At 39.8% G+C, this 72,089-nt stretch overlaps 2 protein-coding genes across 3 annotated transcripts in view; one reads left to right on the forward strand and one right to left on the reverse strand.

Annotated features, from left to right (window-relative positions):
* The first annotated feature begins 46,756 nt into the window (after window positions 1–46,756).
* On the forward strand, window positions 46,757–54,663 carry LOC134162676 (sulfotransferase 6B1-like). The gene is made up of 6 exons (XM_062616858.1): window positions 46,757–46,975; window positions 47,733–47,917; window positions 48,706–48,832; window positions 51,116–51,210; window positions 52,259–52,445; window positions 54,527–54,663. Exons 1-6 carry the CDS (start codon window positions 46,831–46,833, stop codon window positions 54,643–54,645), a joined length of 858 nt encoding a protein of 285 aa, XP_062472842.1. The 5' UTR covers window positions 46,757–46,830; the 3' UTR covers window positions 54,646–54,663.
* Window positions 54,664–62,714: 8,051 nt separating this feature from the next.
* CMAS (cytidine monophosphate N-acetylneuraminic acid synthetase) overlaps window positions 62,715–72,089 on the reverse strand; it is a 12,454-nt gene continuing 3,079 nt past the window's right edge. Inside the window, exons 2-8 of one of the 2 annotated variants that reach the window (XM_062616856.1) lie at window positions 72,010–72,089; window positions 71,637–71,792; window positions 69,593–69,726; window positions 68,230–68,324; window positions 67,279–67,450; window positions 65,310–65,460; window positions 62,715–63,994 (exon numbers count right to left, since the gene is read on the reverse strand). The exon at window positions 72,010–72,089 is cut by the window's right edge and continues 63 nt beyond it. In XM_062616856.1, coding sequence (XP_062472840.1) covers window positions 63,765–63,994; window positions 65,310–65,460; window positions 67,279–67,450; window positions 68,230–68,324; window positions 69,593–69,726; window positions 71,637–71,792; window positions 72,010–72,089 — 1,018 coding nt within the window. In that variant the 3' untranslated portion in view covers window positions 62,715–63,764. The remainder of the gene's footprint in view (window positions 63,995–65,309; window positions 65,461–67,278; window positions 67,451–68,229; window positions 68,325–69,592; window positions 69,727–71,636; window positions 71,793–72,009) is intronic. The other variant, XM_062616857.1, reaches the window with a different exon arrangement.

Genomic DNA, 72,089 nt, shown 5'->3' on the forward strand with positions numbered 1-72,089 from the left:
TTCATAACAGCTGAATATCTGGTCTGCAGCCTCCTGGGATTTCTGCAACTGCTTTATCTTCATAGCAGGGCTGCAAATTAATTTTTTCTCAGTCAATTTGAAATTCAGTAGTAAATTCATATTGGTTATAAGCCCTCTTTGGATGTTAAGGGGTCTGTACATTTTTTAGGAGCTATTTGATCTGTATTTGAGATCCAATATTAAAGTAATGGTGGCTCTAAATCTTTAGATGTGAAGTATTCTGTCTTATAATTTGGGATTCCTCACTGATGCATGAAACAAAAATGTCTCAGAGACATTCAGGGCACTGTTCAAGCAGGTAACATGTAAACTAAGGATGCACTTTCATAAATTTAAACATTGAAAACTATAACCTCACACCAATCCGTTTCTAGATTTTGTTTTGAATTGTGTCATCTATAGTTTGAGTATTCTTTGTTGTACAGTTATTGTATGTTTTATTTGTGTAGCTTACAAAAGCATTAACCATTTATAGAGCACCATAAATTTGCCATTACAGAAAAAAAGCATATTCACTGTACAGATGTTTGTAATGTAGAGTTCTGGGACATTTGGATAACTCTGTATATGTCAACATCTAAATATACAGTCATAAAGGATTGTACATTCTTACTGCTGAGATGCTGCAGTCTCCTCTATGTGATCGGGTATTAAAATTTACCTCTGAATTCAGTGTAATAAGAACTTTGGCATTCTTAATGTGCTCATTCTTAAGCAGATGCACAGGAAGCACAGATTTGTCACTGCAATGGTTTTAGATGAGGTTGTATTTATCAGCTTTACAAATTATTATTTTTATTTTGGTAAGAACTGGCATTAACGTAAACACACAACAAATAAATAGAGTTCAGGGTCTCTCAGCCACCCATGTTTTGTCAGTGTGAGGCTGTTCTACCTGCATTACTGAGTAAGGTGAATGCTGAGCTAAGGCAGTCTCTCTGAAAGGGGGCATGGATGCTAGAAATACTATATGCATTACAGGAAAATTATTTTTAGTATGTTTAAGAATTATGGCAAATGGGCTTGAAATTAGTATTTTCTTACCTGAATGCTCCAGTAATTTGAAAGTATATCTGCTGAAGGTCCTGCAGTGGCCAAATTGTTATATAATTTCCTTACATAAAATTGTCACACATTTAAAGTCAGTTGTAGCAGGGATGTCCTAGGATCAGATTAAAGCGCTTAAATGCCTCACACAGATATTGTACTACTTGCTACAATGTCAAGTTGATAAAAATCAGTAATTAGAGTTTTGTGGACAGTAATTCTTCGCTCCAAAAGCACTGGAAATCTTCCACTTTAATTTTGCTACCTTGAAATCACAGTATCGCAAAATTGAGTTTGCTTGTCCTGAAAATGTCTTTCTCTGTCTTTTGTTCTTTCTCTCTACCTCTCTGTCTGTTTTCTGTTTCTTTTTCAGCAGCATGGCTGAGTAATTTCAAAGTGCAAGACCTATTTTGGGGATCTGAGAGGCTGATTTTTCAAATCCTAGTTGTTAGCAAGCTTGACAGGCTCAAACATATCCTGGCAAAGGACAAATGGCTAGAATTCAGGGTGGGGAGACAGGACCAGTCCTGTGCTATATGGCAACATAGCATTTCTGTTGTTAGCGTTATCAACACGCATCCTTCAACTTAATTCACTCTGCTTTTAAATAATTGTGGTGGTTTTGCTTAATATATTTTTTTCCTATTCGACAGTCCTTTGCAAAATCACCAGTGTCTTCATGGGCTTCTATTAGGCACGCAGCTTCTGCAGCTTTCCAGTGGGAACAGCACTTTATAATTTATGGATGTGATTTCTGAAATAATTACTCAAAATTACATTCTGTTTCATTTAATCTTTTTTTAATTGGCATCTCAGAGGCTTTGCAGGAGCCTGGCTGCAGATTTTCCACTTGCTATTGGATTATACTTCTTTTTTTTACTATTAACTACAGCATGCCGAGAAAAGCACATTCTTTGACAACAGTCCCTGCATGAAGGTTCTTAATTAAATTGTACTCTGCATGGTGTAAAAATTGCAAGGTTTTGGAGACATGAGGTGTATGGATAATGTGGCATTTTACATGACAGCTTCGCATTTCAGCAGGATTCCACAGCACTTTCTTTGCCTCCAACATTAAATATTGCTAAAGAAAATGATCTGAAAATGGCATACAGTTTGTCTTCTGCTAGGTTTTAATTGCTTATCTTTCTTAAAGGTTGTTAAATAGGCCTCTTACCACTGATGTTAGGGTATATACAACATTTAGTCATGCACACAAATTAGATTTAGGATATAGACAAATTCCAAGCTCATACATACAAATATCCATTGATGCACGACTCCAGCTGCTTAATTAAAGTAGCAAAAGACCCCTAACTTTTCAAATGGAAAACGAAAGAAAAAAAAATCAAAATAAGTCCCTTATCAGACACACTTTGTGTGAAAATACTGAATCCCCACAACACAACTAGCACCTTTTCCTCTTAACTCCTTCCTGTCCTCATTGGGTTTATGGCAGATACACCAGCTGATGGTGAGAGCCTGAGCATTTGCAGAGCTGCCGAGGGCCTGCTGATGCTGAACACTTGGAGGAGGCTTGGTACAGGCAGATACAGATGTGTATGCTCTAATTTTGTGATCTGTCTGCTGAGGAGCTGCAGTAATTTGGTCAGTCATCATTTGGATAATGCCATTTTCTCCGTTAATCAAGAGCTCACAGCTTCCTTCCTGCGGGGTGTTCCCTTATACTGGACCACTCTGGATGCAGAGCATGGGGAGAAACAAGGTTCCCTTTTTCCAGTAAAGCTCAGTTTGTGTTACTATGAGGCTTTTGCAACACTTTTTTCTCCTTTGGCCAAGCCTACTTGTTCTCCTAGTCAGAAGACTCCACTTACATATGAGTGCCTTTTTACCAGACCATCTTGAAGCAAAAGAGAAATCATAGCTTGCTAAGTGCAGTACAGCTTGCTTTAAGGACCACTATTAAGAATAAATAAATAAATAAGGAAATAATGGAAAATTGAGAGTAATGGAAATAATCTGTGAGAGAAGACAATACTCTGATTAATGCTCATGGTTTTGAAACCCATTTACTTAGCTTTATTTGAATGATTTGCAGTGTTACCTGGATAAAAGTGTAGGCTTTCATCCATGCCTGCATGCCCTTTGGTGTTTATTACTAATATTGATCCTTTTTTCACTGAAGCTGCAGGTCACAAACTCACTTGGATGCCTCCTGGTGGTGTGCCCCACAAGCCACACTGCAGGGGAAGCATCTGCATAAGGGATGCTACATATACAGTTAAATGTGCTAGGGATAAGCAGAGCACCCATAAGCATCCGTACCCTGCATGCCAGCAGGGTATCTCCTCTTCTGCCCCCTTCTGTGAAGAAATGCCTCTATTTTAATGCATCAAGAGCAGCTCTTTAAAACATGCAGCAATGGAATAGGCCACTCATACCAAGATGACTGGTTTCCTTCCTGGCCAGAAGTACATACCTGCCTGCTGGAATGATTGCCTGGACATGAAATTCACATGAGTGTGAAAGAGCTTCCCAAAATAGATGCTCCTCGTTTCTTTCTCCATCAGGAAGGCTGTGTTCTGAAAAGCTACACACTTTTTTCTTATAGAGATCAGTTAGCAGGAGAGAAAATTAACAGTGACTTCTGTAGACGTTTCTACGGTATGCTGTGCTGGCATAGGGAAGCATTAGCTGTCTATTCCCTTTCTCCCATACAAGTGATGCTGCTGTAAGCCTTGCAGGCAGGCACGTGAGAATGGTACCTCCTTCGGGAGCTTTGGTGGATGGGAAATTATCCCTGCTAAGACACGGCAGACCTGTAGCCATGTACTCAAGTGAGCCTTCCCACTAGTTCTGCACTGAGAGGAAGCTTGACTCCTAGGCTTGCATGGGCTGCAAAGAGAGTATCAACATGACTCAATGTCACAATATGCAATTCTCAGCAGAGCACAGTCAACAACCAGGTCTTGCTTCTCAGGAAGTGCCTGTGAATTCAGCCCTGGCAAGGAACCCCTGACTGCGATCCTTGCAAAGGAAGGGCTCTGCTTATCCCTAGCACAGTTACTGTATGTGTAGCATCCATTATACAGATGGTTCCCCTGCATTGTGACTTATGGGGCACTCTGCAGGAGGTGTCCGAGTGAGTTTGTGATCTGCAGCTGCAGTGAAAAAAGAGATCTATATTAGTAACTAACACCAAAGTAAGTAATATTCATAGTCAGGCCATGGTGCCTTACTAGGTGTTGTAACATGTACAGCCTGGGTGGATTTCCTAAACAGAATTGGAAAGCAGGGCATAAGATGCTTACCCTAGCTTTGAGTTTGCCCATGTCCGTCCGGCTAATCCATCTATCCCTGCACTTCTTGCGGTCACTCTATAGGAGTTAAATCAGACAGTGACAGGTGTATGCTTTTACAGATATGAGCCATTATGATATGACATTATGATAGGACTAAACAAATGTTATATGAAGATGAAAATCACTAAGGAATACAGATATCTGTAAACTGGAAAAATCTCTTACTTTTTGTTGCCTACTCCAGTGATTGACAGGCATTCATGTCTCTGTCTGTCCTGCATACTAGGCATAACAAAAATACCCACTCTTTATCTCCATGGAGAAGATTTCATGCCAGTATAGCACATCTGGGTGCAACTTGAAATGCTCACATAGCCTCAAGGGAACCTGAAACAAACCTCAGACAGCTACTATTTGCAATAGGCTCTGTATAAACCAGAAACAAATTATCTCTGTTTTATTTTCCCCTGAGGTGGATATGTCCCCCAGCCTTCAATATTCAGGTCTCTAATCAATCACTAAAACAGTCTGGCATGGATATTCCATAGAGAAAAATAAATCTGCAACACTTACAGACGAGTTCTTTAGGCTGCATTTCTGTCTCCAGTTTGTCTATTGAGAAAGCCTTATCCCTACATGTGAAACCCCCCCCGACACACACCTTGTAATTGCTTACTTTTGAATGAAAGCTCTCCATTAACAAACACAGAAATCCAGATATGGCCTGTTACTGCTTCCCTGTGGTAAACTCTTCAAAAAAGGCTATTAAGGCCTTTATAAATTCAAGTAATCTGTAAGAACAGCTCTCATTATTTCTGCAACAAAGTTTTCTCTGCAATGTATAAGGGTTGTGTGGGAGGCAGCTCCTGCAGGGAGGTAAAGAAAACCCCTGTAATCTCAGGAACTTGCTGGAAAAATCCAGTCAATGCTTTCAGCACAAGATTTAATTGGTAATTTTCAATTATTGCAAAGATTAAGACAGAAATACAACCTTTGTAATCAAAAAGAGGAAATAGCAGATATTCTAACTCCCAAGCCTCTTGATATGCATATCTTGCTCCTTAAACTCTGTCTTCATTTGCAGTAGCTATGTATTGTTATAACTTTGTTCTTCTTGGACAGTTTCGAAGCACAGCTCTTCCCAAAACCCAAGGAACTGGCCTGGATCCTTTACTTGCATAAATCTGTGTTATTCCCTATAACTGTTACTATGGCAAAGACTGGATCTGGTCCTGATCCAACTGGGTTTTGATTGGTTTGGTTTTGTTATTTTTGTCTAAGGCAATCAGTATGTCAGACAAGTATGGGAGTGCTTCAGTTTTCAAGCTAACATTACACTTGATAAAGTGGGTATCCATACCCACAGTGCAGATTTGGTCCTGTCTTGGATATGGGAATAGACTGCCTTCTTACTTACTGTTTTCCTTGAGTATTAACAAGTTAATTCTGCTGATTTGCGTGGATCTGGATGCTGTGCACAGAAAGGCTGATTCACCTCACGTAAAGACCTGACCAAGTGAACTAGGTTTGTGCAAAAGGAAGGAGACTTATCTTCCCATCAGGCAAAGAAAGGGAAGTTTCCACTGATCCAAGAACATTAAAGAACCACCGGTCTTACTTGAGACTTAACCTGCCAATTGATGCCATTCAAGCACCCATCCACATACACTTCAGTTTAGATTTCAGATTAATTTTAGAGCCACTTGTTCATTAATACACTAGTTAATTAATTTTGCTGTTAGCTATTTTCATTTCTCAGCAGAATAATCATATATCTCTTCCCTACTAAATCAAACCTGCCTACAGTATATCAGAATGAATAAGACCATCTATTTAATTTCCCAGGCATTAAATAATTAAAGCTTCCTTGAAGGGGAGAACAGTGTGTTACTGCCACTGGTGAACAGATATGACAGAGATGTGCTTTCTTTAGGGAAATTACAGAGGATGAAATATCTCTTACCCATGTATGCCATGTTTTATCTCTATGCTTTGCATTTATTACTAATGAACACTACCAATTAACTGTGCTAAAATACCTCTCAGGGGGGTGCTACATTCTGAAGTGTGATACTGTCAAGTGGATAGTTTCAGGGTACTTGGATCTGCTGTCTTTCAGTACCCGGCAGAAAGCCCATGGGAAAGCACTGTGCTGGAAAGGAGTGTGAAGGGCACTGTGGGAAGATCCTCCAGCCAGAGACTGTGTTGGAGCAACATTACTGTTCTGATATGCTGACACAGAGCAAGCCACCCCTAGAATTATAGCCATGTCTGCTAGCCTTGCCATGAGGAGTGAAGGACCTCAGGTCCCCTTTTACTAGGACCAACTTCTCTATTCACATGTTTAAACCCTGTTTATCAGGTGAGGATTGTAGGGACCTGAAGTTCAGTTAAACTGTGGGGGAAAAAAATAGAAAATTCTACAAAATATAGCAAATAATGTTAGAGCTCTGTTGTGCTGTGCAGTGATCTTTGTGTAGCTACCTGGAATAAAGTCAAGTGTCCTGATGTTTGCCCTCAGGATGCATGAGAGATACAGTGAGATTTGTCAGGAAAGAGAAGTTACCTATGGGAAGTTGATACACCATCCTTTGAGATGGAGATAGAAGGCTGAAGCCAAGACATATTTTGATAACTAAAGTCACCATGATGAAGGGCATGTGAAGCTGATCTGAAGGCTTTTCCCTGATGAAGCTGGTTTTCTTTCTTGGAGAGTGGTCGTCAAGCTCTCCTCCAGTAGCTTTTAACTTCCAACTGTCAGGCCTTGGGGTAAAGAAAGGGTCTTCCCTAAGGTCAGTTACAGAAAATACTCTATCTACTCACCTTGGTGTCAGGTTTTGCCGGGTAGAGGGAGGACACCTGACAAAGGATCTTGTCCTGCTGGAACCATAAGAAGCTGCTGGGCAGAGCCAGGGATGGGAACGTGCCCCTGCACCCATCGTTGGGTGACCATCACCTTAGCAGTGCTCCTCCCAGGCAGGTAAGTGAAGCCTATGTATTATCAGGTAGAAAAAGAGAAAAATGCCTCTGCTTCTTTTACTCAGTGCTGTGATGGCTCCCTAGGACCTGCATGGCCTCCCTTCCTGTGGAAAAGAGCTGAGCACTGCACTATAGACCTCACAAATTTAATATACTTCCGATCACAATGCTTTTTTAGGATGGAGGGTTAAGATTTTCCCTCAGTAAACAGACTGTTCTTTGATGTTAAGGTAACAAAAGGTGGGAAAGGGAGCTGATTAGGTGCTGGGTTAACCAGGCAAGTGGCTACACACACAGACTCGCTCTATAAATAAGCCAGACATGTAGCCCAAAATAATTAAGGAAGTCCCTTGCAAACAGAGATTAATACTGAAACCACATATCCAACCAGATTATGTGGCTAAACCTCAAACAGACCAGAGAGCTTTCCTCCTTTGTGCAACAGGAGCAAGTTTACCAGGGGGTCAAGGGTATATTAGTGAAGCACTTACGGCACTTCTGGCCTTCTGGAGGTCTCAAAACTTGGCAAAGGTGCAGGGGAACATCAACTCCATGTACCCACAGCACGCATGGAGTTATCCAGTGGTGCTGGCACTGCAGTGGGACAGGGACAACCTTGACCCCATCCTTGTGTAAGAGGGAAGGCTGGGCGTCTGCCACCATCTCCCTAAGCAGCCTCAGAGCTGGTCCCTGGCTGTGGATACAGCTGCTTGGGTCAGCCCTAGTTTAGCACTCCCACTTCATCATATTTTTCAGATCTCAAGACAAAAACAGGCCCTTGTTTTATGCATACTAAGGCTTTGACTTGCTTTCCCTTTCTCCACTGTTTTAGCTTGAGCTTTCTGATAATGTTGCCCCTAGTCAACCTTTCAGACAAATGACACATGAAATTCTAGTGAGACCAAAAAGGCTTTGGCAAGCCCTGTTTTTAAATGTTCCTTTTAAAAGCTGCAGAGAACATGGTCTGTTGAAAAAACTAAGTGTTTCTCTGCGGCGTTTGATACTGAGGTAATGCCACATGTTATGCTAATTCCTTTGATTCAGTCACATAACGCAAATGAAAGCAAGTACTATAGTTGCCTGGCAGAGTGCCAGAAAAGCAAGACAGCAGCTAGTGCAAGCTAATGAAAAGAAGTGCAGCTTTATATGGTCTAGTGACTAATGAGCTGAATTTTTACCACACTAGCCAAATTGAAATGATTGCATATGCAGGTGTCCAGCAAACTTGAAAAGTCAGAGCACAGGCTCCTATATGTTCACTGCTAGCTCACTTGCAAGGGTAGAATTCCATGTAATGCATGGGCGTGTGCATCTATACATTTGTGACAGGGGTTTTATATTAAAAAAAAATGTATTTAAGTTTCTGCAAATTTCTTTTTAAATTTTTTTTCTTAAATTTCTGTATTTAAGAGAATGCTTCACGAAGACAATATGGATCACTCTCATATCTGAAGCTTATTCCCACTTGTCTTTACCTTCAAGACAACCGACTTGGCCATTAAAATGAGCTAAATTCACAGCTGATTTCTTAATATCTAAGAATATTGGATAATCTGCAGTGAAACTGAGTATAAATTCCAAATTGTAACAGCCAGGATTATATATGAAAATTCAGTGTAAAGGCTCATTTTTCCTAGTTCTTATTTTCTGGTTTTAGATGTTTCAGCCAGTCAGGAAAGCGAAAAAGCACCAAATGAGAAGAGGCAATTTGCCACCCAAATAATGATCAATGAGTAACTGAATAAAAGTTTTCTCCTTGTTAAAAATAATGTTGATTAGCTGGCATAGAATTGTATGTAATGGATGCTTTTCCAAACATCAAGTTGGCTACTGAAAATATTCAACCATTAAAATTAAGACAGCCTGATAATGAGGAAGTATGAAAATCTCAGTGATGCTGCCCCTTGTTTTTCCTGACCATGACCTCACTTTCTTTAGTCATTTTGAACATTTGCCTCTTTGTTCAGTATAGCACATAAAGTGCTGCTATGAATATTTAGACTGATAACATGTGTCTGAAACAGAAAAGTCAGAAAATGGAAGGTCCAATGATTTACTGGTGATGAGAAGCTGGATACTTGGGGTGTTTTCTCTCCACATCTGTCAAAATTGTTCTGCCCAGTCATAATCAGATCTTACTTCTGCTTCCTTTCCTCTCCCCACATATTCAAAGTGAGGATGCTGCTGCGTACAGGGTAGCTAGGCAAAGACTATGAGCCTGCCCAAGGAAGCCAGCAAGGTGTCTCCCCTGATCAGTGGTTGGAAGCAGGAGACATTTCTTACACAGGAAAAGGCACAAAACATCTTCTTTTTGGGGGCTACCTGTTTTTGGAAGCATTTAAATCAATTGGTGCCACCTTTTGTTCCCTGGTTATCTAAATGCCAGCGCTCTGGGCCAGCCACCGGTGGTGGCTGTCTGTGTGCAGGAGGGACTGCTGTGTTCAGAGGGAGACCTGTAGCTCAAGGAACAGGAGATACTGGTGAAAAATACCCAAGGACGTAAAATTTGATTACAAACAAGAAGGTAATAGGTATCACTGTGCTAATGTCAAGTGCCTGTTCTTCATGCTGCTATGCTTCTGCTCTGCATCTGGCCTTTAAGCCCAATTAACGTCTTTTTTTTTTTCTTTGAAGAAAATTACTTTCAGAAACATTCAGCATCAGCACAATTGCGATTCAGGATGTAAGGAGTGGTAGACATAGTCTGTTTGTGTGTATGTGTGTACATTTCTGTCAGATTAAGTAACAAGTGTAGAGATAAAAAACCTGTTTCGCCATATGAAAGCTTGTGAACAAACCATCCTATCTCCTGTTACAGCTGTACCTGCAGTTGTACAGCTCCTAGGAATCCTCTTTATTAAGAATTTGTAGTAGCCTATGGATTGCATGGCAGGTATGCTTTCCACTGAAACTGAGTAGTGTACTTGCAATTTATAAAAAAAGTAATAAATGATAGCGCTGCTTGTTAAAAATACCAAACAGAAAGGACAATATGGTTCTGATGGTACCAGCAAGCCTAGCACACCAAGGGATAGATAGGAGATGTTCTTAGAATTTGTTATATAGAATTATGTTCCAGAAAAGATAAAAGGCTGGGGAAAATTGGCTTTCTAGCTGTGATGATGTTCAGTAAATTTATTTGTCCTTTTTGTTATAAAAAGAGAGATCTAGATACAGGAGTATTACAAAGATACATTAAAGTTTTTCCACTTGAATTGCTGCAGCTTCAGGAATTCCCTAGTTTGGTAGCTCACCTCTGATTAATTGGGTTCTAAATCTCTTTCATCAATACTTAGAGAATTTGGCCAGCACAGCCAACAGGCTTTTATTCTTGTTAGATGCAAGAAACAGATACTGTTCCCAAAACTTATACACCCACACGTGCAACGCCTGTGCAGTGAGTGCCAGTCCCAGTATATCACTGGGGATCTCAGTCTCCACCAACTTGAAAGGGCAGCCTCCAGAAGTGCCTCTTGGGCTCCACACACGAGGTGACATGTTTTACTACGTACAGTGGCAAGGCTGGGCATGGAGGGTCTTTAGTGCTCAGAAGGGCACCTTCCAGCAGTGCCCTGTGCCTGTACACTACAGCTTGCTGTCTGAGAACTCAAATGTGGTTTTAAAGGTAGTTTTGGAGCACACCTCTATATAAAATTTGGGTATAACTATTACAAGTTCAGGCTGCCATGCTATTATAGCCTTGGTCATGCATGAGTGAAGGCTGATCTCTGTATTTGTATTAATAAATTATCCTCCTTGTCATCACAGTTATTAATCTTCTCTGTAATTCCTTGATAACCTTACAGACATTTTGTTTTAATCTAAGAGAACAGTCTATAATATCACCATTTTAATCTGCTGCATATATTTTAATCCATTAGCTGATGCCTGATAACAGAGCAGAAGAAAAAAAGGATTGGATCATCACAATTAGTGGGGAAAATGTCTCAGTGACATTCATATGAATTATTCAGTTTACTTCATAATCCACAAAGTTACAATCCTTTTATTATATGACAAAGCCAATGCATTAGAGACCATAAAAAGTATGAGTTATGTCTGAAATGTGAAGCTTTATGATTATCATTGCTTTCCATCAACATTTTTTTAAACCCATCCTGACTTTTTAAGATATAATAGTATTTAATCTTTCCCCATCTTTCCCTCAGGAGAGTTACTTAAGTAGTAAGTCTTTCTACACTATAAAACAAATTTGCCAAAAGCAGGGCAAGCATTGGCTTTCCAGGTCAAACTTCAGCCTTCCTTGCATATATATTTTTCATTCTTATCTGAGGATAGACAGGCTTATGTATCATTGCATAGCAGGGGAAGGGTTATTTATTCAATTGTTTGTAGGTTTGCCAGTATCAGAATGACCCAATACTGCATTTACATTGTTATCATGGTGATAACACTATGTAATATAGTGGATGTGGAATACAATTTGACAGTGTTTTTATGTGCTTATGTGGCACACTAATGGCAAAATCTGTTGCTAAGGGATTTTGTTTTGATATATAAAAGATTAATTTGGGGAGACTTGTATGTATAAGCACTAGACTAAACTATATCACTGTTGTATTCAATCCTCAACAGCAGGATCTGCATAAGGCTTTTATTCATTACATTTCTTACTGGCAGGAAAATAAAATTTGATACATAGTTAACATTTATTTTTAGTCATGTCGCTTAGCAGGTCTTCATCAACCATCTGAGCTCCCATAACTAGCGATGCATGCACTTTCAGTCTAATTAAAAAATTAAACGTGTTTGTTCAAGCTGTGTCTTCATTCTTGTGTCCATATAAATGTCTGTGATTAACCATTTTGTTATTCTGTTTTTAATGAAGGAATATTTGTTTCACTGCCCACGATACCTTAAGCATGCTGCTTCTGTTTTCAGGTTAAAAGACTCAGTTTCATTTTCTAAAATATCGCGTGTCTTTATTTACTCCATTTGAAAAGGAGGAAAACAAAAAACTTCATCCTCTATCAATGTGGGAGAAACTCTGTTGTTGGTAGAGGTTTGTTATGGCCCTCCACTGTCAGAAGACATTTAGACACTGTGCATTTGTCATTGTAACCATCCCACAGGAGCAGATTGCCAGACTACATTGTTCTCACACTGAAACATGCAATAAAAAAGGTATATACTGAAGTATATACTCAGATGCTTATAGATGTATATATCTAAGCACTAAAAGCATCATCATACTCCTAATTTACTTTTTAGCTTAATATATGTAAAAAAGGTCTTTCTTGGTTAAGGATTTCATATCACCTTTATTTTTTTTTTTGTTGCTATCTTCTAAATTTTTCTCTCTTGTGCTTTTCTCTGTTTTTACCATTCCTCCTCTGCACTGTCCACACCACTTGCAAAGAAAGAGACTGCGCAAAGCCCAGGCTGAGGTGACAGTAGTTGATAACAGCACGACTCCTTCAAAAGCTAAAGTACCCTATCTGTGCCCTTCCATTCACAACCTTAAATCCAGTCACTTCTGAAAATAAACAAGTCAGCCCTCTTGTAAATATATATAACTAAAACCAGTCATCAGGGTGAGGAAGTGAATACCAGGCAAGCAGCTATGGTGGCAGACAGATTTCAGGTGGCAGAAGTCAAATATTCGAGGAAATTGCTCTTATAATTAAAAACTATTAAGAAATAACTGCTCACTGACTCACAGTTCCTAGACCCCCTCAGGCACACCTGTAAAAGGATTCCCTGTGCAACGAATCCTGTCCAGTAGAGATGCTGTGGTACATTTTCACTTATAGTGGTTCAACACTTTTTCCTAGAGCTCTGTACCCTGTGGTTTCCTCACAGAAAATTACTCTTTCTGCAGTCCCTCAAGCAGCTAAAATGGTTCATAACAGCCCACATCAATGGCAGCTATTAAGACATTACTCATTTCTTTTCCCCTTCAATACTTCATACAGTAAATGGCATAGCTATTGACTTCATGCAGGTAGCAGTTTTAGGGAAATGGAGATGCTTCAAGATGTTCCCTTTGTGGTGGATTTTTCCTGACCACAGGAGGTTAGTCACAGATTGCTGAAGTACAGTACTCTGATATAAAAGCTACAAACTTCAGATGACAAAATAGGCACCCTCACTGCAAGTAAATGACTGGATGACATACCACAAGTATATTTCACAGTGAGTTTCAGTTTCAATTTGGGTAAATCTTTGACTTCTGAATTTCAAATATATCCCTGCAGCTACACTCCCTGTTAAGGGTTTTGTCTGAGCTGGCCAGAAACTGAAAAAACCTGCCAAAAAGCAGGTGATAGGAAGACTGAGGCACTTGGCAGCTTATGTGGATAGAAGAAAAAGAGAGGCTCAGGGGATGTTGGGAATATCCTTACATTTACAGGAGGTAAAGGAGATCAAAGAGAACAGTCAGGCAAAGGTTCAGGTTCTCCATGGCCTCTTTCAATTTTATGGCCAAAACTGTCCACATCCAATATGCAGTCTTGAAGAAAGCAAGGAAATATCTGTCTTGAGGCTTTTGCAATGCAAGCATGCCCATGTTTTCTCAGCAACAGGCTCTTGGTTTATCCAGTTTATTTCCAGTTTTCACAGTGCTTGCAGCTGCTAAGGATTATTGCAGATGCTGTAACAAATTGATAAACATTGTGGATGAAGCCCCCCAGTGGGAACATTCAGGTTCCTTGTCTTATTTATAGAAGATATATCTGTTGCCTATAGCAGCTGCATCCTTACACACTAATTAGATTCAGATTTTAATTGTACTGAGTCTCCTTAATTGTTAGTCAGATGGGGTAATCATAAATGCAAAAATATGGACGATCATATGAATATGCAGAATGTGTTTACACTTTCTTAAAATCATGGACCTTATGCAGAAAAAAATAGGGCACTGTGATTTAAAGGCCATTTCAACACATGAGACCTTTCCTTCTGAACACTCACTGGCTGAAGCAATAAAAAGCTAAAGCTATGCCAGATTTTGATAATTCAGTAGGCATTGTTTTTGAATAAGAAGTCCTCTTGTTTGGATTTTGGCTGCTTGAGCAAGGGTAGCCATGCACAGAAACCCAGTTTTGAACCTGGAGATGGTGCAATGTTCTTTTCTTGACATTTCTCCCTTGCAGAAAATTGTAGCTTTCAAGCACTTAGGTCAAGCTGCATTACAGAATATAAACAGGTCTTTATCTCAAAACAAGTCAGTCACCCTCCTGCCAGCTTCCTAATTTCCTGTGGTAGCAAATGCCTGCCTATACAGGGTTCTTCCTGGCTGGTTTTCAATTAGTCTTCTCCAGATACCCAACTGTTTGTGCAATGAAGAGAAAGAGTCCTTCAGTCATTACAGAGGAAAGCCACCCCATAAATAGAACAGCCAAGGTTTAGTCTGCTGAAAAAAAAAAAAAAAAAGGAGAAGGCAGCCTTTAACCACAGTCAGACATGGAAAGTACTTTGTTTGTTGGAAAAAGTCAAAGCACTGTAATCTTCTCACCCACCAAGAGGACAGAGCAAAATAGCTGATTAACAGTGAACTGCAGTGTTGCAGGAAAATTTACTGCAGGAAGGCAAGAAGAAGAAGTGGAATGGACTGAACTGAAACCACAGGGGAAAATGGACTGAAATGAAACCACAAGGGAATGCTGATTTCCTGTGTGTTATTAGCAAAGAGGGAAGTAAAGCCTCCCTTGTAACCTTAAATCTTGGGTTGTGGTGGGTTGGTTTTTTTCCTGAAGAAAATGTGATGATTTTAGAATTCTAATGTGTATTTGTTGTTTGGGTTTGAGTTTCTATACTATTCTGAAACATGAAATTTATTCACAAGGGTAACTTTCTGTTCTTCAGAAAGAAAAAAAAAAGCAATTATTTAATTTCTTTTAATCTACCATGCTACAGCTATTTCTTGTCGTCCTTCCAGTTACCTCATATTCACCTCCTTTTTCTGCAAAACAAAGGGGAAAACATAGCCATGGCTTGGCCTTCACAGGGGGAAAAATACACTATACATGCCCAAGCTCACATAACAGGCTTCAATGGTGTCTTTCATGTTTTCTATTGCAATTCATAATTCTTCCTACCTGAAGCAGGGCCACACATTTAGTGAAATTAAGACACAAACATACACAGAAACCACTATGGGAGTCCCACAGGGATGTCTTAGATTAACTTTTAGCTTGTTCTGTCCCTCATTCAACTAGATGCTTCTGCAGTCTACCCTTATGTAGGACTGTCTTTTGCATTTGCTCTATTTATACATCATGTACAACACAAAAAGTAAAGGGCCTTCTGAACAGGAGGGATTGATCAGAAATGTGTTGTCTTTCTTATCTGAGTTGTGATGTGGCTGATTCCTGCAGAATGATCAAGGTCCCACTTGCTGATAGCAGTAAGCTGACCTTGCTTCTTCAGGGAAACTGCTTACATAGATTTCTAAACAGAGAGGATAATTAGCAACTTTCTAGTCTAACCTTGTCTGGAACTGCTGCAGCATCTAAAACCAGACACTAGTGTTTCCCATAATTTCAGGTTGATGTAGATTCCTCTTTTGTTCCTTTCTCAAAGCTCTGGGAACCTACCTCTCCAACTAATGCAGCAGAGCAGAAGGCAGAGGTCTGGCATCTTACCTGGGGACATACAGTCGGGCACATGCTTCTCACATCATGTGACCTGATACAGGGAATGTTTAAGGTTTTTTAACCCCTAAACTAGCTGTCCCTCTTGCATGGCATAAGCTGCAGACTTTCCCTCTGTATTTCTACCTACAGATGGAAACATCTCCTAGGCAAAAGAACCTTGTTGTGTTTCAGCAAATTTCAGTTAAATTAAAATGTATCTTTCAGAAAGCTGTCACATCATGATTTAAGGGTTGAGTGAGGATGAATATTTTTCTTTCAGTTGGTGTCTGTTCTATAGAGTTGCTACTTCTCATTTTTATTGTAGCTTTTAGCTACTGGATCTTTCTACAACTTGTGCTCCTCTAAGGACCTTTTAAAATTAGCTGTTCCCTGTACATGTTCACACAGATGTTGATTGAGGACACTTGTTCTGACAGACTAGACCATCCCTATGTATTAGCTGGTGAGACCGTTGGTGAGTGTATAGGACAGAGAGACGGAGCTAGAAACTGGATGGTACTAGCACGCTTGAAGGCGCCACAGTCCTCCAGCCAGGCTTGACTGCCTCCTACTGGCTGCCCTCAGGGAGCCAAGTCATGGACACACATTTCCAGAGGTCAGAAGTAATGTGCATGCCTGTGGATTTCCAATACACTTTGTAGCATTCGGTGGAAGATACCCTTGCATTAACAAAGAACAAGCTGTCACAGTCTATTTAAGTTTTGTGAATTTAAAGCAAGAGAAATGGAAAAAAAAAAAGAGGTCAGAAACACCATGTGCTTCAGACTTGAGCCTGTGGCTTTGTTCAGGTAAACTTCCACAGATGTAGTATTGAAGATAGGCCTGAGCCTTAGAAAACTTAGATCCAGAAGTAAAGTACAATGTTCATTAAAATCAGCTTTGATTTGACTCGGGCTTCTCTGTTTTAATGCTGATCCATCTTACCTGTCTTCAGAATGTAATAAATTGCAGCAAGATTTCCTTGCCACCAGCTTTGAACCTAATAGTTAAGATTGGATGAACCGCTGAATAATTTACTTGATGAATTTCATGCTGGTTTCGAAAGACTTATCTTTGAAAGCTGTTTTTCACTTCCATATAGCTCTGCTAGATAAGTGCTAGAGGAGTTCCTGACAAATTTCTTGTAAGTAAAAGCAATTACTGTTAGCAAACAGCCTTCAAAGAAACATATGTTTATCCATTTTAGTCCTGCCTGTGTTGTATACCTAAAATTGCAATGTATTTTCACTGGAGAAGAATCTACACTGTTAAATCAGTCAGTGCACTGTAACAGGATGGTGCCAGCCAAGAAAATGTATTTTGTAAAAAGTGGACACCTCCAGCTCTTCTGAAGACAATTGGCTTGGCTGTTTGAGACACATGTATTAAACCAAATACCAGTGTGAATAGTTTAAGAATGATTCCTCCTTCTATGGAATCATCCATTTGAATCTTACATTAAGGGTTTTAAAACCTACCTTAGCAAAGCAGATATCTCAGAGAATTATTGTGTGCTTCCTTCTGACTGCATGAAAAGTAATGCATATGTGAAGAGAAACTTAGTGTCTCAATCTCCACTGAATCAGATCAGTGTTTCCATCCTCCTAGCAAGACAGATGGTTTCCACAGCAGAGGATTATTTTGGGTGGTGGTGAAGAATAGAACTGTAAACATCTAAAGTTTTCATCAACACTGAGAAGATTTTCCACCCAGGGACAGTAGTGTGGTAAAGACGGAAAAAAAAATCTATTTTGTTCCCATCAATGTGTCATCTCCCACATGTCCTGTTACTTCATTTATTCCAGTTCTAGAATAAAAACAAGTAGTGGGATTTTCAAGGCAATCATTATTGTTTTTTTATCCTACATGTCTACCTCACAGTGTGTGGAGATTGTGTTTTCTCTTATCCTTTCATGTCTCTTCCGATTACTCCTCTCATAAATTGCTTCAGTTCTCCTTTCTCCTTCGAATCCACAATTACTTATCTACTTAGAGACAGCATGACTGACTCAACAGATAGTGCAGTTCCTTCTGGGAATATGTGCAGAACATGTGCAACAAGCCTAATGTACCCAAAATTACAAATCTGCTTATATGTTATCATCGTCAGGTGAGGAATCAGAGACTATAGAGACTCTTTCAGATGAGATATGTGCCCTGTTTTACTAAACGTGCAGCCAATGGAGTGAGGAATGAAAAAGCCTACTGAAAGGATGGTCAGGCATGTGCAGAGACAGACATGCCTGGGAAATACTGACTGAAACTTCTGTGCCAAGAGCTAGAGGCACATTGGTGCCTAAAATGGGACTTCTTCACCTAAATCTACATAGATACTCCACTCTAGAGTCTTATAACAAATCCCGTACCAATGTCATGGCAAACAATGGAACAGAATTCAGATTTTCTGGAGTAATTTGCCCATATTTTTTACTGACATCGTTTTCTTCCCACTTTAAGTTCAGTTTTGTTCACACAGTGGCAGGGATCCTTTGCTTCATGCTTTCATTTCAAGATTAAAACCATTCATTTATGACAATACATTAATTTAATCCAGAACTGACTGATGTTTAATCTGCAAATTTAATGTAGCATTTCCTCATATCCTAACGACTTCCTCACTTCTGGAAAGGCATATTGTTTCTTTTAAGAATCTGTACAAATTAATACAAACAGTGTTCCTAATTGCTTCAGCAGCCAACAACAATATGGCAATATCATGTTGTGTCAAGAAACAAGAAAGCAATTCCTGAGAAAATCTTTTTACCAATTCAATTAGGTGCTTGGCTAGTTTTTTTGCCCTGTGTCTGCTCTCATTTCTTTTAGCAGAACAGGTGTCGTGGTTTAAACCCAGCCATGCAGCTCGTTCCCTCATTTCCCCCCCCCTTCCTCCCCCCACTCCTGGGGGGATGGGGAGGAGAATCGAAACAATGTAACTCCCACGGGTTGAGTCCAGTAACTAAGGTGTAACACAAAACCATTACTGCTGCCACCAATAGTAATAATGATAAGGGAAATAACAAGGGAAGAGAATACAACTGCTCACCACCTGCCGACTAACACCCAGCCCAACCCGAGCACTGATCTAGCCCATCCAAGTAACTGTCCCCCGTTTATATAGTGGGCCTGATGTGCTGTGGTATGGAATACCTCTTTCGTTAGTTAGGGTCAGGTGTCCTGTCTCTGCTTCCTCCCGGCTTCCCCTCCTCCCTGGCGGAGCGTGAGACTCACAAAGTCCTTGGTCAGAGTAAGCATTACTTAGCAACAACTAAAAACATCGGTGTTCCCAGGCTGAGAGTCAAAAACACAGCACTACACCAGCTACTAAGAAGGAGAAAAAATGACTGCTACTGCTGCACCCAGGACAGTATCCACCCCTTATTCCATACCATTCAAGTCATGCTCAGATCCCACATTTTTCAGTATACCATCATTTATATTTTTTTATATATATATATGTATATACACACATCCACACACACACAAAGTGAGAGAGATATCATTACTTAGTGCATGGGCCAATCCCTATAAAGCTGCTGAGTTCATCTGGTTCATGATGTCAGGCTCCGTCTCTTGTAACAGTCTTTTATAGTAGGAGAGAGAGTATGCAGTGTTGGATCGTTGCCTGCTGATGACACCGTGGAACTCGTCTGGTCACTGCTGAGCTCATCTGGTTTTGTCAAAGTTCATTCTCTGTCAGGATGATGGCCGGAGGGAAGTCAGGGCCAGTCACTGGAGACCTGAAGACATCTAGTTGGTGGGCTATAAAAGTACTACATAAAAGCATACAGTTGAGTTCATTGGCTGTTCTCCCCTAAAATCAAATCCCCTTGAGGTACACATCGGACTTCCCCATCTTCCCACATTACCCACCAAGTATATCCAAGTCCCTGGGCAAAAGCAATCCCACGAGTGGGTTTGCCTTTCCCTGAAGCAGAAATAACCCAAACTGTCTTCCCCAGCAAATTCTTGTCCCCTTCTACACTATGTAAAAGTTTTGATGGGGCTGGGCCAGCCCTGTTGGCAGATCCTCTGGTGTTGACCAGCCAGGTGGCCTTTGGTAAGTGTGTATCCCAATGCTTGAAAGTTCCCCCACCCATTGCTCTCAGTGTAGTTTTTAACAGCCCATTGTACCGTTCGATTTTCCCAGAGGCTGGTGCATGGCAGGGGATGTGATATAGCCACTCAATGCCATGCTCTTTGGCCCAAATACCTATAAGGTTATTCCAGAAATGAGTCCCATTGTCTGACTCAATTTTCTCTGGGGTGCTGTGTCGCCACAAAATCTGTTTCTCAAGGCCCAGGATAGTGTTCCAGGCAGTGGCATGGGGCACAGCGTATGTTTCCAGCTATCCAGTTGTTGCTTACACCATGGTAAGCACATGGCGGTTGCCTTGGCGGGTTGGTGGGAGTGTGATATAAGCAATCTGCCAGGCCTCCCCGTATTTGTACTTCAGCCATCGTCTTTCATACCAAAGAGGCTTTAACCGCTTGGCTTGCTTAATTGCAGCACATGTTTCACACTCATGAGCAACCTGGGCAGTAGTGTCCATTGTTAAGTCCACCCTGATGGCCTGAAGTGTCATGGGCCCACCGGGCCAAAACTAATTCACCTTTATGTTGCCAATCTAAGACCATCTGAGCCACTTCAATCTTAGCCGCTTTATCCACTTGTTGGTTGTTCTGGTGTTCCTCAGTGGCCCGACTCTTGGGTACATGGGCATCTACATGACGTACCTTCACCGCCAGGTTCTGCACCCGGGCAGCAATATCTTTCCACAGTGCAGCAGCCCAGATGGGTTTACCTCTGTGTTGCCAGTTGCTCTGCTTCCATTGCTGCAGCCACCCCCACAAGGCACTTGCCACCAGCCATGAGTCAGTCTAGGGATAAAGTACTGGCCACTTTTCTCATTCAGCAACGTCCAGGGCCAGCTGGATGGCTTTCACCTCGGCAAACTGACTCGATTCACCCTCTCCTTCAGCAGTTTCTGCTGAAAAAAACTGCTGTTGGGGACTCCATAGAGCTGCCTTCCATCTCCGATGCTTTCCCACAACACAGCAGGACCCATCAGTAAACAAGGCATACTGCTTTTCACTTTCTGACAGATGATTATATGGTGGGGCCTCTTCAGCACGCACAACCTCCTCCTCTGGTGACATTCCGAAATCTTTGCCCTCTGGGCAGTCCATGATGACTTCTAGAATGCCTGGACGACTGAGATTTCCTATTTGAGTTCGATGTGTAATTAGTGCAGCCCACTTACTCCATGTAGCATCGGTTGCATGATGTATAGAGGAGACCCTGCCTTTGAACATCCAGCCCAGCACGGGCAGCCGGGGTGCCAGGAGGAGCTGTGCTTCAGTGCCAATCACTTCTGAAGCAGCTCGAACCCCTTCATAGGCTGCCAGTATCTCTTTCTCAGTTGGGGTATAGCTGGCCTCAGATCCTTTATATCCCCGACTCCAAAAGCCGAGGGGTCGACCTCGAGTCTCCCCTGGAGCTTTCTGCCAGAGGCTCCAGGTAGGACCGTTCTCCCCAGCTGCAGTGTACAGCACATTTTTTACATCTGGTCCGGTCCTGACTGGTCCAAGGGCTACTGCATGAACTATCTCGCGTTTAATTTGCTCAAAGGCTTGCTGTTGCTCAGGGCCCCATTTAAAATCATTCTTCTTCCGGGTCACATGATAGAGAGGGCTTACAATTAAACTGTAATTTGGGATGTGCATTCCCCAGAACCCCACTGCACCCAAGAAAGCTTGCGTTTCTGTCTTATTAGTTGGTGAAGACATTGCTGTTATCTTGTTGGTCACATCTGTGGGGATCTGGCAACGTCCATTTTGCCATTTTATTCCCAAAAACTGAATCTCCTATGCGGGTCCCTTGACCTTACTCTGGTTTATGGCAAAACTGGCTTTCAGCAGGATTTGGATTATTTTCCTCCCTTTCTCAAAGACTTCTTCCACTGTATCACCCCACACAATAATGTCATCAATGTATTGCAGGTGTTCTGGAGCTTGCCCCTGTTCCACTGCAGTCTGGATCAGTCCATGGCAGATGGTAGGGCTGTGTTTCCACCCCTGGGGCAGTCAGTTCCAAGTGAACTGGACACCCCTCCAAGTACAAGTGAACTGTGACCTGCACTCCGCTCCTAAAGGAATTGCGAAAAAATGCATTGGCAATATCAATCGTGGCATACCACTTGGCTGCCTTTGACTCTAGTTCATACTGAAGTTCTAGCATGTCCAGTACAGCAGCACTCAATGGTGGTGTGAATTCATTCAGGCCATGATAATCTACTGTTAGTCTCCACTCTCCGTTAGACTTTTGCACTGGTCATAGGGGCCTATTAAAGGGTGAGCGGGTCCTACTGATCACTCCTTGGCTCTCCAGTCCACAGATCAGCCTATGGATGGGAATCAGGGAGTTTCATTTGGTGCGCAATTGCCGCTGGTGCACTGTTGTGGTCGCAATTGGCACTTGTTGTTCTTTGACCTTCAGCAACCCCACAACAGAAGGATCCTCTGAGAGACCAGGCAAGGTGGACAGCTGCTCAATTTCCTCAGTCTCCAAAGCAGCAATATCAAAAGCCCACCGGTACCCTTTTGGGTCTTTGAAGTACCCTCCTCTGAGGGAGTCTATGCCAAGGATGCATGGAGCCTCTGGACCAGTCACAATGGGGTGCTTTTGACACTTCCTTCCAGTCAGGCTGATTTCAGCCTCCAGTACAGCCAACTCTTGGGATCCTCCTGTCACTCCAGAAATATAAATGGGCTCCACCCCTTGACAGCTTGATGGCATCAGGGTACACTGTGCACAGGTATCTACTAGAGCTTTATACTTCTGTGGGACTGATGTGCCAGGCCATCTGATCCACACAGTCCAGTAAATCCGATTGTCCCCTACCTCCACCTGGCTGGAGGGAGGACCCCTCTAATAGCGATCACAATATTGGTCACTTACATCTGGTAGACAGGGATTAATCTTCTTTATCACAGGAGCTGGAGTAAAATCAGCTCTTCCACTCTATCTGGTAACCTCCTGCTCAATAGAGACTGAAGCCACAGCTTTCATGGGATGATCATCCTTGACCTTTGTTCTCCTCTTCAGTTCATGCACCCGTTCCTCCAGAGCTGAGGTAGGTTATCCCACTTCCTCATGTCTTCTCTGTGATCCTGCAGGTAAAACCATAGGGTACCCCATGGCGTATACCTCCTGTATCTTCTCTCTCGAGCAGTAGGATGCCTTTTGTTAATAGCTGAGACGTGCGTTGGTACACATGGGGAACTGGATAGATCAGATAGGTTGTCTCTCAATTGTTTGATCTTCTGAGACAGTTTTTCCACAGCTGAAATGATGGAAGGGGTGAGATTGTCTTTGAACCCTCAGAGTTTATGAAACATTTTATCCACTGTTGGTGGTACTATGTCGTGACAGGTTACTGTTGCCAACGAATGGGCATATGATGACGGTGCATTCCATCTAAATTTCCGCCACATGGGTCATGTACATTTGACTTCATCTGGATCTGTGGGTGCATTCCCGGCATCCAGCCTGTGGTAGATCATCTCTACAGTGGCTGATTCCCTCAGAGACTGGATGCCTTCCTCTAGCATAGTCCACTTGGCAGAATGACTCATAACATCATCCTTGTACAGAAAACTTTCTTTCACAGCTGCCAAGAGCCGCTTCCAAAGGCTGAGGGAATTTTTCCCTCTTGCAATTTCTTTGTGAATTCCCCCTTCCCTAACAAGTGATCTCAGCTGCTTCACTTGCCTACCTTCTAGTTCATGACCGTCGGCCCCATTGTCCCAGCATCGGAGCAACCAGGTGATGATGTGCTCCCCCGGTTGATGGGTAAAATCTTTTCACATATTCTGTAACTTGCTTGAGGTCCGGGGTCAAGAAGTCACATCTTCTTCTTCTTCCTCTTATTCACATAATAATAACTCCTGGTCAGATGATGTCCTGTGTAGTAAGTGCATTGTTTCTTCATCTTTCTTCACTGTATGGGTTGCTTTTTGTGCCTCTTTTTTGCTTTTCCCCTTGTTTACAGAGGCAACCAATATTGGCACGAATTTGTCCTCTGGTTTAGCTGCAGTGTTTATCACTGTGGTTGGAGTGGCTGCAGTATCTGTTGGCGGGGTTGGTGCAGACTCTGTGCCTGGGGGTTGAGTAACACCAGCAGCTGCACTGTCTGTTGCTGTTGGGGTTCAGGTAGCTGCTGTACTTGTTGCTGGGGTTGGTGTAGTTTCTGTGCTTGGAACTGGATTAGCTGCATTGTCTGTTGTAGTCAGAGTTCGAGTAGCTGCTGTACTTGTCACTGAGGCTGGTGTAGCTGCTGTGCTTGGAGCTGGAGTAGCTGTGCTGTCTGTTGCTGTCAGAGTTTGAGTAGCTGCTGTGCTTGGAGCTGGAGTAGCTGCATTGTCTGTTGCTTTGCCATCAGATCCAGAGACATATTTTTCCTTTTGAAGGTGCTGGATAGTGTTGAACAGGGATCTGCAAGCATAGGTCAAGCCCCAGCACATTGACATGATTTGTTCCTCTCCGGTATGACCAGGATGACAATACACCTCTTTTAAGTGTTTTAGTAATTTTTCTGTATTCTGCACTTGTTCAGTGGTGAAGTTCCAAAGCACTGGCCTAGATACTTGCCCATACTATCTCACACACCCTGCCACTCATGACTGTCCAGCCTCAGGGAAAATCTCTTGGTTCTCCTGTATCGTTGTCTAACCCTAAACAAGACCCAAACCTGACTCTGCTTAACTTTCAAGATTAGACAGAATGGTCATGGATAAAACACACTCTGTATGCATGCCAACATGGTGATCCCCATCACAATCACCAGGCAGGTCTCAAGGGTACCCAAAGGCCATTCAAAACCTTCAGAACTCTCAAATGATGCTGTAAACGGTCCGGGGGGGCGGTGCTGGAAAGGTAAGGGAATGTCTCCTTCACAGGTTCACCACCTGAGGATGGGGAAAAAAGATGTGTAATTGCTAAACACTTCCATTATATACCTCCCAAAGTACAGAGGTGATGACCACACTGGGAACGCAGTTTCATAATCAATGATTCTATTGTATTACAAGTCATTACCATAAAGTACAGCGAAACAAGAACCTTAGCCCAAGCCGCCCCAGCCAATAAACACTAAAACAGGAAATACCGGCTGTAAGTAAGGTACCACATGCTGAAAGTCTGAGATCAAGAGCAACAACTTTGAGAGCCAATAAATCAGAATTGTGATGAGTGACTATTAATCCAAAACAATAAATGCTTATCACAAATACAATTAGGCACACTCTGGTCATATCTGTTGTTATCTCAACCCTTTGTGCCCCATGCTGGGTGCCACAAAGAACCGTGGTTTAAGCCCAGCCAATAACTCAGAACCATGCAGCCGCTCGCTCACTCCCCTCCCCTCCTTTCTCTCCCCGTTCCAGGACGCAGTTAAAACATGTGCTTAATGTAGACCAGGCATTGCTTCCTGGTACACAGACAGAACTCCTGCACTGTCAGCAGATATTACTCAGCAAAATACAAGGGCAGCAGCTTCTGTAGACAAAGTCAGACTCTTTTCAACAACTTCACAGATAGGAAGAGTTAGATTATATTTATCAATCAGTTTTATTCAAAGATGATGGGGTGAGGACTGTTTGTGCTCTTTCTTTGACAAATTGATCGTTTCAAAGAAAAACAGAAAGCATTTGCTAGTTCTAAATGCTCATTAGCAGTCAGCTGGAACTACATATGCTTAATGAGTTAGTGACCTGCCATCATGAAAGACATCTTTGGGCCAGGACCTTGCACCAGTGTCTGTTTACAGAGCAATCTGTTGTTTGCAGGATTTATATAACTAGGGATACTTTTGTGGCCTGAGGTATTGTTCAAGCTCCATAACAAAAGAACTTCCTGTTACAATATTTGTCAAAGACATGACTCAGAAATTCTTTTTGCCCTTAGTGAGTGGTTAACTGATTTATATCAAATAAATGTATCATTTTTTGGACACTGAAACAAATTTCAAGAGAACATAAGACAGGATTACCTTTTTTTTTTTCCCCAATTCCCTTCCTTTCCCTTCCCTTCACCCTTCCCTTCCCTTCCCTTCCCTTCCTTCTCTCCACTTGATTATTTTGTTAGGGTTTTATTCTGCATATTACAAGATCAATACTATATCTAGTTAAATTACACAGTCGTCTATAAGAAAGAGAAAAAAGGAAGTGAGCAGGACTGCAGAGCTCTCTCTTATCAAAACAAGCTTCCACCTTCCAAATTAACTTCCCAAATTCAACTTTATCAGCCTATGAAAAGACATAACATGTTGCTATTAACCACTTCTTTGATGAGAATAATACCCTATCCTTCTGTAATGGCTTTTGACTGGATTGCACAGGAGGTCTGTACCAATATCCCTGCTTCACCTCTGCTGTGAAAACAGAGGGATAGCTGTGGCCAGCCAGCAATTGCTGATTCAAGAACTGAACATTAGTCCAATACACAATCCACTATCTGCAAAATGCCAAAACACTGTCTATATGAAATTTGCTATCATTTTGCTTGGGGATCATACGGAGGAGAATTTGAATGAATTCTTCAAATGCTCAGTGGATTTTCTGGTAAAATCTTTGTCTCTCCAAGCAGCACTTCTTTCTTTACAGGAGACAGACATGCAATAGAAATCTCTTCAACTTCTCTGACAGTCACTGGATGCCTCACAGCACAAACAATGAGGTTCACTGTTGATGCAGAAATCTGCTGTGTGTGCAGCCAGGGAATGTTTCTAAGAGGTAAAATAGATATCCCGGAAAATCAATAAGCTTTAGTGTAGGGAGCAGCAATTGCAAGACAATGTGTTTGCAAAAGCTCAGCCTCCACAATTTCTGCTGGTGGGCTCAAGGGGGAGAGAATTGATTGTCAGTCACACCTGACCTTATTAGCTGAGCTCCTGCTTTCTAAAAGGCACTTCTCAGAGACAGGTAGCTTGAGAAACGATGATGTTGTGCAGAGTGTTGGACAATCAGCAGCCTGTTATATGCATGCTTATGGCTTCTGATGCAAGATAGAATAATTCAAATGGCCTGACCCCTATTTAGCTCATTTGTTAACGGTATCAATCAATGCCGTTAGTCCAACGCAAGTTAGTTGAGAAGGAAGCTTTGTACAATTACAGGGCTGAAATTAGACATTCAGGTAGAAATAATACAAGATAACAGACACATTTTCTTCTAATGATAATTTCATCTGATACTAAAATTCTTGGTATGTCACTAATCCATTACATAGCTGTCTGTCACAGTTACTCTGGTGCATAGCTAGACATCCCCTGGTCCCTGTGCTGCTATAGTGTGAGACAGGTGAGAAATCTGAAAGCCTATACATGTTGGAGGGAAGCCATTATATATATGTTGGGGAAGCTGTGCTGTGATTTAAGTGCAGTTTTGAGGCAGCTAAGAAATTGGCTGGTCTTGCGGACATGGAGTCAGCACACTGCTCTGTGCTGAGACAGTTCCTGGGGGTGAGCGGTGCACATGCCATGAACTGCTGGCAATGAAAAGGGGATTTATCCTCTTTCTGGAGGGCAGAGATAGTCCTACCCTGGATGGAGGGATGCTACTGTTCAGTAATAAAAGCTTTGGGGAATTGGATCCACTCTCCTCAGGTCAGAGCAGACCTGCTGAGTATGTTAGCAGCATCAAGGATAGTAACAGGCTTTTGACAAAAGTAATGAAATAACTGTTAGATTTACAATTGTGTTTAACCAAACAGCAGCAAAATGGTTTTTACAAGGAGAAATTTAATATCAATACCCCTCAAAATTAGGCAATCTGTAGCTTACTCCAGAACCCCTTTTCCTCTTCCAAATAGCAGATGGAGCACAAACCAGGGTGTGTTAGTACTACTGCTCAAACATGTGAATCAAAAAATGGTAACTGTAAAGAAAGAATTTCAACTCTTTTGTTCAAAACAGGCAGTGGGTGCTGTCCTATATAGCTGAAATGTGCTTTTTCCCTCTGCAATTCACTTCAAAAATTTTAATGCTGCCTCAAATTAAAATATTGAGTTCTGCTGTGCTTTGGGAAGAATGTAGTGTTTATGCCTCTGGGGATCCTGATTAAAAATTGCTTGAGTAGTCTTTGCATTATTTTGCAGCAACTGGGGCTGACGTGATTATATCGACATAACAGAAGTTTAAGACCCACCAAAAGTATACCGATTTTGAAATAACTTCTCCCAACTTTTTTGCACAGGTTATTTTTCCAGTTTTCTACCTTTCTACTAAAAGTCCCTAAATTTCACTCTAAACACCTCTAAGCCTTTGAGCACAGCTTCAGAGATCATCCTGGAAGCTAGCTAAGGATAAGCTGAGCTTATAAGTAAATTCACAGCCCAGCTAAGTCAACGTTAGCTTATCCAAATAGGCAGAGGCACCGGCAGAGCTCTGTTACAGATGCAGCGACAGGCTTCATTTCAAGGCTCTGTCAGGCCACCAACCCCAGGCTTCTAACTCCCCCAGTCCAGCCCAGATGTAGGGAGGGTTGCATCCCCAGATTGTTTCCTTATCAGAAAAATGAATTTCCACAAGGAACTGGCTCATCACCTCTAGCTGTAAGACCTCTTCTTCATTCACTTTGTTACCAGTTCATAACGATACATCCATATTACAGTCAAACCTTTGGTTACTAGAGCAAACAGAAGCATTAGAGATACAATTCTTTTCAGCAGTAGGAAGGTAATTCTTATACATACAGTGCTGCAGGTTGCCAGAATGATCATTTCGTCATACCTAATTCTCAAGCATTGGTGCTTGCTCAGCTAGTTGTTTCTGTTTCTGTTACCGTCTTTACACTTTAAAAAATGTCTTTGTTCAAAATAATCAGTTATAGGCATATGTGGCATATATGGTTTTATATGTTTTAATTGTAGGATGTTTTCACAATTATTCACCACAAGGTTCCTGTTCTCCTTCCAAGCCTTTAAGACTTAACAGCCTCATAGCATAACTAATGGCTTCATTAACACCATCTAACCATTCATACCTCTTTGTTATAGGTTTATTTATTTTGTTAGGCCCTAAAACTTGTCCCTCTCACAGTTGTATTCTTTTAGTTATGAGTAATCAGCCACTCAAAATGTCTATTTATAGCACTGGGGTTGCTGACTTCACCCTGTGCCTGCATTCTCAAAACCTCTCCTATCCTCTTATGAGAGCTCACTCTACACATTCTTATTTTAGGATCATTGATAGTTCAGCCTATATGGTAATGGTCACTTAGGAAATTTATATAATCCTTTGCTAAGTGTTTGTTAGTAATACCTGCAGCAGTCCCACTAGCATGTTATCAAAATTGCTTTACAACAACATGCAATTTACAGCCACTCTTCTAAAGTGGCTGATAAAAATAGAAAGCTCTTACTAACCTGTCACCTGCTTTTCTGCAACTTCTAGCCAGCTTTCTGGTTTCAATGCTTCTCCTGTGTATGTCCACAGGCTCATTTCTGAGAAGTGAGCTTGCAGAACTGCTGGGTCAGACTTCAAGTTTCTGCACTTCTATTCCTTCACGTCAGTTATTTTGGATGACCTCCTCTTGCTTACATATTTTTGTACATGTTACCCCACTTCCCATTTTCCACATCACACCTTTTTCCTCTCCCTCCTCCCTCAACCCCCCCCCCCCTTTTTCTTTCCCTTTCAAGCAACCACCCTGATTACTAAAATAGTAATTTGGTTTGGAGACTGTGGTGTCCTTGCTGCTGACTACATAACGGGGGGTATTTGTTTCTCAAGACTGGCATCCTCAGTGTTCTCTCACACTAGTTATATATTTGTTTGTGCACAAGGTAAAATAAAGGTTGCAATGAGCAGCTGAAGGTAGTAGTGAGATGTGGGCAAGCTCCTAATGTTTCCTGCTCAGGAATCAATGGGTTTTGATTCCATTTAGTTCACTTTGTAATAAGTCTGAATAAACAAATAAGTATTTCTCCTGTAGGCCCACAGTCAACAAGGCGAGAATTGTTAAAATATTATTTCCATACAGTGCTTCTGCTGGAAGGTTGTTGCTGGATGCTGCTGGATGTTGCTGGAGGGTGACGTTTTTCATAGTTCCAAAAGTTGCAGGAAAACTATAACCTGAAGGTATTGTCCTGGTGAATATTAAGCTCCTTACCCGAATATAATTTTTCATTTTATTCTGACAAACCTCCATGTTAATTTCACTTGCTTTTGCAAATGACCTGATCACTATGAAACTTCTTCATCTGAGCAAATCCTCCAGAGCTTTGCTCCATATGACTGTAGTCTTGGTTAGAAATTCATAACTGGCATAATAGACTGATGGCATCCTGAAAGGGGTCCCCAAGCTCAGTTAACTTAGGGTGGTTGTTTTCAGTTAGTGTCTGCAAAGCAGGGATGAGATGTGCAAGTTGTATCATAGGTGGGATGGAGTTGTGATGCCCATTTAGCTGCTCTGATGGCACCAGAAGGCATTGCCCTCCCCAAAACCTCCCCAAGGTGAGAGCTAGGGAGGGAAGAGTCTCTTTTCCAGCCACCAAAGTACGTTCAGGATGCTCCAGTGCTGAGATATTGGATTTCTGTAGGAGCAGTGCATCTCTAATTGCTTTCAATTCCCTTCAGAAGGCTGAGCAATGCACATTGTCATTGCAGTACTTCTCTCAGGATGTGCCTCAGAAAAAAACTTATCCTATTTCAGAGGTGTGTACAGTACGTCAAAAGGGAAAAAGACTTATTCATCTTTTCATAACAATTAACCTTTGAGATGACTACTAAACTTACCAATTTGACAGCTGCACATGGGGGCTGAATGGGAGGTTGTTTGACTCCAATGCAAATGACTCAGATTTTCCCTGTAGGTTTTGCTTGGACAATGGATAGGTAAAGGTGAAGAGAAGGACTTTTTATTTTCTAGTCATTTGAAGATGACCCTTTTCTCATTGACAGATTACAGAATCAATATCCTTTTCCTCAAAGCTACTACTATGATATAAATTTCCCCAGAAGTGAAAAACCCTGACCTAGCTAAATTTTTGCCAAAAAAATAAATGCTTGTGTCTTCATGAAGCATGTATTAGTGGTGTTTTATTTACAGTGTTTGGCTTGATAACTACAACAGGAAATGATCCCTCTGTAAGTATGACTACTCTTTTTTAAAATGAATAAAAATCCCACTAGGCTTCAGTTAATGAGACTAATATGGCTGTGTCCATAGATAGAGTTAAGTTGCCTGTATTGTTCCTTTCATTCCTCACTATGATGTTACCAGCACCATCATGTAAGAAGTTTAACATAATGTGCAGCTACCTGGAACAGCTGTATGGACTACTGCAGGGCTAATTCCTCCCTGCTGTAATTCCTTTGCTTACAATGACTTACCTCCAGCAGTGATTTCACATGAATAATAACACATCTGACATTTGTGCCCACAAGTGCTCCATCTACTTAGATTATGTTTCAATTTGAAATTTCTAGCAGGTCAACAAGACAGAAGTACATGAAAACATTATCCACATTGTTAGATCCAGCTGTTGGGGCCCTCAGTGGGGGATTTAGCTGCATGTATTTTGGTAATGTTAATGGGAATCATACATTTGTCTCCCCTCATATCACTGACATTGTACTCTCCTATGGCTAGAGCCGAGCAGATCTCAGAATTTTTATTTTCATGGCAGTTTGCAAGCTGAGTGTGTTGCCTGCCACAAACATTCCTCTTGTCCACCTCTGCTCTCCCTTTTTGTTATATATCGCCTAAAACATTTTATATCCTATGCCATTTATATATCGCAGCTGTCCACAGCGGCTCCAATTGCAATTGGAATCCTAGAGTCTTACCTACAACACATGTAATAAAGATACTAACTTCAAAAAATACCATATAAATAGATGAAACACTTACATGAGAGGCAAAGATTGATGGCAAATCCAGATTTGCTGTTTTTTTAATGTAATCTATCTGATTAAGCTAGGTCTTCCTCATAAGTCATTCCCCAGGTCATTTTCCTTTGCCGGATATTTGTGTGTGGTGTCTGTTTACACGTTCTTTCTTCTCCCTGCACACATTCTCTGCCAGTAACATTTAAATCCACTGGTTATTGTAACATCTTTTTTCTTTATTTTCTATATCTGTCCCAAACATGTCTCTCTTTTTAGAGAGCAGTGTAGGGGAGAGGGACCTGGGGGTCCTAGTGGACGACAGGATGACCATAAGCCAACACTGTGCCCTTGTGGCTAAGAAGGCCAATGGCATCCTGGGGTGTATTAGAAGGGCAGTGGTTAGTAGGTCGAGAGAGGTCCTCCTTCCCCTCTACTCTGCCCTGGTGAGACCCCATCTGGAATATTGTGTCCAGTTCTGGGCCCCTCAGTTCAAGAAGGACAGGGAGCTGCTGGAGAGAGTCCAGTGCCGGGCAACTAAGGTGATTAAGGGAGTGGAGCATCTCCCTTATGAGGAAAGACTGAGGGAGCTGGGTCTCTATAGTTTGGAGAAGAGGAGACTGAGGGGTGACCTTATTAGTGTCTATAAATATATAAAGGGGGAGTGTCACGAGGATGGAGCCAGGCTCTACTCAGTGGCAAACAATGATAGGACAAGGGGTAATGGGTGCAAACTGGAACACAAGAGGTTCCACTTAAACTTGAGAAGAAACTTCTTCTCAGTGAGGGTGACGGAACACTGGAACAGGCTGCCCAGGGAGGTTGTGGAGTCTCCTTCCCTGGAGACATTTAAAACTCTCCTGGACACATTCCTGTATAACATTATCTAGGTGTTCCTGCTCCGGCAGGGGGATTGGACTAGATGATCTTTTGAGGTCCCTTCCAATCTCTAGCATACTGTGATACTGTGATACTGTGATACTGTGAAACATCTCCATTAATATCATGATGCTTTCTTCAGTTCTATCAGTCAATATCATGCCGCTCCTAGTCCTCATTATAGCTCAGTCCTAAGGATTAATAAGTAGATACATATGATACCCCTAAAAACATTATCTAGTGGGGTTAGGAAAATCTGGTGACCTTTCCTTGCTGAAATTCAACACCAGCACGTTTTGGGGAACTTGAGTTTGTGTCAATTTTCTTCTGTCTGGGAGAAACATAGTCTTTCAGTAGGCTCCTCTTTTGCCTGAACAAAAAAGATACAGTGATGACAACTGGGACAGCAAACGAAGACTAAGAAACAGGTTTGAGTTGGGATTTAATAATTATGCTGTGTTTTAAAGAGTAATGGGGTGGTTCCAAAGTCCTTAGTTCTGTGTTTGTCACATTGGCTTTGCCTTGGGTATGTATACTCGAGAAGGTAGTGGGAACATTATGACAGGCAAAGGGTGAAGACTGAAATAGATGGAACTAAGCTGCTGAAAGGGCACTAAAGTCCCTTTCCCTACCCTCAAACTAAATTTTATTTATGGTCTAGAGAGAATACTTTTATAAATTACATAAAACTTTCCCTAATGCAACTCCTGGCACCTGGGGAACAGAGATTGTCACACCTGAATTTTTAATAGGTTTTATTTTTTTTTCATTTTCTTGGGATACAATGCCTACTAAAATACAGACCTGTTTAAAAATTGTATCTCTTTTCTCAGTGGAAGTTCTTCTGCTAAACTCTGCCAAACAGGCTTCTGACAGTCAGTAGAGGTTTGATCTAGAAACATAAGGAAAATCCCAAGTAAGATATTAAATTCTTAAGCAACAAATCAGACTGGAAACCAAAACAAAAATGCACACAGAAGGACTGAATAGCTCAAAAGATTAGTAATGGATTTGCATGCCTCCATCACTGGCTCAAACCTAGTGCAGCTTAATAACAAAGGAAGTTCTACTCTCTTGTCAATGTCTAAATGCATGCATTCTTTCCTCTATGGCTGTTATGGGACTTCACTTACTGAACACACCTGGGCACTAACCTCTTTAGACTCCATGCATTTTTAATGTTTCTTCATGAAATCCACTGTGTAAATCCTATCTGTGACTTTTTCTGCTATTACCTCATTACACCTTACTTAATCTAATTTAAGCAAGTTCAACTACCCTGTGACAGCATTCCATGCCCTCTAGTCTGTATGAAATAGCATCAGTGCGATTGTACAGCCATGCAGAGAATTAAAGACAACATCATACTTCTCTGGGACAAGGTTATGCAGAGATTGATTAGATAACAGCCCAAATTCCAAACACCCTAATTTCTCACCAAGTTCAGTGTTTACAAAGCACTGAGTACCATTTGTGCGTGAGTACCATCTGTGCTAAGTAGTGTGAGTACATACCTGCCACAGCTGGGGATGTTGTTAAGTAAAGTGATCAGACAGAACTGCCGGAGATGTTAATGGAACTGGTTAGAGAATTGAAGACATTATTTCTGCTAGAAAATGCCACCCCATAAAAACCCAAGCATTCTACAGAAACATGTACTTTCCAGTATAAATGTTCACAGAATGTAAGAAGGTAGTTGATATACATAATGTAAGGACCTGGACCATTTTTTATGGAGCTGAAGAAGGGAGCTTACTATATTTAATGTTCATGTGAACATAATGCTTGACCCAGCTGTTGGCAAGTGACTGATTGGAGTTTGGCTTTTTTTGTAGGGAAAAAATTTAAGGGGTCATTTTTTGTAAAGGATATTGAAAAAAACAAACAAACCAACAACCAAAACAGGGTAAAAATTATCTTTTTTTTTCACTAAATAGTTTGTTTTCTCTGCAGCTCTTATCATTACCCAGAATTCAGCTGATTGATAGATTCTTTACTGAAAGAAAGGTTAGAAGCTTTGAAAGATTTCTACTGGAAATAGGATCCTTCTCAGTTAATGCTTGTTAAGCTAAACCATTCAATCCTTCATCTCTCTCATGTATTCCAATAGTAATTCTACAAAGAGGAGGATTGCAGAAAGGGGTGCATAATGAAGATTTTTCAAGCGGGATCAGTTGCATGTCCTGGGCTGTTTAGTATTCTTTCTAATGGTTTTCAACATAGTATATGTTATTCTAACTAAACCCATTTGGGCTGAGCACCCAGGGGACTGGACTGCCTGAGCCAGCTAATTGTATGGGATTGTCTCCAAATAAAAGAAGAATAGGTCTATATTTACATTGGACCAGAGGAATACATGAGGGTCTTTTTTAGATTTCAATAGGCTTTGAAACATATATCTGCTTTGGAAATCTACCTAGTACAGTTAATCCATCGGCTTTTCAAAAAGGTTCTATTGTATGTCAGAGAAGCAAGAAAACAAAGCTCCCTGAAAATAAACAAACAAGCAAACAAATAAACAACAAACACAGAAACAAACAAAAATTAATAGCAGAATAACTTTCCAGAGCAAGGAATCAGGATTTCTGAGCCTGATCTCACTGTGGTGCCTTTTGTTCTATTATGCAGAAGTAGTAACTCAGGTATTTGTATTTTCACTTTCCAAGATTTAACTGTTTTAAATTTTACTTTGTTTTTTTTGCAAATATATCCACTTACCCAAACATAAACCATTTTTCTCCTAGCCCCCTGTAAATCCTTACAGGGCAATTATCCAAAGCTTGCACTGATATGTGATGTTTCACTTGTAAGGAGACTAAATCTAAGCCTGCTAGACTCTGCATCTAGAAGCATTTATAGCTGTCAAATCTAATGAAAGTCAAATGATTGATCTAGGTAGCAGCTGCAGCATCCTCCACAAACTAATTTAATATGAGACTTGTGGCAAATCCATAGAAATAATGTTGTTTAGATGCTCATTTTACTTTCCATTTTTTCTTTGGCTTGTTTAACACAATGGGCCAAGAGAGGATAATGTGGTTGTAGAAGCAGACATGAGAGGAGAATTTGGCCCAACAGGTGTAATACTATTCAGAAGGAGCTGGAATGGATTGGACATTCAGAGAATCTCATCTATTTTGAGTATTTTGTGCTCCCTCCAATCCTATGTTGCAAATATCTTCCTGACAGTGTTTTGGTTGTTTGTCTCATGCCAAAAAGATGCTGCAAACAATCTAATATGTGGTGGAGTCAGTGCTTCTGTAACTCCTGAAGTATTAAAAATATCTTGTTATCTGGCTCATCATGCAACTGTCATCAGTTTTGGTTTACTAACATTTCCAATAGAGCAAATCATCTGTCAGGTTGCAGATGCATTTAAGACTTTCCAGTGATTTGGTCTGAACTTCCTCCTGCGCATGCCAAAGTGTAGCTGATAAACTATAAATATTCAGCATAAATCCACAGGACTTAATTTCTGTATGAGACACAGATCCTAAAAGTATCTCTTTCTTTTCAAGCACAAAATCATCCTGCCTATGATCCCATTATCATGGTGGATCATCATTTGCATTATCAGCGCATGACAAGAAGACAATTTAAACATAAATTTGAAGTATTCTAAATCCTTGTTCTCTTGATATTTGTTTGCATATTAATGGCTTGTAAAGCTCTATGGGATCATTTAAATCATGAGTTTCTCCAGTATAACCATGCTGTTTTGAAAAAGGAAACAAAGTATTTGTCAATGTTTCCTATTCTTCTGTGTTTTTACAATGGTTCCCAGACATTCATAATTTTTTATTTGCTGCATAGTTAACTCTACACATGTGGGGCAGTACCAATATAGTTACCTTCAAAAAGAGTGAAGCTGTATGTATATGTCTATTAAAATGCTCCCATACCAATACACTGTCCTGCATATGTGCAGGAAGACTTTTAAAGATGGCTTCAAGAAGGCTGTTTTTTGAGTGGTTTGTATAGTCCAAAGGGCCAGGTCATGTTATCAAATCAGAACTTCACTTTTTTTCTTTGAACTGAACTGGGGATTATGAGGACTGCTGCTAACCAGAAACAGAGAAGAGAGGTATGGATGAGAAGAGAAGAAGGTAGAAGAGAAGAGGTGTGGCTGAGGTTGATGTGGACACAAGAGTGAGAGGAAAGATACTGGGGGATCTGAAAGGGGGAACCTGAGCTGGCGGGGAGGGTCTCAGGTATGAGAAAATAACAGGAAACATCTCTCCAAGGTGAAGGCATAGCTAAACCATTCTTCTTTCCTCTTCTGATCAGAAATCTCAAGATCTCCTGGCTAGAAATTGGACAGACTGATCCCCTTTCACTGACCAAAGCACATGTGCTGGTATGTATAGAAGCCCACTGCCTGCATGCGGGAAATTGGCCTGCAGTCTGGGAGAGACCTTCGCCTACTCTGAGCGTGTTAATATATAAACAGGTGGGTGGCTTAGCCTTGGGGTATTGGACACCTCTCCAAGACCACCTGCCAAGTTATAATTGTCTTGTTTGTCTTTGGGTCTTGCACCTCTCATTACCTCCCTCATACGAGAAAGAGTATGTCTTTTATCTTTCAGAGATGTTGAGTGAAGGGAGAGAGGAATAGTCAGCAGGAGAGATGCAGTCTCATTAAGGGCCTGATTGGATGTCCCCTAATAAACTGCTGGCTGTGATGTGCCTACACAGCAGCAGGAAGTGTCAGTCAGCAAAGATCAGCTTTTTTTCTGTGATGTCGTTACTACTTGACTAAAAGCTCAATAGCATATAACTGCGAGGGAGTGGTGTAAGAATTGCTGGAAAGGGAAGGAGAAGGAGACATGCATGTTGAAGGGAAATTACTGTAGAACAAGAGAGAAGTGCCAGCTTCCCCCAGTGAGCTACCAGGCTCCCTGCAGATAACACGTCAAGATCTGGGAGTACTGACTAAGGCTGTATCTATGCAGATATACGCGGATAGAGTTTGGCTTGTCATGGCTGTAACCTGCATCAGCGAAGAGCAGATCTGATTCAGAAGCACTTTCATGGCAAAGCTCAAGTCCCTTTGCACAGACCCATCCTCCTCTTTCCCTGACAGCAGACAGGACTTGAGGGAAGAGGCCCTGCAGTTCCCCATACAGTGTGTGACAGGTGGCTTGCGCTCCTTGTGCTGCTCCACACCTGAGGCTGAGATATCATCTACCGATGCACTATAAGAGAGCTACCAGCATCAGGTAATCATAATAAATGTTGTCAGCCTTCACACCAGAGGAAAAAATTAATTTGCTCAACTTCAGAAGACAAACATATGTTTAAGATCTTTAGACTGACTATATTTGGTATTTTTGTTATTTTGGTTTTTGTATTACTACCTAAACCCAGGATCTTCACATTCCAGAGCTCAAAACTGAGAGATTAAGTACTGTATTCAATCCCTAACATTTGCCACATCTTAATTTATGTGTTTATAAAAAAAGGACTGTCTATTACACTATTTGTGACTAGTCAGTAGAAATACACCTTACTTGTAGAACTGGCCTCTGTTCAGTAAGTGAATAAATAAATAGCATAAATATAATTTCGTGGTTATTTGGAAATTAATTCAAATCAATCAAAATGTTCTCTAATAATTTAAAACCAAACAGTGGCACAATGCCCAGGATAAAAAGTACACTTCTAGACTTATGTCTCATAAATTAATAAGCATTAATTCTGCATTAAGGTGCATGACACAGCTGGCTGTACTGTTTTTCTGGTGCACTTCTCTTCCACATTTCATCAAAAGAGCAACAAAAGTAATTGAAAAATAGCTTGAAGATTTTAATATATGTCTTCATCAAATGACAGTGATGTAGTCCCTGCTTATTGTGCTGCCTGATATTGAGAACAGACCTCTGATGCTACATCTTTCACTGTCAGCAGAATAAATCACTTTACAAGCTTAAAGAAAAGACATAGACCTAGTAACTGTTCAAGATGTTTGCACAAATCATAAATATTCACTGGAAGAGCTCTTTGATTTTAAGAATAAAAGAAAATCCAGATTAGAATTACATATATTCATTTTATATATTCATATATTCATTTCTAAAGTCATATCTCTAACATATGTGTACGAGTTCTGCATTCATATTTAAAGAATTCATGCACATAACTATTTCATTTTATATTCAGTAATCAAGAACTGTTGTGAAGTAACAATCTTGCAGCTGGGAACATTTAATAGTTTTACTTCCGTCCTCCAAAAAAATCTTCTATCAGTCAGACCTGGTAATGAAAAATTCAGATTCTGCCACGCAGGCATAAACTTTCAGCTCCCACTAAACTGAAAGTTATTTCCTGATTTCGAATACGAAACATATACTGAGCCTAGAGTTACATTCAGGCAAAAAAGGAAGAAACATTTTTTAATTAAATATATGGATTTGAGTGAAAATTCTGGATACACTTGGAACTTTGAAGAAATACAAGTCTGTATTTTTATATTTGTATTTGCTATCTGTATTTTATTTTATTTTAAGGATAATTTTATGAATTTAACTACAATCCAATGCACAGAAATAAACCGCGCACTCTTTCTCTTGTGTTAACTTTTCTTTGTATCCCTCAGCCAGCTACTTTGTCTTCTTTTTGTATAATCATAACACGATGGTACAAGAAATAATGATCTGAAAATGCAGGAAATTGAGGGCAATTTTGTGAAAAGCAGCTAGAATTCTAGAACTGTAATGCTGGCACTAATTTGCTTGATTTTACATTTAACCTGTCATTCTTCAGAAGCATTTGCTTTTCTTCAGAGAAAAATAAAATAACTCATGAAGTTATTACTAAGTTGACAGCATGAGAGAATGTTGAGAAAGTTTGCTCATTAAAGTGCATCTGAAGAAATTATTCACTAAGCCAGTTAATAGAGATGCTGCTATTGTGAATGGAAGTTACTGAAGCTGGCTAGCCCTGATGAAGTGCGGAACTCCATGAGACAACAAGTAGAATAAAAAAGAATAGATCATCCCGCATTACACCTTAATCACAGACTTTACTATACCTTATGACAAGATAAATCTGAGAAACAGAGAGAAAACCAATATGAAGTATTAAGCCTAGAGGGCTAGGTGACATTTAAGAGGTCTTAATGTGGGTCCATGGTTTTAAAAATTGATGTGGATTTTGGCCCAGCAGTCTTTAAAGGTTTTCAGCCTGGTTAATCTGGATCAGATTCTGAGTTTTTAATCACATAAGACAAGTATAACTATTTCAGCCAAGTTACACCACAGTTTTGTGGTGTGGTTACATATAATGTATAATTCTTCAATTATATTGTACATGTTATAAAGATTCTAGTGGCTCTACCCAACATTTTTAGGGCTGAAAATGACCATTTATTAGTGGTGTTGGGGAAGACATCTCCACTCTGCTTAAGTTAACTTTGCAGATTTTCTGGTACTCTCATAAATTGCAGAATAAAGTGGCTGCTAATAAAAAAAACTTGACCTGGCCAGAATATTAGTTGGAATTGGGGTGGCTGTTCCTTTATTGCTTATTTAGATGGAAATTTCACATTTAAGATCTAACTCAGAAAGGTATCATCTTGCACTGTCTGTTACCCTAGCAATATTTTAACTCCATTTATTTTACTGAAGTTTTACATTTACATTATCTTGCAGTTCACAGAACACTATATATATCAAGACAACATTCATCAGATGAAAACACCACCTCCTTTGGATTTAAACAAATGAGGATTGTGTTTCAACAGTGGCCCTACCACTCAGCTCTGAAATACAGAACTATAGAACAATCCAGGTAGGAAGGAAACTCAAGAGAACATCTATTTCCACCACTGCTCAGAGCAACCAAAGTCCTTACTTAGACCGGTTTTCTCAGGTCCTTGGACACTCTAGTCTTGAATCATTTTGAGGATGGAGAAGTCACAGCATCTCTGGCAAACCTATTCCTATGTTTAACCACTTCAAATGGTCAAAATTTCAAAAGATAAAAAAGTTTTCTTAATATCTACTGTAATCTCCCTCATCACAGGGAGTGTTTGTTGCCACACCTCCTGTTGCTGTGCACCTATTGACAAGAAGTTGGATCCACCTTCTCTACAAGTGCCCACAAAGTAGTTACAGGCAGCATTGCTGTCTCTTCTTGACCTCCAGGCTGAACAGACCCAGCTCTCCCAGCTTCTCTTTGTACATCATGTGCTCCACCCTGGCCAGTTTGGCAGTCCTCTGGTGGACTTATCCCAGTTTGCCAATACCTCCCTTGTACCAGGGGATCCAAAACTGGACACTGTACTCCACATGTAGCCTCAGAAGTGCTCCACAGAGGGAATAATAACTTTCTCTAGCCTGCTGGCTATGCTCTTTCCTGTGCAGCTGGGTATGCATTTTATCACTGCAAGGGTGCACTTCTAACTCATATTCATATCTAAGTAAAGACTGTGGGTCAGTCTCCTTAGGTCAGGGAGAGGTAATGCTGAGGTTGGCACTGGTTGATTGTGGATCTACTTCCTTCTGGAAGAAGAGAGATGCTTGCAGAGTTGTCATAGTGGGCTTGCTGGAGGGATAGAAAAAAGAAAGTTGTGTGTGCTCCTGGCCACCAGATTTATGTTGCAACCTCTTACCTGGCCCTTGTCTGTCATGAGGACATGGGCAAATGAGACATGTCCTGTGTCAGGGTCTCTGCAAGCTCTACGTGCAGCTTGGGGACCTCAAGGCCTCCATCCCATAGTGGCCAAGGTGGGCTTCCCTCTGGCATTTGCATGAACCCAAGGTTTCCAGTCAGTTCCCTCAAATGCAAACTGCATTGCCTCTTACCTCAGGATTACACCACTCATTGGATTGGACCCACCAGAGAGCTGGCACAAAGTACAACAGCCTGCATGCTGGGCGCTGCCTCACTGTGTGTATGGACACATGTGCTACTTTTCCCTTTAGTACACCTCCACTAGTTGTGGCCCATAAGCCTTCACAGGGGTAGTTGTTGTTAGCTGGACTGCTGGTTTCCTGAGCAGCTGGATTTGAAGGCAGTGTGTGAGCCAGCAGGATAGCATTTGCCATCAGACTTGTTTGCTCTTACTGTGTGCAGTCATGCCCCACATGGTGTGGATTTCTGAAGGACATGCATACATCCCAAAAGACTTTTTCTCTGGAATTTATCTGGCTCTCTATAGAATACTTTAGCCTACTATTATATGTGTGCTTTCAAATATCAGACAATTTCTATGCAGTTATGCTAACAAATCAAAAGGTGGAACCATTTCAAATCACTGGTTAAGTTACTAGAATCACTTTGAGTGCTAGTGTATTAGCAGTAACAGGGTGACTCATAGTTTCTGTCATTTAATCCTATCCCAGTAACCCTCCACATTAGATATGACAATAAAGATAAAAAGAAAACAAACCAGGCCTCCAAGGCCTCTCCTCTCACTCTGGGGACTTACAAATGTCCCTAGGCAATCCCAACTTGATAGACAAGCACTTGCCAGGGAGAGTACTTACCTGGATGAGCCCTCCTGCATGTACACAGCATTATCTTTTTTACCCCAGTGAAGGTAAAAACCCTGTCTGCTTTTCTCTTTTGCTCCCCCATCCCCATCATCTTCATTATGTCTGTGTTCATGCCTTGCATCATGTGAAGCTGCAGGGCAGGAACTGGGGCAGCAGAGGTAACCTCAGCCGTGGCATTTGCCTGCCAGCTCTCTAAAAGGCACAGCTGATTTGTTGGCAGCAATGGGATTGTTATCGTTAGTTCTATCAGCTGTGGGCCCAGCACATAATAACCTAAAGCAATGATTTGTTGTGAGAGGGATAAAAGAAGGTCAAGGAACAGACATGCCATAAATGCAATATGACTGTACACGTGGTTGAGTTCGTTCACAGTATACCTAAATGGAGGCATAGCTGCTACAGATAGCAATGCCTATGAAATCAGAGACTTCTGAAATCAGAGTTGTTAAATCACAGAACTTGATTAGTATTGACCTATGGAACAACGAAGGAAGGCTTCTCTGCAAGAGTCCAGGCACTGCAAGAAAGCCTATCAGGTACGGAACTGCTTTTGGAAGTGTAGAGCAATCCAGTGCCCATCCCAGTGAAGCAGTTTTGGCTAAGTCACGCTACCTGATATCAGGGAGCAGCTTGGGGTGCACAGATGGACAGTTAGTATAGGTCATCTGAGTCTTCATGTGTTTTGGACAGCCCTATGTCCACCCTACAACCGGGGGCTTTTTTAGTACCACATAGTAGCACAGGTCAGGTTACTAAACTGTTGACATTTAGGCACTGAAGTGCCCTAACTTCCTGATCAGTCTGAACACTCATTCTGTATGTAACATTTTGCTGGCTGTCTCTGTTAAATAGTCATTGTCCATAAACTTATAATAGACACCTAAATTGTAACTTTAAAATAAATAGGTATGTCATTCTGCATTATGGGAAAGCAAAGGTTGGATGGCATGATCCCTACAGAAAAGACTGTGGGGTTCAGGTCATTGTGGAGGTATGGAAAAGAAGGTATGGAGCTGTGGAAAGAACTACACAGCTTACCTGTAATGGTGGATTTCCTAGCTGAACTTTAGTCTTGGAGATCCGTCTTGCACACTTCGTAACAGCAGCTGTGTTTGATACTCTGCACTAAAATAGTCTTGAAAGTTGTCATTCCTTTGTCATGGTTGCAGAGCCTGCATACAAATTTTACATAGATGCACAAGCACAATCTTTCTGGATGTAACTTTACTAATTTCAGGTGACTGGTACATCTGCTGGAGAATGTGAGCAATAAAACCGTACGACCAGCCTTGTTAGTTTTACCTCTCCATTAATTAATCAATATGACAAGATTCACGTTTCACGGCTTTTAGGACACTTCAGAAAATGAGAAATCTGATGCTTGACAGAGCTGGCTAAAACTTTCAGAACTCTATGGATGTACATCCAAATTATGACTTGTGTAACATATGACTTTATCTGCATATTTTTCACGTCACTATTTCTTTTAGTACATGCAGCCTGAGATGTGTTGGGATGGAACAGTATTGTGATTTGCCTCAATTGAGAAACCTGCCATTGAAGGAGATGTACATGATATTGTCTTTTATCAGGCAGAGAAGATGATGGTGAGCCTGAAGTGGAGGTGACAGGATAGAGTCAGGAACAGAACAGTCAAATTCTTTTAGTCATTTAAAGCAACAGAAAGAAGTTACTCACACAGACAAGGGTATATATGGGAGAATATAAGTCAGACGTGGAGGCAGAAGGAAGCAGCATCACTGAAGCAGCCCAGGGGCTCAGCATCCAGTTACCAAGCTGTATTTTCATCAAACCATACAGAAACTCCAAACTCCAAGTTTAACACTGCTCTCTTGTTAGACAGTATCTGTGAAGCCTCTTGGTAAAATGTGCACACACGCCATCAGTACTTATAGCAGGGACAGAGACAGAGACCAGGACAAGAACAAGGATTCTGGGAGAATCTCCTCAGAGCCTGTGGCAGAGATCTAGGCAACAGATACAGGAATCCATCTGTATTAGCTTGCCATGCCTATATTCACCTGGTTCAAAATGTATCAGCTGTAGTCTACATTCTGTGTTGAAATGCTAATAAAGGAGAAAATTAAAGTTGGATGGAGGATTTGGCATGGATTTCTTTAAACCCATGCTCTTTTTGTATAATGTAGCTATAATAATGTACTTTTAATGCTAATGTTTGTGTAGTTTTATAACAACTTTTTCCTGCAAGATGCCGAATACCCTTCTTTTCCTTAAGTCACAGCAATTCAGGATACCATACACTTGCAGGGATGCACCCTACTTTCAAGCAGCATTTCAGGAAGACCAATTTCAGTTTGATTCCCCTGGATTAACATGCATGCTGAAAAGAGAAACTAGTATAAAAACAACTGAGATAAGAGAATGGGAATTTTCCTTGCTACTGTATTGCTTCTGTTTTACACCTTAGCCATTTCATTTGTGAATGATTAATTAAGGTCCAAGTGATTAGATTAGGCAAATGTGCTGAGCCAAACATAATAGGAATGCAGGAGGAAATGAAGGAGAAATGGAAGTAATGGAAAAACCAAAGTAAATATGCAACACGTTTTGCAATTAGATTATTTTTGCTATGTCACGGTAATACAGGTTTATTAGCTTACGTTAAATGCATCTGGCTGAACTGATGACTACAAAATTAACCTTAGAAATCTCTGTATTCAGACTAATACAGATGTTCAGAATAACACAAGATACAGGTGTCTTTAGTCTCCAAGCATACATTGTAGACCTGTAGTAACCAAACTGGTATCTCTTTAAAGAGCACAGATTTTTAAGGATTTACACCTTAAGACAGAAAGAGATGGCTTAGGTCTTCAGACTAGGAGCAAGGGAAAAACTTCGAGCTCCTCACCACTGAGACATTGCCTAACTCCTACCAGAGCATTAGTACCCATTGTATTTTTTGTACACTCGCTGACCCACTTGATCACCTCCTGGAAAGACTCCCCAGTCTCTTCTCATCCCTAATGACAGGGAACATATCATATTTTCTATGATTTTCATCCTCACTTGGACCTGCGTAACTGGAGCTCATAGTTTACTGATGGCACAGGGCACATTTTGCAGGTAATAACTGTTTAAGAGCAACTTTATAGGCAACAAAGGCAAAGAGATCTGGTCTTGCTGAATTCACTTATTTTTGACGGGTAGGCTGGCAATACAGCAAAGAAAAGAAAGGGGAGGGAGAACCAATACTATATTGCTGTTTTTTCTGGAGCTTGAATTAGAAAAAGACAAGTACAGAAGCTGGTAACTGTCCTTACTCCTTGTAATTTTGACTGCTCAGGTGTTCCTTGGAAGAGCTTCTCTAATCATTAACTTTTTACCAGGGGTCATAAGAGGTACCTTCAGTAATGGGAGGTACTTAGGTAAACCTAAGTTATTATTTATGATAAAAAAAAGGTCTTGGACCTTGGTAAACTTGGGAAATTCTTGAAGGCAATTTGATCTATTTTAAACCAAGATTTGCACTGATGATATTGAAAGGCCCCAGCTGAATATATTGTAGGAGGTTTTCAATACAAACAGTGAAGACAGTGGATATTTGAGGAAAATTATGTAAAAATTAGTAAATTAATTTGTGGCCATTGAAAGGAAAATTGAAAATATTAAGGATTTAAAAAAAAAAAAAAGGTTTGATTGAAAACTGAGCTATTTATTTCCCAGTGTGCATTAAAATCACTTTAGACAGAAGTGGAGCTTTCAGAAACCAATAATGATATTTTTCCACAGATTTAATTTTTTTTTTTTTCAAAAATACATTTCAAAGCAGGTAATTAATTGAGAAGTGCCTCTTTCCTGCAAGCAATTCTTATTTTGATGAATACTTTGAATATCTGATGATATTCTGTTGAAAGATTAAAAAATCTTCAGCCACTTCTAGTCATGAAACATGCAGAACTCAAGCCAATGTTAAATATCTATTTTAAATTTGTGATTTTTGTTGTCTATACTACTGTTATGGACACAAGTGACAGCTTAAAAAATGATTGTGCCTCTAAATGCCTCTGTTTTTAAGATGCCTCAGGCTGAAATTCTAAAATGTTAAAAAATCTAGTACCTTAACATCACAGAATTCAAGCATTTGGAATTGATTTGTACTCTTGAAAATTCAATTTGTTGTGTATTTGCTAAAATGAAACAAAAAAATTTATTCACATAAAATAAGACATTGGTTTTGTATTCATAAAAAGTATTTTAAGATGCAGCTTTTCCCTCAGAAGCTGAAACAGCTTTCAGCAAGATATAACTTATAGAATAATCATATTAAACATCTTTTAAGGCAACATATAATGTTCATTCTAGTAATTTACCATAATTAATACATTTTAACTATCAACTCATTATTTTATCTGGAGAGGTAACAAATGACGTACTTTTCCATGACAACATTTCAGTTATTTATCAAATTACCTCTAATACTTCAGTTGCCTTTATCAACTACCTGGAAAAATCAATATCTGATATGACTTTATGGCGCGTAGCAAAGTATATAAGCACGAAGTTTCTATTGCTTGGTCTCAATTTGTCACTTCAGACCATCTGACTGAGAAGTGACTCTTAAATCCTCTTCATTTCACTGTTATCTGATTTGCAGGAATCCAAGACTTAAGCAAACATGTCCAACTCTAGTGAAGCAGAACTCATTCACATGTTTAAGGGGATTCCCTTTACCACCAGGTCTTCTCCAGAACTTTTAAAATCCTTGGATACTTTTGATGCCAGAGAAGACGATGTCCTTTTGGTTTCCTATCCCAAGTCTGGTAAGTTCTACTTTTAGATGTTAATTGCAAAAAGTCTCAATTATTTGTTCTCTGCTTAAACTAGTGGGGAAATGTCTGTGTACATGAAACAGGAAAGGCTGAGCATATGAATATATTTTTCTGTTTGTAAGTGTTCAAGTACAAAAAAAAAAAAAGTGATATTTATTTAAATTTGATCCTTTAATTGAAAATAATTTCATGTGTTTTCATGTTGGAAAGCAAATAAATATTTCTTTCTTGTAAGCAAAATCTGTACTTGAAGGATTTTCCTAAGGACTTTCTACATACAATTATGAGCAAAAAAGACGTATTAAGTTATTTGTATGGATCTTGGCTGTAGATGTATTCATTTCTTATTCCCTCTCTCCCTGCCTCATTGCAGAAGCACATACCAAAGAGGAAGCTCAAGCAGTACTTTCCAAACATGATAAGGAAAAAAACCCAGATAACTATAAAATAAATAACAAAAATAACACAACCATGTCCCAGTTGACAAGCATTTCTCTAATGAGACTGGTTTGGTACCAACATGAACACTTCTCATACAGTTACTCTGTACTACAGCTACAGCCCTAATTTTTCCAGTATTCATACGTTTGGAGTCAATGGGATGATTCAGCTATGTAAAGTTTCTTGAAGCTAGGGGATTAGAAGTATTACTTGTGCACTAGGAAGCTCTTTCAAAATGCATTTTCCACGTTTTCTCAGTAACAAATATTCTTTCCTTTGTTTTTTCCTTAAAATTACTTTTCTGCAGGCACTCACTGGCTTGCAGGAGTTATAACAAAGCTTTACAGTACTCAAGTTACACTAACATCTCCCATTGAATTTGGAGACATTTCCAAACTAGAAGAGCTGAATAAACTCTCATCAAAGAGAATCATTCCAACTCACTTAAACTACAACATGTTACCTGCAAATTTTAAGAATAAAAAATGCAAGGTAAGGCAAAAAGACATAAAAGCAGTAAGATGTGTTAAGTGTCTATTAGGAATCTATTTTGGAAGAAAATTAAGTCTATCTCAGCTGAAACCAGGACAATCCTTATTAATTTTTGAATTATTTACAGTTTCCTGAAGTGGTTTGCTGTGAATTTTGGAGACACAGCTGATCAACTGCCAAAGGCAATATGAGCAGAGATCTGGGCTAGGGACTGTGTTCTGCTCCTGCCTCACTGCTCCCATGGGGTGATTTGTATACCAGGCACCAAAAAAATAATAGAACATCAACATCTTTCAGTCAGAAATATATTATTAAGGATGGGGGGGATGTGGGAGGGGTGTTCTCATGGCCCTGTTTCACTGGAGGAGTGGCTTAGAAAATAGTTCTCTTGAGTAATTATGGTCTGTTCTGTGAGTGAACATACTCTGCCCCTCCTCTTGAAGATTTGCAAAGACTTTTTTGTAAATATCTATGGGGCAAACGGAGAACTGAAATGTGGGAAGCAGATTCAGATCACAGTTCTGAGTTCCTCCTATACTAAGGTGGGAGACCTTTAAAAAATAAGCTCTGGGTCTCAGATTTTATATTGGAAGTTCAGAATTTCAGGATTACTGAGATCCAGACTTTTAGGACACAGCTAGTTTGAATGAAATGTCAAAATTTATGTTTTGCAGCAGTCCTGTGAATGTTAATTAGATATTGGTTTCATGTGTTAGTTAGCATACTGACTCATGAGGTAAAATGAACACAGGTATTATCATTAATACCTGTATCATCTTCATTTACAGATGATCTACATCAGCAGAAATCCAAAAGATACTGCAGTTTCCATGTATCATTACTACAGAGATAACCCAAACCTTCCCACTATAGACACCTGGACTGCCTTCTTTGATTTGTTCTTAAAAGGAGATGGTAAGGATAAATGTTACATTTTCTGCTTGCAGTTTACATTAGCTTATTATGCACAGGAAGAATCAAGAAATATGTACTATGTGAAAACACCCTATTGAACTCCTTCTTCATACATCTTTAGCTGTTGGGTCTTTTTCAGGATGAATTCGAATGCCAAACTAAACAAGAACAAATAGTAAGATACTATCCTCAGCTCTGCAAGGAGACATTTTAATAAGTGGCCACCTTATTTCAGCACAACTGCTCTTTGCAGGGTTTTGCTGTCCTCTGACATATCTGCTTGAAAACCCGGACAAGATACTGGTTTTATTTCTTCCCACAAACGCTCTGAAATCCCTGACAATTTGCTGATTCTGATGTGGATTTGCCTGTGTTAAAACATTTTCAACCTTGTCTTGTGAACCACAGTAACAGGCTGCTTCCCGTCAAGAGTTCATGTTTAAACTGTGAAACAGGAGATGTGCGTATACAGCTCCTCTGCAATGTTAAAGTGTGGGCAATGGGGCACATGGGGAGACCATCCCCAGGCTGCACTGAGAGCTATGCTTTCAGGTCTAGTGCCTTCTCCAGTCTTGAAGACAGCCTTTATTGCACCTTCAAAGGAAGTCTAGATGGTTTCAGAAAGCCCAGCTGCACACGCTCTGATGTGCTGTCTTAATAGCGGGGTCCAAAGACCAAGGACATGAGTAAGATTTTTACGAGTGGCCATTCAGGCATGGAAACTGACAACAGGACCATATTGCACTTATTCACTCCCATTTTTAGTGCTTTATGACTTCTTTGAGGACATGTTCCTCCTAGACAACCATAGTGAAGATAACAGCAACAATGACAGATTGGCTTGAAAACTTTGAGAGAAAAGTGCCATTGCAATCATCAACATTAGAGCTCCAGAAGTCAATCTACCTACTGCCCTGCATAAACTTTGGCTCAGATATTGTGTTCCTAGTTCAGGGCAGCCCTAATGCACATCCTTCAGTGATGTGCAGTATCTTGGCTTGTTTAGTATCAACTCTCAACATATGATAGTGAAAAACATACAAGAGGATTATATTAATCTGTAATTTATCTGTAAATTAGTAGCCACCTTCTATTTCCTGTGTCCTTACATACGGCATAAAAAGGTAACTATGCTGGTTACAACAGAAATTTACGTATGAGGTGATACAGAGCTGTTGGCTTTGCTCCTGATAGAAACATATTAAGGTCATTCAGATCCTCTAGTACTCTTGCAAAGTTAATCTCAGTTCAGAACAAGGGTGAGGACAAACAGTGACAACTATGATGCTGTCCCTGGAGTCTCCGAGGCTGCGTGCTGTACCCCTGAAGCCAACAGCACTATTCTACACTATTGTTGACCACAGTGTGGTTGACCAGGAGAGCATGGTTTAATTGCATACTGTGGAGCACATGTGATTTGCAATTAAACAGTACTTTATATGCAGGAGAGGTCTACGCACTGGAGTATTCAGCAAAATACTTAATTATAACTCACAGTTTGCAACTGCAAACTGTCCCTTACAATATTATATTTTTCTAGTGGTAGTTATAAAGCAGAGTCACAGTTCTCAAGAATGCTAGCTGTGATTGCTCTGTCCAGGCCTCTTCACGTCACCCTACAAGAGGCTTTCAACTCAGCTTTCAATGCAGTCCATCTTCTCTTTCAAGCAGAAGGGTCAGAACTTTGTTTTTTAAAAGAAAGCTGAAATTTAGCTGTCCTCCTATGCCTTCGGAAAAGGAATATTCAGACAAAACAAGGACCATGAGTCAGTTGTAAAACTGTAAGGTATCTATGCCATTAGCTGAATGATGTATTTGCATAACTTCTTTACATAATTCTTTGATGTTTAAAAATAATACAGATTCTCCCCTGCTGGGACAAAACAGCTAACAAAAGCATGCTCCATTTAACAGACTCCTTATTTCATTGCCTAGTGAAGTGATCATATTTCTAGCTGTGACCCCAGTCATAGAGACATTTGCTGAGATGCTCAGATCTGATTAGGTTAATATATCTTCCCTCATTACTGGCCTTTTCTTAGATTTGGAGCCTGTTCCCACTACAGAATCATATCTCAAAATAGTATCTGCATCTTTAATATGAAAAAGTATTCAAACAAGAATGGTAAGCTTAAGTCACTTCACAAAGAGAATGCAATCTGGTTTAGAGGAATACAGGGTATATATTATGAAGGGGTCATTCCCCTAAATGTGTGAGATACCATCAGAGTTATATATGAATAAAATTTATATGAAACTCTTCTACACGTGTTTTCTTTTCAGTTGTCTGTGGATCCTGGTTTGATCATTTCCTAAGTTGGGAAGAACATGAAAATGACAAAAACATCCTGTTTTTATTCTATGAAGACATGAAGAAGGTAAATATCCTCTCTGCTCTTATTTCAGGATGCATTACTTGTAAATTAACATCATTAAAATATCAAAGAGCAAATTATAATGAAAAAAGAGAAAGAAGGAAAATGTGAATGCATGTCTTTGGGCATATCTTCTATTTGCACAGAACTTTATATTAGTGAACTAATTTTGACTGCAGAAGTTATATAAATATCAAATCCTATGAGAGCTGCATTTCATAGATGTAGGAGTGGGACATATATTGCACTGTTTTCCCCAAGCTACAGAAAGAATTTCAAATTCCTTGTTCTTGCTCCTATGGAAAGATCACCCAAGGACATCTGTTGAGGGCTACACATTAACCTGCTATACCTGACATTTCGGGTGACATTTTCATAAAGTAATGTAAGACAACAGAACTACTTATGGTCAGTGGTAATTGTGCTCCCTATATACTAGAAAAGCAGAGGCTTAAGAGGTAGGAAGAAGATTTTGATGAAAGATTATTATGCAGAAACTGCTTTGTTATTCTTTAAAAAAGACAAATGCCAGCAAACTTTAGCTTCCATAGAATGAATTTTTGGGTGTATAGAAAACACTTTCTGGTGTTTCTATTAACATAGCTTTGTTCCTTTTTTAGGAGGGCGGAAGGGAGAGGGAGGGAATCCACTAAGGTATATAAATAAACCAGTTGGATCTGCAGATATAGCGCCTCCAATTAAACAAGCTATTTACACAGAAGCTGAGCTTAAACAATTTCTCTACTCACAATGAAATAAATCTGAGAGACAGGAGGACACTTTACCTGCACTGGGAGTAAAACTGACAATGTAACTAACTGTGTTTGATATCACATACTTAGTATTTACTCATTTTGGGGAGTATGGGTAAGAGGGGAATCAAGTTTACTGCACTCATCATCTACACAGTCCAATAACATCTTTAGCTTTGCTTGCAAGCAAATAAATGTGTGATAAACTTGGTAGGTAATAAAAAGAATCACTTTTGTATCAACTAGAAGCCTGATAATCAGGTCAGAAATATAAAAGCTTCATTTTTCTTGTGTCTCAGGATCTCCCTAAGGTTGTAAAGGACATAATTTTGTTCCTGGGTTTAAACATCAGTGATGATGATATCCAAGACATCTGCAAGAAGTCCTCATTCTCAGAGATGAAAAGAGACACAGAAAAGGAGAACAGCAATCCCAATCACACTGTTTGTGCACTGACATCCAACAGGAAGCTAATTTTCCGAAAAGGTGAGTTCCTTTGGATGGGCTCAACACAGAAGAAGGAGTGGGAATCCAGGCAGAGGTCTCAGTCCAGATCTTTCCTGCACTGTAGTGATGTTTTGAATCAGCCCCAGAAAGCAGTGACAAGATCCTTCAGTTGGAAGCCATTTTAAAATTTACTTTCTTTCTAAGTTCTCTGGTCGCAAACGCAGACTTATGCTAAGGAAGCATGGGGGAGTCTGAAAAACAGTCTGACTAATATTGCTCCGTGGGAGCTTTTATGCTAAAAGAAAAGATTCACAAAGCATTATTCTGTTTTTTTTTTTGTTTTTTTTTTTATCTAAAATTTGACCACTTCAGTCTTTTACAACGTGTCTCGTCTGATATCACCTGCAAAGGTCACTTTGTTTTAGAACAAGCTAGACACATTCCTTCCAAAGGAGACTGCCTGTAACCTTTATCCTCCATACTATCTCTTATCTTATTGAAATGTAGGAAAAAGCATATTGAAAAAGGAATATGCTGACAATGACAACAACAAAAGAGGGGATGACTCAATCACTTGATGGCCTCACAGGTAGCCTTCAGACCCTGGCCAAGCTGGAATCTGTGGTAAAATCTTGAACAGTGCTTAGCTCAGATGGGACTTTAAAATACCCGCAGGAGCTGTTTTCTTGCTGTTTTCTTCCTCAGATTTAAATAAGTAGATCAAACCATCATGTTTAGTTGGGTTTGATTATTTTTACTTAGTTAATTTTTGAACAATAATTGATAGTTTAAAACCAAGAGATGTTTCAATTAATAAATAGGGAAATGCTTTTTTTTACATTTCACTAATTCAGACTGTTTTTATCAGAGCTAAAGCAAATGCCAAAATACAATCTCTCAGCAAAAAACAAACAAAACCTTCAGATACACTTTTCTAAGTCAGTGAACTTTGACAGAAGCATGTTGAAAATTTTTAAAAACACCAACAGTTTCACTTCCAAGTAGTTCCTATGCAAATCCCAGGGGTTTAGCTAGTTGCAGACAGTTTACAGAAGATTTATACATGCACATTTTTCTTCAGACTCTCTTTTCTTGTCTCTGCTGTCCAGAATGCTATTTTAGTTAGCAGTTTTGGGATTGCAGAATCATGGAGTCATAAAATCCCTGGTTGGAAGGGACCTCAGGGATCCTCTGGTCCAACCTTTCTTGGCAAAGTATGACCTAGGCTAGATGTCCCAGCACCCTGTTCAGCCAAGTCTTGAAAGTGTCCAACTTTGGAGAATCCACCTCTTCCCTGAGGAGATTATTCCTATAGCTGATTGTTCGCATGGTGAAAAAAATCTCCTTTAGTCTCCAGTCAGAATCTCCCCAGGATGCAGGGTCTTTAGAGGATGCATTGTACACATTGTCTCATGCAAATATGTCAGTTTAATAAACAATTTCCTGTTTGCTGAAACTGGGTAACAGTTGAAACACTTTACTGAGCATGAGTGTGCGTGGTCACCCAGAAACACCTAACTGCCCCCTTACGTAGTGGGACATCTCTTCTGTAGAAAGCCTTAGAGGCTACGAGTGGGTGTGAGGGTGGGATTCATCTATCAAGTCATTCTGGGCTCCTTTTTTAGGAGTCTTCTTTAGCCAATGGAGACATATGGCTGCTACTGGGGCACCATTCATTTGATGAGTTTTAAACATTGAGTAGGATGAGATGGGCTTCAAAAGGAAGTAATCATTTCCTCTACTGCCTGTGAAAGAGCCAAAGCAGACCTTTAACTGCATACATCTCAGGTGCAGAAGATGCCTCTGCTGAGATGACCAAGAGCTCTAATCCATCTAGGAAACCTGCTGCTCTTCATGTACCACTTAGTTGTTGGCACTAGCCAAGTATGGGACTGAGAGTTAACAGCCTTTATGGATGATGAACCAGCTGCTTCCTTCAGAGTTCCACCAGACCAATAAAACAATTACTTATGATCATGACCTACAACAGAGACTGTGGTTAATAATATATTAACAATTTGTGCCAACAGCGACATTAACCAAACTGGGCTGCATTTAAATAATTTTCTGCACTATATATTGCTAATCTTACTGCTCTTTTTCTGCTCCTGCTCTCCTAGGCACTGTTGGTGATTGGAAGAACCATTTCACTCCAAAACAGAATCGAAGGTTTGAGGAGATATTTAATGAGAAAATGAAGCTCAGCAAAATGGCAAAAAGTCTCACCTATGAATTTTGACTGCATGTGAAGAACAATATCCAGTTATCAACAAACACAGAGCAATTTGTGGGAAATTCTGAATGGGGGCTCCCACTCAGTTTATAAGCCTCCCAGTAGAAGGGATTGTAAACATGAGATTTTGGGGACAGGAAAATTCTGACACTGCCAGAGTTGAACTCAGTTTTCAGTGGGCAGATGTATAAAGTTTTACAGAGTCAGGAGTCAGACTCGTTTTTCCTACAACCAAAACTACCTTATAATTTATTTATTTTTTCCTCTAGAGGGATATGAATGAATGTCTTAGATATAATTAAGGAATTTTATGTAAGATGTTAAGAAAAGAAAACATAAAACGAAACCCATAAGAACGTGAATATATGAAAAGTCTAAACCCACATCATAAGAAAATGACCAAAGATTTGAGCCCGGCCCTGTTCCCTTCTTGATCTATCATGATTTGGAAAGTGCCTATTTTATCAGACTGTTATTGATACTGAAGTTGAAAACTGCGGCTTTACATTTGATAATCTGAAGTGAAGTTTGTTTATAAAATGTCTTTTAAATGTCTTTTTTATATATATAACATGTAGTTATTTGATGTAACATTTCTGGGTTAAGTACTGTATAGTGCTTGTGTTTTAAATGCAACTAATATAACTCTATGTAAACTTCTGCACCATATGTTGAGGAACTACAAACATGTTTTTTTTTTCCATTTGACTTTCTTCCTGCAAAATGCTTGTTTCCAGTGTTTTGATAGGAAGCATTTTACTTCACAGTCCTTGTGCAACAGAACTCAACAGTTCCACTGTGAGAGACAGTTTAATCAGAACATGACTTACTTATTTACCCTGCCCTGATAAGACAGATTTTCCAAGAATCAGTTGTCTGTGTTCATATCTGAGGGCCTGCTCTAGGAACCCAGAAAGGATTTTTCTTCTGGTTTATTCCATGATACATTTTCTGTCCTCACCTTCGATTTGCTTTGTTGGCTGGCTTTAAAGACGCTTCTCCCCAAACTAGATCTCCCCAACCATGCAATCCCAAGGCACCATCAGACAGAAAAAACATAGCAAAAGCTGTTTAAAAAGAAACTCGTGCAGACAAGCATGATTACTCTGACTCTTGTGTGCTCTGAAGGTACACATCAGTAAAACAAGCTTTGTCCTCTGTTTCTGAGGTAAATAAGGTATGGCCTTATTTACAGAGAAACACTAAAGCCTTCTCTAGCCACACATTTCACACTTGCCACACAGCCCTCTTATTTCATACCTTGCTTGTGCAAGCTGACCTACTGATTTTGTGCCATCTTCACAAATGATACAGAAGTTATGTGCTGAAGAAATCGGTGAGAAAAAAGCCGGTTCAACTGCAGTCCCTTGACAATTACCAATTCAACACAATCCAAGCAAGATGCTGCCCTGAGCACTGTTTTATGCAAATGCTCATTTGGAAACCGGAAGTTTGTTTGTGTGCTATGCAATTCTGACACTAAAGTCATATTTTCTCCCACTAAAATGCCATGGACCACCATTACCTTCCTTTCAGGTGCCATTCTAACACTATTAGTAAGTGGCAAGAGATCAGCTAATGACGATGCTTGGACTTTTTACTTAAAGACTTTTTTCTAGCCCTTTCAGTATGGAAAAAAGCCCAAGGATCCTTGGGCAAACAAAGTTTGCAAGCAAGTTTATTAACTGTGTTAAGAAAACCAGCAGCAGTGTATATATTCACCATATGAAACCATGTGTGAAGGGACAGGGTGAGGACGTTCCATGTGCATCAAAGGTTAAAGCATATAGTCCTGAACTGGCTGAAGAGATAGCATTAGAATATAAAGTAGCGAGTGCTTTGCCAGCTGTGGGACCTCTAGCACTGCACTGCAGAGTTAAATGTACTTTCAAAATAAAGATCCTCTCAGTAATTCGTACTCTTACAGCACTTTTAATCTCCAAATACAGCTTTCCTCACGCTTTACGCAATGCAGCCACACCTGAGGTAGAGCACAGCAACTATTTGCAGTGTGTAATAGAAAGAAAGCAGCTTCTGCTAGTACAGCTACAGGGTAGCAGGTTCATGCTAAGCGCTGGCACAGCTGAGGACAGCATAGCAAAACATGCCTACATCAGATGTCCAGAAAGCTAGGCTGGGTACTGTTACTAAAGGATGGGGGTCTCCCAGCAGTTGCCACACTTACCATTTCTTTCATCCTCTTTTCTCTTGCTCTCCCCACTGTGCTGCTACTCCCCCTCCCCTTCCCATGACTGTAGTATAGGGATTCAAACCGAACTTTTCAAAGAATTGTCAGTCTGGCTCCACAGGTCATTTTGACAGGTCACAGAGATGTTAAAAAAATTCAAAACTTCCACAGTAAGATGTAAAAATGACTTTTCCCCTCTCATTTTTCCTTTTTTTTTCCTATGGCAGTTAAAAGTTTTGGAGAGAGGGATATTTCAATCCTACAAAATATAAAAATATTGGTCCAAAATGTACCTAGACCACAGCAACAGTAGGTTTGGAAGAAACAAAGCCCTGTGCAATCTCTATTACATGTAAATGGCTACAATACTGCTTTACTATTTGGGTAATATATTCCTTCTTCCTGATTAAGGGCTCTTCTAAAGACAGATTTAATTAGAGAAGACAGCATTAAATATTTATGCCATCAGAGCTGAGACAAGAGGCTTCTAACCACCCCTTGTTGAAGTTAGCCTGATTTGCTTGCTACCCAGGCTTACCTGGCCTTCAGGTCAGATCAAAAAGAGAGCAAGACCATTTGGAGAGCCAGAACTCCTGTGAGAGGAACATGTGAATCTCAGGCCTTGCTTCAAGGATCTTTTTCCTGAAAACAGCACACAACTAGCTTCTGAAGTGGCTCTCGAAGAAGAAAAGGCGCTCAGATAAACATCCTAGTGACCTGACTTAAAGTTACACTAGTTCTAGTACAGTAAGTTTGATACCTAAAGCAGTTTCTTGGAGGAAAACAATGACTGGTGAAGAAAAAAAAATAAATCTCTCTGAATAGCTTCTTGTGCCTTGTAGATGATGCAAGTGAGTCTGGAGAAATGAGGGGGGGAAAGCAGGTGGGGGAAGGAATCTGAGTCAGATCTGGTAATCTTTGAAACCATAAGTCATAGGAAAACAGAGAAAACTCAAGGCAGATCAATTGGTGGGTTTCTACACTGGGTCTAAGTAAAGCAGAGATGCTCAGGGGATCAAGACAAGGGTTTATGTGTAATCATCTGTCAGTTGGAAAAATAAACATGGAGGAACAGAAGGAATTTCCAGGGGATTGCTTCATGACCAGCTGATGAAAGTCACAGATCACAGACAAAGAGCCAAGGATGCTCCTGCTGCAAAGACCAGTGGGGATGGGGCAGAAGAAATCAAGCCTGGCAGAAAGGGCTGAGCATGGTGGTGAGGACAATCGCTGAAAGATCGTGTTCAGAAAGGGGAAAAAACTGAATGGCTGTGTCACTCTGCTACCAGTTCCAGCTTCACAGGTGACGACAACCCACCCTTTTTCAAGGGACCTGCAACCATAAGACACAATTCTGCAGCAGCTTCTCTACTAACTTGGAGACAGTCCTCCCCTTTTCCTGTATCTGTTTGCCCATCCTGCATACCACAGAGACTATACTGTAGGAAAGAACGGGCAGGGATAGCACGTGTGTGGTGAGACATTGCCCTTCCTGGGCTCCCATGGAAGAGTCTTCTCCTTGGCCAAGCAGTGAGGAGCGGCGGCACCTCATGGCCCCAGCAGGGAACCAGCAGGAGCTCCCTACAGCTGCTTCAGTGAAAATCCCAGCAACATAAAAACATGAAGTCAGAACTTACGTTGCTGTGCCTCCTTCTGTCCTTTTTCCAAACTGGTCTCACAGGCCAATGCTAAGCAGAGAAGCAGCTGCCTTGGAAGCAGCTACCTTGGAAACAGCTGCAATCCCAAGGCACCAGACATGTCCACTCTGGTGTGGGCTTCGCAGCCGCTCAGGCTTTCTGCCAGTAAAAGGGGAGCAGAGCTGCCTCTGAAAGGAACAGAAATGCTTGCTCTTCACTGACATCTATTGACTGCAGTATTTTAACCACAAAGCTCTGCACAAGAACTAGGAATTCATTTTTGCAGGATGCTCAAAAACAGCACTCTAAAGGGAATCAGACACAGGTTTGGGGGGAGCAGGTCTGTGTCTGTGTACCTAGGGACAGTCCTGATGCACAGCCTGCTTATGAACTCTTTCATTTCTGACTGCCTGTGTCTGCAAGACTTTACCCTGGAATGACCAATCCGCACCACTCAGAATCTACCAGCAGCCACAGTAGAGACAGGACAATGGGACAGATGATGGCACTCCCATATAAATAAATATAAATACTGAGGATTAATAAAATCAGATTTTCCTTTTCTGCCTGCAGGACCTTTCACTAAAACAAAGGATAAAAGTGGTTTGTTGTACTCTGTCATTTGTGACCTTGGTAAACTACTTAGACCTAACCCAACAGCCAGGTAGGTGTCACTGTGCTGCAAAAACTGCAGTTAGTTGCCTAGCTACTTAAGAGGGAGGAGGAATTAATTAGTCTGCAGCATTGCCTGCTGGCTAAATTAAGGATTTACCTATATTATAATAATAATAATTAAAAACAAAAGGTACAGCATGACTTCATTAGCAGGTGAATGAAATGCAGTAAGAGCTAGCTCATGTATCTCTGTGCTATCCAAACCCAGACACCGATGACAGTACCTTAACTGAAGCAGCCCAGAGGTTAGCTCCCCTGCTTCTCGGCAGGGGCATCAGTACAGATGCACTGCAAGGCACAGATCCTGTTAGCTTGTTCTCGACATTGCTATGCACTTCCTAACTGCAAGGTGCTCAAAGTCATTTAGTAAAAACCTAGCAGGGTATGAAGCATGCAAGAATAAGAAGTAAAAAGCAGTATGGCTTGCAGACAGCCCACAGATGTTTTACAGTGAGAGTGCACAAAAGATATCAACAAATGGCAGAATTCATAAAATTGAATGAATCCAAAGACAGATCATGAAAAACATTCTGAAGTAAGCTCATTAAGTCAGATTAATTGGAGTGTTTTATATTTGTCTAAGTCAATTATTTCATCCCATTCTTCAGTTTTTTAGATTGGGCTTCACCAAATCAATCACAACACTTAGGAAGGGCATCATTGATCAGAAAGATCAGTGACTGATGACACATCCCCTTCCAACTTGAGACTGTGCTGCTGAGGACAAGATGTAACTAGGAAAAAAAGGTGTGAGAACAAAACCAGCCACACTCTTATGTAGACTGTACAGGCAATAAAACCTTGTGCAACTACAGCCTTAGGTAGAAGTTACACCCCTGAAGAGACTATATCCACATTTAAGACAAAAATGGCCGTGTTAGCTCAGATATACATCAATTTAGCTCAGGAACTTGTCTGCAAGAGTATGTGAGCAAACAGGACAAACGTGGTATTTTCCTGAATATTCTCCCAACATCCAATTACGTTTTGTCCAAGAACTTCATGAACAATTTACCATTAGTATCTATGAACAACAGATGTTAATTCAGCTTATGTCATGCGCTTTTACACAGTTCTGTGTGTGTACTTCTGCCTTATTTACAGTGAGTTTTGAGGATTAAAGGATTAATTCCTATTGGCAATAGCAATGCCATGTCCTGATCCACGCTGTGTCAGAGCTACACACTGACATTTTAGAATGAGCGTTTTAGAATGTATATTCTGAAATAAGGCTAAAAATTCACTTGGGTATTTCCTGTACGAGTAAGAGGAGGAAGAAACCAAGGCTCAGAACCAGAGGAATCCTATCAAGTGTCAGATTCATGGAACACATGGCCAAAGGCCATTTTAAGTATGCTTACAGACATTTATTAAATGTCCATAAGCCATGTCCAGCTATGGAAATTCCTGAGCTGCAAACGTTTTGAGGCCACAGGAAAACTGGAAAGCACTGCCTAACACAACACAATAAATTCATATTCCTTAGGCATATGCTGTTGGTCTCTGCTAGTTTGTTCGGCAGTCTTTCCCTGTTAGACATCTAACACAACTCCCTGCAGCCCTCCTTCTTCCAAATTGAAGAATTCTTACCTGGTTGTCGCTCACACTGAACCCGATTCCTTCGTCATCCATTTTATCCTCCCACAAACCATTTGAGTACTACAACCTCTTTAACGTGCATGAAACAAAACACAGTGTTTAAGATACATGTAAATCACTGACTTATACAGTGGAATAATTACTTTTATCCTTTTTTATCTTTGTGCTCTTAATTCCTAAAATTCAGTTTGCTTTTTTACTGTTAGCTGTTCTTTACTAACCTAAATGATTTGGTATCATTGCCTCCACATTGCTCACTGCTCATTCCCTGTAACACCTTTTTTTTTTTTTATAAGCAACTAAAAAAATCCTTCCATCTGCAAAAAGAAATAATGGCACCCCTTTTAGGGAAGTGGTCTGTAATGCCATGGAGGTGTGGGAGACAGCTATAGAAGGGGGCTGCTCTCAACTGTTTCCCTTTCCTCCAGTACCTAGCAGTGGGAAAAGCTCTACTAAAACAGAGCCACATACACAAATGCATCTAGGATCACCAATGGGGACAGACAAACCTATCTGAGAAAAAGAGAGAAACAAACGTACCAACCAAGGATTTTTAAGACAAGTGCATTAATGACAAGATTTTTCTAACTAACTCATCTATGCAACAGGTTTCTCCATAATGGTGGCTTTCTTCCACTGGACATACTTTATTATTGCTCTTAGAATGCTGACATTTAGGATAATTAATCCTGCTGGGTATAAACCAAACTCATTTGGAGTTATTTCCGGAAACAGGAAATAGTGTTTTAAGAGAATACTAATAGAAAATATAATTAAAAAAAAAAAAAACCAACAACAGAACAACCATCTTACATAGGCTCTGGAAAAGATTAACTAATGTGTGCTCATGGTTTAAAATTATTAAGCAGCTTAAATCACCAAGTCTCATAAAATCTCTTTAACCTCAAAAGGTTGAGCGATATATAATTCATATCGATCTGAAATGAACTAAGGTCAGAATACGTTGGATTACCCTACGGGAAATAGCACAGAACTGGAGAGAAGCACACACTGAATAGAACAAAGATCATATAAAAATAAATTAATGGATCCAGAAGTAGGTGAAGGGCTAACCACTGCTCCTTGTGCCAAAGTGTTACCAACACTCATATAAAAACATCTCTGCATTTATTTTTGATTCATGCAGAAATTTTGGGTAAAGACACAATGTATACGGAGTACATTCAGCAAGCAGCTGAAACATTAGAAGAGTTATTGATTCAAACAGTAAGCTAAAAACAGTACTGCCAGCTCATATTTTTATTACAATTGCACTTACTCATTTTTGCTTTCTCTAACATAAAAGGAATGGGAATCACAGTCATCTTGTTTAAAGCAATCTATTCACAGTGAACTCTTGTTGAAATTTAAGTCAGCAAGTTATGGATAATGACACAAAGTGAAGTAATGAAAAAACTTGGCCAGTTCTGTGACATTATCAAACCTGAATTGATCACTGAGTCTGGACTTCTGAAGCTTTACCACATAAGTCTATAAAACTAAATAATCCATCTCGCTGTACCAAAGTCCACAGTTCAGTCTAAAATGTGTCTCTCCTGTTATCAAAGTTCATAGGATTTATCCAGCACAGAACCCTAAAACTTCACTGACAAGAAATACTTAAATGATAAGTTAGAGCTGATTAGTAAACTATTCATCTGTTACTCTTCCTACTGCAGATAAACAGTAAAAGAAATTCAGTTTAAAATTTTCCTTCGTAAAAGGAAGTAAACACAAATTTAATCAGAGGGCCATCTGTCGGGTGATATTATAGTGGGAGTGCCTATTTAGCAGAGAAACAAAATGTCAATCCATTATCAAAATCAGTAGCAATTACCTGTGTACCACAGCTATTTTTTATTTTTTAGCATAACCCAAAGCAGAACTTGATTCACTGATAAATACTAGGATTGAAAACTGATGCTTATTTTTAGAGTCAGTTCTATGAATTTTTACAGAGACCAAGTTCTTTAAAGCAAGACACAGTAAAAATCGTATTTTCCATAAATACAAGCATACATATACACCAGCTTTAAATTAACATGCTAAAAAGTCTGTATATATACAGTTTTTATAAAACCACAATCAACAACTATGTTTTGGTTGTTTTCTGGTTTTTGTCTTTTGTTTTTAAACAGCATTTAGTTTTCCATACAATACACGTTAAACGTTAAGAGTGTTTTTAACTCAGTGCTTGTAATAAAGGCCTTCACAGATAGAAACCGAGTTTCTACAACGGAACAATCTCAATGTTAGTGTGAAATTTAACCCCAAATTTGACAAAGCATTCACGTATGTTAATTTAAGCACTTGCATAAACCCCAATATAAACAGACTCAAAGAGGCACAATTCCAAATGCCATTTAATTATTTATGAGCTTGAAATTTAACACACACTTAAGTGCTTTTCTTAAATAATATTAACTGGGTTTACAGTAACTGAGCTTTCTTTTAAAAATACAGGAAGAAGTTTGATATTTATTTTTCTCCTCATCTCTCCAGCGTGTTAAAATTCTTCCTTATGGAGATGAATCCTGCAAAAAAGATAGCACACAACTACAATACCATGCTGACATTTGATAAAGGAAATGTAATCCAAATGAGAAAAACGATCAGATTTTTTTTTTTTTTTAAAGTCTGAATTACAGATCTTCAAGTCATGTAAAATCATTCATCCCTGAAAAATGTCTGGATTATGATCTAAAGACACATCATTCCTGTAGGACAGGTGTAAAGATTAAGATTAGATTTACAGAACACTACTTTTTGTAGCATTTCTTTAATGGCTTTTAAAATAATCCTGAATATGATAATTATTATCAGCATACAATCACCCATATCAGCACTTAGTTGAAGTGAGACCTTAAATTAGAGGGAAACATCTCTGTAACTCATGGCAATGTAAAACTTGAAGATAAACCATCCTTTGGGATACAGACTTAATGAGAGAGGAAGAGAAGAAAGGCAGGACTGACCAACTGTGTTAGTCCTTTTTCATTCATTCCTTATTTCCTCTCCTGCTGTTCTCATTTCCCCATTTTCTCTCCTGCTGAACTCATTTCTTCCATTTGCTTCCTTGATGAGTTCACCTTTTCTAACAACAGGAATATGTGTTCTGCAAACTCCCGGACAGCTCCACAGCCACCATTGCTTTTACAAATATAACCAGCAGCTTTCTGAGCGACTACACAAGCATCAGCAGGCACACCACTCATGCCAGCTTTCTTCAGGCATTCTACATCAGACTCTTCATTTCCTACAGAGAAAGATGACAGACAAGGCAAAATATCACAGAGGGAAAAAGCTGAGCGGACTCACTATCTTATTGTGTACATATTAAAAAAAAAAAAAAATTAAAATTTGTATTCATGACACAATTTTTATCTGAGCAGCTCAACAGCAGTTTGCACATGTGAGTTCTTGGAAAATCTTACTGACAGATGTAAATGCTGATCATACTTCACACAATCTTCAGGTAAGAGAATGGTACTTTTAAGAGCAGTAAAATTATCTGAGCAGCTGAATAAGTATTTGCAAACTATACACTTAAGCTGTTACTGAAATATAGTTTTGTACAGAATCATACGGCTTTCAATTTTAATTCTGTTCATTGGTTTCAATTTCAGAATATAATCTATACAACTTCCATCTGAAATGAACTACAGCTCAAAATTATGGGCAGTAGCTGCATGCTTGTGTAATATCAAAAACTTTCCTAAATCTCATTATAAAATAAATATATCTCTTTCCTGTATCTCATTATAAATCTCATTTAAGTGATCCTGCCCCTCTACTCTGCCCCCATGTACTGCAGGAGCAGTGTGTGCAGTTCTGGTGTCCTCAACATAAAAAGGACATGGAACTGTTGGACCAAGTCCAGAGGAGGGCCACGAGGATGATCAGGGGACTGGAGCACCTCCCCTATGAAGACAGACTGAGAAAGTTGGGGCTGTTCAGCCTGGAGAAGAGAAGGCTGCGTGGAGACCTCATAGCAGCCTTCCAGTATCTGAAGGGGCCCTATAGGGATGCTGGAGAGCGACTATTCATTACAGACTGTAGTGACAGGAAAAGGGATAACGGGTTAAAACTTAAACAGTGGAAGTTTAGATTGGATATAAGGAAGAAGTTTTTTCCTGTTAGGGTGGCGAGGCACTGGAATGGGTTGCCCAGGGAAGCTGTGAATGCTCCATCCCTGGCAGTGTTCAAGACCAGGTTGGACAGAGCCTTGGGTGACATGGTTTGGCATGAGGTGTCCCTGCCCATGGCAGGGGGGTTGGAACTAGATGATCTTAAGGTCCTTTCCAACCCTAACTATTCTATGATTCTATAAAAACAGCCAATACCTCCTTACCAAATTAGACACTGATTCATCAATGTCTTTAATAATCAGATTGTACCCTAAAAAGCCTAAAATTACGTAACTGCCTGTGGTGATTGGGTGCTATAATTTACATGTCAATCACATTAAGTTCAGCATATTAACAAAGATCAAAGTGTTTTGAAGCTGAGCAGCACTGTGAAGTTTTTGTGTATACCATATAAAATTTTACTATCAAAAAAAAGGAACTGACCTAAGTAAGAGACTTCTTTCCAGCTTAAACCCATGTCTTTTTGCCATTCCTCTAGGACTTCTAATTTATTTGTTGCACTAACTTTTGCTATACACCCCAGCTGCATGGCTGACAGTGTTTTTGAACAATTTCTGTCAGAGATGAGTCGAACCTATTAAAATAAAGTCAAGTTAGAATAAACTCCGTATACAAAGAAATAAAACATGTAAGATTATTTATTAAGAAAACAGATGTTTTTCTCATAAAAGCTCTCTCAGACATCAGAAAAGCACTGAATAACTGGTTTCTTCAATCAAAACTCATAGCAGATGTGATTAGCATTCAAAACCAACACTAGAGTCCTGAAGTTACTTTGGGAAAGTGAAACACCATTCTGCAGGCTTCCCTGAGGTTCAAAAATATAAATTTGCATGTCTTTTTAAATGCAACATGTACTGAATAAAATACTGGGTATCACAGTAGAGTAGCATGGTGACTATTTAGTGCAATAGTATCTAGTTAAGCTACAGTGTGGAATATGAGAATTACCAAGGAAGATTTCTGTAATACTTGCAGAAGTAGAATATTACAAAGTATTTCCTATGACTCCTTTACCTAATAACATTTTATTTACTGTAGGACTTCAGAACATCAACAGAACACCAAACAAACTGACGTAGCACAGCAGATAAATCTCCCGCAGTTTGTTCCAAATTTGACGTTTTGGAAATGATATACAAGGTAAGTTAAACCCAGAAGATTTCTGCAGCAAGATTTTAAAAAAATTCAGACACAACCCCTCCAAGTTTTCTGTTTAAGCTGTGGACAAGCTTAAATTCCCTATTGCTTTTAAATACTAAGAAATACTTGGACTTTTTTAAGTACAGAATGAACAGAAGTGGTACACAAAGCAGTCGATCAGCAACATATACCAGAAATACATAAAGTGTGGCACAAAAGCCAGGAGGTTTTTAAGGAAAGACTCCAAGTCACAGCAAGTATGGAAATGGCTCCTAGATGCAACAAAACAATGATTACAAGCTTCCTTCCCCTTTTGCCTCATAGAAAATAAAGCTGAGGGAGTTTTGAAGAACTATCTACTCCATTTTACTGCCCCAACACAGCAACAGCTGCAAAGTATGTCATGAACGTCTCCTCTAACCTGTTCCGAAAGAATCCTACAATGGAGACTCCAAAAACGTATCTGGAGAAGTCTACTTGGGGTAAAGCTACTTCTGTCTTATCCATGCCTATCTTTACCTGCAACAGAACTGGGTTAAGGCCCTTTGAAGGTAACTTAAATCTTTACTTAGTTCTTACTCCCAAAAAATTCTTCCAGCTGTATCAAAGGCAGCAGCACAGACAGAAAATAGCCAGGAGGCTACATAAATCCAAGCAAAGATTTAGATCAGTAGAACTGAATAGTAGTTATAAAAATAGTCAAAGTTGGCATGTTACGATCTGGGTTGATTCCGTTTTTCATTCACACTGAATTCTTACAATTTCAAAGCATGTAAGTTATGGTTAAAACAACTATGAAGATGAAAGTGTTCGGGGTTTGATTTCCCCTCTCTGCAACAATCACAGTGATCTAGGATGAACCAATTGATTTGTCTAGGTATTTCTTCCTCTCTATAGTAAGAGGTAACAACATATCCCTGCTTAGTAAAGCTGACTTCTAATTAATGAGTGTCTAGGCTATACAGAACAACAAGATCAGTGCTAGCAAAACACTATAAAGACTTCTTCACACATTTTTCCAGGACAAAAAGATGCTATAGCTACTGTGAATGAGATTGAAAACTTTGTCAAAACATTTTCCAATATGGAATCCAAGAACAACATTTGTCCCAACCCTGAACCAATGTACTATGCTGCTTGATCATGACTACTTTGAAGAAACTTCAACTTACATGCTGCAGGGTTTTAGAATCTTTCAGTGTTCAGTTTACATCAGGCATAAATCCTCACACTTCAGAACACCACATACCTGGATTCCTCTTTTCTTTAATAGGTTGATACCAACAATGTCTCTATAATCGTAGCAGACCATTTCCTTCCGATCTTCTGTCACATAAATGCGACCATTTGTCAGGCATCCATCAATACTGCAAACCAATAGCTTCACCTCTTTTAATGGCTCTTTGCCAAAATATCCAAAGCTAGATAAAGAAGTTGTTTTTTAGGAGGGAAGTTTCTGCACACTCCAAACCCCAAATATTTAAAATACACATGTGATCTTCAGATAATCAACTTTGAAATTCATTGTTTTTCTAATATCTTTTCTCACCATCGTCCCTCTCCAACTATATTCTCCCTCTTCAAAGAAAAAACCAGAATGATCCAAAGACAGCTCAGTTATGGTGTCTATTTAAAAATTAGGATGAGATTTATTTCCTTAGCATAACCTCTGATGTTCTGTAGCATTTATGTGGGGCAAAACCAAAATGGAGCAACGGATGAAAAAGGCACAGAAACATACTCCTTTCCCACCAATTAACTCCTTAGAGAAGGGCAGAGTAGCTGCAAACAAAAGGCAGCTGATAAGATGTAGTCAGCTCATGCCTTAGACGCAAATACTCTTCAGTCACGTGCATCAGTAAACTTGCTCCAGACCATGGAAGCCTAGGACAACTCAGCTGTAAAGGCCAGAGATGATGCTAATACACTGCTATAGTACAGTGAGGCTTACAATTTTCCCCAGGCTGAGTTTTCAAAAAAACAACCAACGAACAAACAAACAAAATCCAAACCCAACACAAACCCAAACATATAGCAAAGGTAATTTAGATGATTTAAACAGATATAAGAAAAAATGCATAGAAAGCAAGTTGTCCAATTATCTTTGATTACCTATATTACATACATTATGAATTCACATGAGCACACTCTGAAACTATCAGAGATATCAAAGAAATAAAGGAATAAGAAGTGGTTTTACCTCAATACTCTCTGCTCTGCAATAGGCCAATCAATGTCTATATCAATATCCACACTGTGCTCTGCACGCATTTCATAGTAGGCCATTTTGCCACCCTAAATAAAACAGAACCCTTTAAAATGTTCTGCTTGGCTTAATACAAGATTAAGAAACTCATACAATTTAGCACCATGTAATGAAAGCTAAGCATCTGGTTAAACATTGGTCACAACAGCTTGTATATGTGAACCATCAATAATTATGTTTTTGTCAGTGACACAGAACCAATCATGCGAAGGAACTTCAGGTTATTTTTATTTTACTACTACAGAAAGCGTGCAAGAAAGCTGTTATGCATTGTAGTCATTACGTCACACCGATTTTACCAGGTCTTTTACTACAGTAAAACAGAAATGCCTTTAGCACTTATCTAGTAAGAGTAGGCTTATATTTTGTTTGCTGTCTACACAAACAATGTCAACTGGAAAAATATCCACCACATCCCAATGTAATTGAAAAGAACCAAAAGCCCCAATCCTCTGAGAGTTAGTGGCCCAATCTGCACAAAATGTAGAATTTAACACAACTGTACTACCCAGATCAACGCTTGCAAGTCCACACAGCACTAGCTGGTACTACATGGGTCTTTACAAACTACAGACCTAAAGCTAGCATCTCTGCATTAGTGACGTATCTGAAAAAGGGTAAAGCAAGAACCTGGTATTCTTGACACACCTAGTAAGGTATTCCTGTCAGAAATATGGAAATATTTACACTGGGCTTTTTTTGCAGTTCTGCTAACAAATACTGGAAATGACCTGTAAGATGGAGAACTTGTCTTGCATGAGAAAATGAAGAGACTATACTTGTAGACAAATAAACAAATAAAGTGAAAGCTGAAGTAAATGCATTTGTTCTGCATTACTACATTGGGATTTAAACATCAGGAAAGGGAAAAAGACTGTTTAAGTTACAGTATAAAATGGCCTAAGACTAAACTGGCCAAGAATACAAGTCTATAGGTTAAATGAGAAGCCTATAACACTGCATGAAGTTTCGCACCCTTAGTAACACTAAAATGAATTACAAGATGTGTGCTTACATCCTGGTGAACTGATGCAAAACTCAGTAATGTATTGTTTTAGGCTTATAGCTATATACTGCTCAATATTGTTTGTATAAATCTGATTCCTGTGGAGGATGCCATTACTGGAACGCATCTAGCCCTGTTAAGTTCCAAATAATAAGTAGGTCCTGAGGTTAAAGTGCTGTTACTTCACACTGACTGCATCAGAAACAGAAGTACATTAATGAATTTAGAACCCTCTACAACAACAGTAAAAGGTGTATTATTCTAATGAGCATGAAAACCAGAAGCACTAACCTGCAAGTAGCCCTTCTCGATCAACTGTCTCCTGGCAAAATAGAACGAACCATTTTCATACAGTTCCCCAGGCCAATCTTGCCTTCGGTATCGTTTTGCTGGATTCAGGTTCTGGGGTTCTGTCATTTTGTTTTCTGTTAACAAAGAAAAATTACAAAATAAATTTTCTAGCATCTCTGTTCAGCATCAACGAATTTTCTTTAAATAGTTTTCTATTGAAAAATGAAGGACACAATGCAGTCACCAATTTCTTTCAATATGGCCTCTCATTGCTTAGCTTTATAAAGGATCATTGAGTTGCCTCTCTTTCTTGGAGCTGTTGATAACAAACCAGAGGACTGCCTTGCGTTCTAGGAAAGGAAAGAAAAATCTTTCATTCCAACTTTTTTTAAAAACAACAACAAAGCAAAACAATAACAAAAAAACAACCACAAAAAAAAACCTGAGAGGTCATCAGCTCCAAAACTGACCATTGGAAGACACTCTTCTAAAGAGCCAAAAACCCCAATTCAACTACCTATGCCTAAAACCAGGAATGCCCTGAATGAACTCCAAGAGCTGAGGGGCCTAACCTGAAATCTTGAAGAGCATACAAGAAGAAATTTTGCCTGTGAAAACATCTTGGCACTTCCCAAAAATATTTCCTATTTAAGGACACACATTACGTTAACTTTTCATAACTGGTTTAATCAGTACCCACAATGAATAAACAAGTGACTTTGAACAAACACGATCCCATAAGATCCCATATTGTTATCAATGCCAGTAGTGCATGCAGCAGAAACTGAACCAGGAACCAGACTTCTGTCCTTATGCCACTCAAATTCACACACACACACAAAGCAGCCGAAATTCACCAGGTCTCATAATCTAGGAACTACAAAAAAGTTAGAGGGCATTCTCAAATACCTAAAACATCCTGAGGCTTTAGTATATACACACACACCTCGTACTTCATAAACACACTAGAGCTGTGTGCTCAATGAAGTAAAACACTTCCAGAGAGACACTTTTCTCTTTCAGAATGCATCAATATTAAACCTTCATGCAGAAGGAACAACAGAAAGACACAGGAAAAGATACAAAATTCTTTTAACATAATCAGTATTTTAAAGCCATCTGGACAAAGACTATAAATAAATAAATAAACAAAAAGAGTACAATACTAAACTGTATGATGCTTTGTAAGCTCAAAAAAATTTTCATCTGAAGCAACTTATACCACAACAGAATAATTCTAATGTCCAAGTAACACACTCATTTTTAAAAAATAACGTGACAGTATCTGAATCAACTACTTTTGAAAAAGCAGCAAACATTTCTACTTCACTCACAGCAACAAAACTAATACAGATAATGTGCAGAATAGTTCTTTGTATAAGGACAAAAGGTACTTCTATAGCTACAAGGTACAATCTTTATTTGCAAGTAGAGTTCAGCCTTTCATCATCTAGGCAGCTGTAGCTGAGAGGCATATTTTCACTGGGAAAAAGAGTCACATCCTTCTGCATGAGCTAATTAACATGAGCTCTGTCCTCATGACTCAAAGGCAGTCTGCAATTTCACATATGTCAGCAGCCAAATTCGCAGGCTGAAACACACCCTAAGTCTCCAGGCTAAGAGGTTGCCATCCCATCTTCCCTAAGACTTTACCTCACATTATTTGTCATTTGTTAGCTACTGCAGAGTAAGAACAAACACTTTCCTAGTGAAGACAGGAACTCAGTGTCACGTCTACATGCACATGAGTACCCACTAAGCAGAAGTTTACATGTAAAGTTTTTGGGAACTATTTTGAGCCTAGGCAAGCTAATAACATTTTAATTTTCAATACCTTAGCAATTCTACAAAACAATTACAGAAAGGCTGAGCAACGATCAGTAATATCAAAACAGCACTACTTTGAAGGAATTTCTAAGTCATTCCACATCTCCCGCCTCCTACACTAGGAAGGATACCACTTCCAAATGTAAATATTATTGGCATGAAAAATAAAACATTTGAAAAAAAAAATTAAGTGCAACCAGAAACACCTAAATATTACCTCCTTTTTTTACTTCACTCCATCTGAATTGATGTCGCCTCACAACAGAGAAGACGGAATCAAACCCCTCCTTCTGGATCATATCCGCCACTTTTATAAGATCACTTGGATGTAAACAGGGAGATGTTGCTTGAATATTTCCTACAATATCAACCTCTAAAGAAAAAGAAAGAAATGCTTATGAAACAATATTCTTTACTGGTATGAGTAGATACGACAGACACACATGAAAAAAAAAAATCTTTAGCTTTTATTTACTAAAGGCTTTATTTTTCTAAGTAATAAGCAGTTTTACTTATGTTTCTGAACAATAAGTGCGTCTTCACTCTGGGGCTACAACATAAAAGGTCAGCATATTTGACTACTGATTTACCATGATGATGATTAAGAAACTCTCTGATAGCTTCTAGAGAAGTTGAGGAGTCTTGAGAAACTTCACGGCTTCTTCGATGA

This window comes from Pezoporus occidentalis, unplaced genomic scaffold (assembly GCF_034315485.1).
Source record: "Pezoporus occidentalis ecotype Australia unplaced genomic scaffold, CSIRO_AGI_Poc_V1 ctg19, whole genome shotgun sequence".
Lineage (NCBI taxonomy): Eukaryota > Metazoa > Chordata > Aves > Psittaciformes > Psittacidae > Pezoporus > Pezoporus occidentalis.

What these genes read in the sequence shown, in the direction of transcription:
- LOC134162676 (XM_062616858.1), top strand. Translation starts at nt 46,831, where the DNA reads ATGTCCAACTCTAGTGAAGCAGAACTCATTCACATGTTTAAGGGGATT. An exon ending in GGTTTCCTATCCCAAGTCTG is followed by an intron (nt 46,976 to 47,732) that starts GTAAGTTCTACT and finishes ACTTTTCTGCAG; the next exon opens with GCACTCACTGGCTTGCAGGA. An exon ending in TCTATGAAGACATGAAGAAG is followed by an intron (nt 51,211 to 52,258) that starts GTAAATATCCTC and finishes CTTGTGTCTCAG; the next exon opens with GATCTCCCTAAGGTTGTAAA.